Source organism: Wyeomyia smithii, chromosome 3, assembly GCF_029784165.1.
Source record: "Wyeomyia smithii strain HCP4-BCI-WySm-NY-G18 chromosome 3, ASM2978416v1, whole genome shotgun sequence".
Taxonomy (NCBI): domain Eukaryota; kingdom Metazoa; phylum Arthropoda; class Insecta; order Diptera; family Culicidae; genus Wyeomyia; species Wyeomyia smithii.
Genome location: NC_073696.1, coordinates 188,905,457 through 188,966,404, shown reverse-complemented (window position 1 = coordinate 188,966,404; position 60,948 = coordinate 188,905,457). Strand labels below are relative to the sequence as shown.

Sequence of the window (60,948 nt, the reverse complement as noted above, 5' to 3'; positions counted from 1 at the left end):
ATACCTTTCCAGTAACGATGTAGTGCAGTTTTGTTGGAATGTTGAAATAAAATTGTTATTCGAGGATTTGCATTGAATTGCGTTTCCTGAAAAAAATACTCAATGGTACATGTACTACTTTTGCTCTCAACGGCTCAATTGGTTAATATTTATCTATTTGATTAATGCGAATGCAAGTTATTATGGTTATAGCATGAACATTCCAGTTATAAGTAATTTAATTGACTGCTAATGTGCTGTTCCCTGTCAAAAGCTGAGAGTTCGAGATCGTCTTTAAGGGTGCTTCATTTGAATAACCTTTCTATGCACATTGAAAGCTAAGTGGTTGAAACGCTTTTAGCATAATGTTGCAACGACCAAATACAACCATGCAACATTGTAAACTGGTTCTCATCCCGTTGTTGAAGTGCAATTTTGTCGCCAACCCGCTCCATTCGCGGTGGGAGACGATGCATCCTGGAGCAGGCTAGTATTTCCTTTCCCTTGAAGTCGGAACTCACCCACCTAAGGTTTTTTTTCTTGTGCACTCTCATTCGTTAAAAAGCTCTCTCGGCTCACTATTCAACAATCTCAACAACTGCAGCTTTTCTTAGGCGGTCTGCTCTCCGATCGCGTTTTAACAATTTGCTTGATGCTTATTTTCTCAGCTGGGCTGCACAGGAGTCTTCGGAATGCCAAGTGGCGCCAAAGAGCTTTGGCGATTGGATTCGGGCTATTCATTCAGCCACTCTTCGGTGGCATGGGAGCACATTAGAGGTGTGCTTTTGTGACTTTTATTTTTATAAATGCCAAGTACAAAGCTGCATCAATCTAATTTGCGCGCTGGAAGAGTTGCGCTAAGCACGTCGGTCGGAAAAGATCTTAGTCTCAAGAAAACCAGTGGAAACTCAATAGAGACTAGTTAATCCGCGTTTGGAGATCGTAGTGTCGAGGTCGTGCTGGTAGGTTGCTGCGACAAGTGCCATTTTGTAGTTTGCTGGTTATAGAAGGAATAATCCCTGGAAGGACTTCGCTGCAAGTCGTGCTTGATCTTACAATGTGGTTGAAAATATTTATCGGTGAGTTTGACAATAGAAGTTGAATGGTGATATTTTCGGTGGCTTCTTAGCATTCAGTGAATTTTCGGCAATATTAAAGACATTTGTGAAGGTGTTATTCCGCAGAAGATTTGCAGAAATTTATCACAAATATGAATTTTGAATTTGTGAAAGGCACATGTTGAACAGTTGATATATAAACCGAAAGTCATCAGTATTTGTTGTTTGTGTGATAAAATTGCCGTAAAGAACATTATAGTAACAAGCGTATTTTTCAAATAATAAGAGATATGCTTTTAACTACATAGAAGTGACTAGTGGAAAAACACTTAAAAAAACTTAATAATAAACTCAATCTGAAATTACAGTACACTTCTGTTATAAGCCTCCCTGTTTTTGAACTGAAAGACATTCAATGAAAATAAAAAAAAAATGCTTAGCTTTGGGTTACTTTTTTATGTTTGGGTACTCGTTTTTGGAGCCAGCATTAATGATTCGTTATTTCTAAATAATCAATTATTTGGTGTTAGAGAATAAATTGTTTCTTATGTCTCGTGATGGTTTAAAAAAATGCTTCTAAATGCTCGAAAATGATCGTGGATTCTTAATTTGTAAGAAATAAACTAATATGTAACAGAAAGTTTACGATCATAAGTCAAAAATACTAAGTAGTTAGAACCTGTAACAGTTGGAATTGACTTGTATGAAGAACGTAAACGTTATACTACAGAAGGAAGTTCCAATGGTTCTTACTGATTTATGCGATCGTTATTCATAATAATACAAATAAAAAGTTGTTTGAAATAATTGAAATGATTCAGAGGGACCTCTTTGAAACAGGATTAGTTTTCAATTTAAATTTTTTAAGAATAGAATAGAAAAAAATCGTATGACATCGTTGAAAAACATTTTTTGTTGCAGAAAACTTCAAGCAAATTCACTGCAAAAAATAACCTAGCACTACTTCGACTCATGAATATTATCACGGATCACTTCAAAACTCGTTACTTTTTCGTCTAGGCCAACGATTATAAACTTTCCTAGTCTAGTAGCTCCAGTGTCATGGATCATTTCTTTACAAATTTCCATAATTTTAGTATTATTCGCAGTTACCAATGTTTTGCTGTATTTTCAGAAACAAAATGCAAAAATATTTAAAATAAATTAATAAGGCTTTACATACTACAAAAACTCTTCTTTATGAAATAAAAATGTGAACTGATTTAATTCAGCAAAAATGGTACAATTATTCATGAAATTATTAATTGAATAATTTTTATTTCAATCGATTTTGCTTATAATTTAAGTGTTCATCAATTTTGCATTCACATTACAATTATGATTATAATTTGTGATTCTTTTCAAGATTATCACAATTTTGAATATTTGTTAAGGGAAAGATAGAATATGATATGAATAAAAAATATATATAACTATAAAGTCTACTGAACTTGGAAATTTCAGAACTGTAAAGTGGGATGACTTTGATCACTTTTTTAAAATATATCTTGAATATTTTAAGTGTATACTGAATACAAAATTGTTTTTGAAATTTTTTAATACACTGTTGAGATTATTGGGACTCAACTTTGCATTTGAGCAAAATTTGCAAAAATAATTATAAAAATCGTTGTATTTATATAATCTTATTTTTGAAACTAATTCGGGAACAAAATAGACAAACTTTACGTATCACAGCTTGTTGTTTTGTATCGGTTTGAGCCGATTGTTTGTATGCAATGAAAATTGCCCAAAACCCACTTTATTTTCAGCATCAGGAACACTCTTTAAATAGCAGGAAATGCATGAGTAGACATATCTAAGAACAATCAGTGATTATTACGACAAATCTCAAGCTCTACGAGCGTTTTTTTTATTACAAATTCAAAAAAGAAGTAGAGTGATCAAAGTCATCCCGCTGATCAAAGTCACCTCAGTTTACGGAACCGTAGTTTTTACATGTCACCAGTTTTTTAGGGTTGAAGGTATCAACAGAAACAAAAGTTAAATTTTTTTGTGACGGCAGGATGTGTTTTTTTTGACATCCTACTTTTATTTATACCATAAAAAGAAACAACCAAGTAGGTTTTTCAAGTTTTCCAAAAGCGTTAAAAGAGGGTGGGGAAAAATGTAACGGCCTTATTAAATTCTTTTATATCCTCTGTGTACTACAGGTCGGGCTCGATTATCCGAACTATCTAAATCATTTATCACCCTAGATAATCGAATCACAATAAAGCTAAAAAATATTCAAATTTGCAATCAACGAACATGATTTTTTATTTTAATTTTTCAACGCAACGGTGTAGTCAGAAATTATTTCTGTTGGGAAAAGGGGAGAAGCCTTGAGAAGCAAATAAAAAAAATAAACTAGGCATTGATTGGTTTGACTTTCCTAAACATACCGGCAGGGATAAAATGATAACAAATTTGCTGAAGGAATAGAAAAAGTAAAGTTTTTGAATAAAAATTAAAAATCAGCAAAAAAAATTTCTCCGGATCACTGCTGAACACAGGTTTTGCCCTAGAGCTCATACCAGGAAAAATGCTAGATTATAGCTTCTCAACCATTCTTGTGAATTTTGGGGCCCCTAGCAAAGATAACTTAAATGAGATTTCTCGTAAGCCAACGTAGAAGCGACGAGTCTGGCGAGTAATTACTCTGCGGCTTTCTGATACACCTCTGCATACACTAGGGACACCAAAATCACAGTAATAGAGCTTGAACTCGAGCTTGAGCTTGACGACCGCACATTTCGTAGTTGCTCCTCCCTGATGGATGGAAGCTAGTAAAGTTGCACAGGGAACCACGTATATGGCAACTTGGGATTAGTTTACCATCTTCAATGTACAACAATCCTGTAGCTTCCGCTTTGTATAGATCCATAACGGCGCCACGTCCTGAGTTTCCGCTTTGTATAGATCCATAACGACGCCGGCCACGTCCTTACGATCGTTAGGGTAAAGAAGGAGAATGTAAGGAAGAAGATGTCACTGTGGTTGTTGTCCGAGCTTACCTCTGCATCTCCATGACTGCGACGGAAATGTAGGGTTTGGTCACCGTACAAAGGCAAGCGAGAGTATATATTGCACAGCCGTTAAATTAATAACGATTTTCATCGACCGAACAAAACTTACTCCGATTTGCAACGCCTATATAAAAACAATCTCCGGCTGGGCTGGGCATGTAGCGAGAATGCCGGATGAGCGTCAAGCGAAGGCTATATTTAGCAGGAATCCCGATAGAGGTCGTCGACTTCGGGGTAGACCCCGCACTCGTTGGATGTGTGCTGTCGACGAGGATGCACGCGAAATAGGTGTTAGGGGCGATTGGAGGATAGCAGCCCAAGGCCGAGGGACATGGCGACGTATTCTGGATTCGGCACTGGATCGATAATCGGTCTGTCGCCTTAAAAGTAAAGTAAGTAGAGCAATCTCCGGTTGAACAGTCGGGCCGAAACCAAGTTTCTTTCTAAATTTCTACGACTGCGGCGAAAAGAGAAGCTTTTGTTATCATGTCCAGTGGTAATTGACGGAATTGAACGATGATGCGCGCGAAGCTAGCTCATTACAAAAACGAACGAACGATTCAGACTTCGCGATCCTCTGTGAATGACGCGCGCAAAAAATATCCATCTTCCGAAGCATCTAAGTATCAACATAAATTTCTATTAGCAACCCCGAATACCTTCGAGAAAGCAAACCCACTTAAGCAAACGCAGTTCTTTGAAAGGTATACATCGCGTAGTCATCAATCAGGTAGACATTAATCACGATATTTGTCGAACGAATGAAATCTACTCCGGTTTGTAACGTGCTTAGGCAGAACCACCAAGTGAGCAGTCTCCGGCTAAACGGCCATCGTGAGACATGATACACTCTTGATACACTCGCAAAGTCACTACACTCCGAACGCTAGGGACACCAAAATTCACAGTAATAACGGGTGACAACTAAAAATTTGGAATTTTTTTCTACAGCTGTCCAAAAAAAGGTGGAAAACTGATTTATTTCTCATGAAGATACATTCATTGTGAACTAACAAAAAATATTGAACATTTGAGAAAGGTCCGTAACCGACCTCCCGAAGAAGTTTGCTCATGATGCTAAAACAAGAGTGTTGTACGGTCTTCAAGACCGCTTTTCCAATGCATCTTCTGATTCTACCGATCAACTGTTCGCAATTCGTTGATCTCCACGTATTTTTGAACCGAAGGAACTCAAGATCCCAAAGAAATCTTAGATTGGACGACACTGAGGTGGATTTGTTGGGTTGCGTATTTGGGGTATAAATGAAGTCGAGTGGTTGTTCAGAAACGTTTGTGTTTTTTTGACGTGCTGTGATGACATTTTCTCTGCCCAAAACACATACTTTTCATCTGTATGGTGTTTTGGAAAAAATGGAATCATAATGTTGTTCAAACATTCGTTCTGGTATATATTTTGATTGATAGCCAAAGCACTAAGCTAGAACCATGATTAGACAGAAATGAAAAAGTCATGTTCTGTCCATTACTCTGACCGGTCTTCCATTACCTTGCTGGCGGATCGTAGTTGAGGTTCTCAGGATGCCATACATAATAGAAACCGGAGGATTTTCGCTTTCAAAATGGTTTACCAAGAACTTTTTACGAAAATTGTTGTGCAGTTCTTAGCGAACTGTACAATGCAGTTGCGGAATGCTCGTTTTTGAATCGAATTGAACATGCATGAACAAAAAAAAAATACTTATGCCAGGAAAGATAGAGCTTTCATATACATTTTCTCATTTCTCAACTGTTTTGAGCTTGAAGGCAATTCTTTTTTCGATTTTATTGACCAGTGTAATCGAGTCTAAAACTCCGGATAATCGAACCCCGGATAATCGTTTGACCTTACCTTACCAATCAGCTCCAGGTTCGAAGAAATCCGAGCCTGCATGGCAGTCGCTCGCCAGTTTTCCAGTTGATCGAGCTACCTTGCTGAGTTATTTTCACGGAGCTGTCCGACATCCCAACGACATACTCAGCCCACCGCAGTTTCTCGATTTTAGCCGTTTGAACGATGAGTGGTTCTCCCAGCAGCTGATGCAACTCGTGGTTCATCAGCCTTCGCTATGATCCATCTTCCATCTGCACTCCCCCACAGATGGTACGCAGAACATTCCATTCGAAAAACCCAAGAGCGTGTTGGTACTCCAAAGTCTAGCTTTCGTGACCGTAGAAGACTACCGGTCTGATCAGTGTTTGGTAGATGGTCAACTTCGTGCGGTGGCGGCACGATTTTCTGCCAAAAGGCGTCGACGAATTTCTATGCTGCTGGTGTCGTTTTCAGCAATTAACAATGAGACCAGGTGCATGAACTCGTCTACCACCTCGATTTCATCACCGCTAATATGAATCCGTGGTGGAAGATTGGTCTTCTCTGGGATATCTTCCTCTCTTGTACTTAGTCTTCGATGCGTTTATGGCCTAGCCAATTCATCCGGCTGCAGCCCTCAGTTTAAAGTACGTCTCCGTCATCTTCTCAAGGGTTCGTGCAACGGAACCTCCTGAAAATCGTACCATTCGTGTCGATACTCGCCCTTCGTATCACACCTTCCAAATTGATATTAAATGACAAGCACAAATCAGGATAATCGAATCTCTAGATAAGCGTGTCCGACCTGTATTTACCTTAATATTGTTTGTGCAGTTGTTTAAAAAAAAAAAAAAAATTTCACATGGTTTTACTGTAATAAAAAAGGTGGTAACCGCACCAATACTTGATTGAAATTTGAGATGACATAGGAAGAGGTAGAAAATCTTACGCAGTGAATGAATACTAGTCATTTTTTTTAATAGTGCTTGGAAAATTGTAAGCAAAAATACAACCCAGCTTTGTACATGCCATAATGACTGAAAATTTCGTTATAAATTACCAACCCTTTTGACAACTCTGTTTATGTCAGTTTCGAGTTTTCTTGTATTTTTTCGAAAGAAAAATATATTTGGCACCATTCGTGTTGCCAATTCTAAAACGTACGTAAAAGGTGCGCAAATTACGAACAGCGACCGCCAACCCAGATAACCAGAAATCTTATAAAAATGGCAATACAAAATCGTATAAACATCCAGTTTTAATCGAAATTGTATAAAGTTCATGTTATAACCAGTTCAAGTTATCTTTCATCATATATGGGTCGTGCAGTCCGTGATATATGACTGCATATTGTTCCTCATATAAATGCACACAAAAAATCAGGTTTCATCGCAGTAGGTTGTCTACAGTGCAAAACTTAATTGCAGTGCAAAATTGTAGGATTTCTAATTTATGTGATCCACGTTGATATTCATATTCCTTGAAAACTCCTATAACAGTTGTAAGAGGATTGCATAATGAAATTTATACAATATGCTTTTTCATGACAGTTAAAATCGTCTATTATGAAACACGAAATCGTTGAATAGTAAAAAATGATAACATTTTTATGTCAAATTTAATTCAAATTAAAATGTCCCTTGAATAGTAAAGAATGATAACATTTTTATGTCAAATTTAATTCAAATCAAAATGTCCCTTTCAGCAACTCTGGTTTTTAAAATCTAGTTCCTAAAAGATTTAAAGAATTGGGTATAAATCATGAACGCAGTTTCGACTAGAAGAAAAATCCCTTAACCCTCTAGTGCCCAAATTAGTGTCTAAACGGACTTCGATAAAATCATTATAAACCATTATAAACACTTTTGAGGTATTTATTGAAGCTTTTCGGAACTTCGACTGAAGCCCGCCAAATGGCGGCATTGGGCACTAGAGGGTTAAAAAAATGGCACATACAGTCGGGTTTCACATAAACATGGGCAACGCCTTGAAAGATTTTCAATGTTTGTTGATTGCAATTGCTTGAATCGCCTAACAGTTAAAAAGAAAGTCAATGCAGATCGCATGTTATTATTCCTTCGTATATGAGGCAATATTGAGTTAATATTGACATCAGAGTCTATAAATAGATTTGGGTTAACATTGAAGACAATAAGTGACATTATATACGATTTACAAGTTCATACGATTTGAGGCATTCAACAATACTAGATAAAATTCGTTGACATGCAGCATCGTAAAATGACTCTGAGGATAGGGAATAAGAGCAGTGATCGGAACGTTGGGGGTTCGAGGCTGAACTCAGCCTTGTAAAATATAAAATAAAGGAAAAAGCCGCATAAAACCTCAATAATTAATACATACCAAAGAGTGTGCTTAAGTTTTTTTTTTTTTTATTCTCGCTTATTTTCCGTCGGTCTATTTCCGCCACTGTTGTGGCCAATTACCGACGCCCAGGGAGGCGACTCCACACCCAGGTCCCTAACTCACGACCCGTTTATTAACGGACCGGCGCCAACGGCTTTACTTCCTCATGCGATGGAAGGCGTGATCCCAGAGATTTTTCGCCTCAGAATATCTCCCGGTGTCGGCTAGGATTGAATCTAGACCAGTTTGGGTTGGTTGTGAGTGGATCACGCCACCTCACAACCATCGACACCTATGTCGGCGGTGGGATTCGAACCCAGGCGTCGAGCGTGGTTGGCGGAGACGTTACCAACCACACTAGGCCCCCGCTCAGAGTGTGCTTAAGTTAATGGTACGCGTACTTCTCATAAAAAAAATATAAATGATATTGTTGATACTCAATTTTTATGTTTTTTTATTATTTGGAAAATTTGGGTTGTATATAATGCAAAATTTATTCGCAGTACAGGTTACACACTGCTGCGTTTAAGTTCGTAGAGCATCGTAGTAGAATCATAATACGGGTGAAATGGAATTGTATGTATGCTTGAATTATGGCAATAGAAAATTGTACTAAGTAGCAAACATAGTTGTTCATACCTCAGATTTTATGCAAAAGGTAATTGCTATAGAATGAAAAAAAAAAATGAAATAAAAAGTTGTATATATTTAACTGCGCGAACCATTTTGGAACGTATATTGCCTCCACTTTGGTACTTATAAGCTCATATAGAACGTTATATACAACTTTTTCAGATTGTACAAGGGTGCTTATATCTCAACAACAACTGAAATATACGGACCAAATTGTTGGCTGGGAAGTTCACAGTGTTAAGAAATCACCATTTGTGATTGGCCACACAAACTCATTATTTACTTTTATTGATCATAAAAATATAAGCTACTAACAAATCCACCGCCACAATTTCAGTCACCTTTAATCAACTTCACTTTAATTGAAAAACTGCGAGAGGTGAGGCTTCTATGTTACTTTTAGTTACCATGATGCTTCAGAAACATCAAGCAATGATTCATTGGAACAGTTATCTACGCTCAATGAAGAAGTAATGAAGCCTAGATAACTAGTTATAAGAAATATATTTCTAATAAAACTAAAATACACCACCAATTTGATACGTTAATCGCAATGTAGTTTTAAAACAACATTTCGCATTAAAGGGTTAAGATGGTTCTTTGTGGAGTGTAGATTCTAGTAAAAATGTAGCGTTATCGTTTTTTCAATCTCTATACTTATGAATTCCAACAAAGCTTTTTCCTTGAACCCAAAAATAGCTTCGAAACCAAAAATATTGATCAGTATAATTATTAAAGCTGTTGCATGTGTCGCTTGGGTTTGCTACGAAGTTTGCACAAACAGAAGTTGAAGTTCCGACATCGGAATGGTTCACACAACCTTTGCTTTTTTCGAAGAATAATTCTTTTGAAACTGCCAAACCCCTTTAGTTTACGGTAGGGCAAAATAGCAGCGTTAATTGAACCAATGTTATGTGCTTCGAAACCTATCTCTCTCAAACTCGGTACGAATTGAAAATTCTCGTGAATGTCTATTTACAGGTTATGTTTCGCACTCTTGTTAAGCGTACATAGCCCTTATTATTAGCTACTCGCATAATGACACGCAAGGTCTCCTAACTTAACATGAAACGAGATCAATGTGGAGCTCCATGAAATGTTCGAAAGAGCATAGAAACAATGAAACACATTAGTTATAGTTTGTGAAACAATTTCAGCCAATCTCACAGATCTTTAAAACGCACCAAATGTGCGGAGCTTTGTACAACAAAACCTGCAAATGGTTTTTGGATATATTCAGTAAACTGGTTTTCAATGCTGATGCTGGAAAACGGTAATCAAAACGTGGAAATGGAATTTCTTATCCACTTCACCAACTTCAGCAATTAAAATGTCGTTGCAATATTTCAATAAACGGCTACCTATCAGAGGGAGTGTAAACAATGCCCAGGAATCTCCGATATCTGTTCGATGGTAATTCAACACCTATGTTTATCTGATATGCATGTGAACTTTTTGTAAATTCGCATTCACAACAATGAGGTTTCTTACGCTATAGGATGATTTGTCCGGGCGGAAGCTATAAAAAGAAAAGAAGCTGTGTTGGGGGCTGTTTTCTACCTTTTTCTATACTGCAGTTTGAAAAGCAAGCAAACCTCTAAATCAAAACACTCAAGTCAGTATACATACATGCCAATTGGCACGGCTTAAGGTGCAGGTGCGGCCCATTCGCTACAGGTATCTTCTGGCCGCTAGTGGCGATGGTCCAACCAACATGTAGGCTGTGAAAAATAACTTCAAACAATCTTATTATAATGGTGGGAAAGTTCCTCCACTCTAGAGTACCTACCCTCTTACGAGTTGTCTCGTCTGCTCGATGCATGTTACAGTACTTCGAAGCGAACGGACGATTCACGGATCCATTTTTCACGGGCCTGTGACTTTTCGGCCGCATACAACCGGCAACAGGTGGGCTCTGGCATTGGGCACGTATGTGTTACGATTTGCGAAGATACATTTCTAGCCAGTAGTTAGAAAGGAGCTGCTGTTACCTCATCGATGATCCTGTTATTGTCAGTGCACATAATTCGCATTGTCTGCCAGTTTAAGCATCGACGGTTTTCAGCATCGGTACAAAAGCAAAGAGCACAAGACGGTCGTGATTATCTGAGTCGTGTTGCAGTGAGCTTACTTTCATTGTTAATAATTATTATGAAACAGGAGTTGCAAACTTTAGATTTGGAATTAAAAATTCTTCATATTTTATTTATCAATCTGTCGCCAGCGAGCTGTTTTGTAATTCTGTTTTAAGTTTAGCTTTGGTTAGACAGCATTTTCACACGATAGATGCGTTTTAACGATTCGCCTATTATCATTTCGGCGAAATAACCTGCCCTTAATAATGTTTTTTTGCAAGATAAAGGTCAATTGAAAATTTATTAAAACGAACTCGTGATCACCTTTTGATATTTGAAAGATTACATACCATTGGCTATTTGTGGTGTTATGCCACAAACGCGTTGTTATTATGAAATTTTCAAAGATGCTAGGCGCTCTGGCTAACAACCGGTATTTGTCATTCACGACGAAAAGACAGCGAGCTTAAACTAACTCGACAATGTTAATACTTTCACTGACAAAGCTGCATTCATGAGTTTATGCTAGTCACCCGTTTGATTCGTAAATAGGCCTGTAATGCAAGATATGCGAGAAATGGCAAGTTTGAATGAGAGCACACCTTCCATTAGAAAAAACCTTTTTCTGTATAAAAATATTCTCCTTAAACCATTATTTAAATCGTCAATTGTTTCCCTCTAATATAAATTTTGCTGCTCTTGTTCACCCAATTAAATTCTGAACTTGTTATCAACAATACTTTTCTATATGTGTTTGTACATTCATTGCTTGCAAATGGGCGAAAGACCCCGGATGTAACCAGTTTGCCTGCAATAGGTAGTGCAGCGAATTCACTTTTATTTTTTTGCAAATGATGGAGAAAATTTATTTATTGCTACCGCTGATTGAACGTGTTTAGCACCGTGCGTCACCGGGGCTTCTCGTGGTCGTGGCCAGGCCAACCTGAAAAGAAAAGTACATGATCTTGCGGACCAAATGAGGCACGTTTGGGTGACCGGTTCGCCGGTGGAATACGAATTGTGTGACTCGAACGCTGGCTGCGTATTTCGTAACGGTGCGGTTTTCATGATGCTGTTGAAAATGGTACCGATTGCAAAAGATATATATATATATATATATATATATATATATATATATATATATATATATATATATATATATATATATATATATATATATATATATATATATATATATATATATATATATATATATATATATATATATATATAGAGAGAGAGAGAGAGAGAGAGAGAGAGAGAGGAATTCGCTTCCGATATGTTGATTGTGATCCGACGCGTTGCGTATTGGATGGTACTCAGCGCGATTTTTACTTATTTATTGCACAAACTATTGTTTGTTGTTTTATAATGCTTTTGAACCTTCGAAGTATGGATGATTCTAATAAAAAAATCATTAAAGTGCTCCCGAACAAGTTTTTTGCAATGGTGTTTGTGGCCGGAAACAAGGTAGGTAACGTCATACTGGCAAGTTAAAGCACGTCGAAGCCTTGATGAAAGAGTGAGAGCTTAAATTGAATATTTAAGATTTTGAGAAACCGGAGTAGAAAGTGGAGTACAGTGCTTTTTCGATTTTATCATGGTCAAAAAAAATTTACCGTGAATTTGGCGAAACCGTGAATTTAGCGAAATGATAAAAATTTAATTTTTTGTGTTGGATTCAATTGAAATTTATGATATTTCGAGTAAAAGGATGCACTTTCATTATTGAATGGAATATAAGTTCAAGATACAAATGAATAAACAGGGAAAGGTTAGTTTATGATATTTTTCTCCATTGAATTTTCGCGGACTTTCACACAGCTGTTATACATGCAATATCAATATGATTTGTACTGCCAATTTTTTAGCATAGCTAGCAGAGTTAAATGCTTGTTTATGTGAAATTGTGGAACCACTAGATTTTAAAAAAATTTAAATTCACGCTCTAAGAAGACCAAATTGTAGGGCTTTTTGAGTTGTTAACAGATCTTTTGACCTAGAACTACGTTTTACTTTAGCATACAACACAGGGATGCAAACTGAAAAACTGGGACGAAATTTGTCCCTTTTCAAATGCTTATAGGTCGGTTGGTTTTCAACCGATTTTCTTCATTCTTGCAGCAATCGATTGGAAAATTATACACGCATCTGCCCAAATGCAGAAAATTGTTGTTTGAATCTGCGAACTATTGCACTATTGAAAATTGTCAAGCCTTATTGAAATTAAAATAACGTCCTCTGATTGGTCGCTTGCTGGCTTTCCCAAAAAGGTCGATATACCTAGTTAACCGTAGCGTAGCGGTTTGCGCCAGTATCAGTTAGTTTGCCGAATTTACTTTCGGCTTGAAAAAATCATTTGCCGGTTGGTCACATTTCATAGCAGCAGCGCGGTAGCAACAAACGTTTCGGATTGCCGGTTGAGGGCTTAGACCTTTTTCCCCACGATGAAGCTTGGTCTTATTTTGGCAAACAACAGCATGCTGTGCTATCCAGCTAGCTTAGCAATCAAAATTTACTACGTGTGAAAACAGTGTTTTTCCGCTGGATACAAAAATTAAATGCGAATTGTGGAATCTCGCCTAAAGAAGATTAGACAATGATAAAACTCAACAAAAAGGCGGGGCCTATGTAAGAGTTAGTCACATTCTTTTGGCGAACGGAGAGACGGACGGACTGTCCATAGGATTATTGCGGCAGTGGATTGCGGCATCGGATTAGGCCGATGCCATGGTTCACGCGAGTGGCGTCGGCTTGCCGTCCCCCTGGCGGTGGCAGCGGCGGTGGCAACGGCGTTGGCAGTGGGCAGCTGCAGTTCCTCGTTTAGTTCGGTTACCCTTCGATCTGGGTTGGACCACACCAGCGGTAATACAATCAGATATCGTTGGGTGAATACAGTGAACGAGACCAGCACCTCCAAGTGGTCTAGGAAGCTAGCGCCATCCAGCGCGTATGTATATATAGCGTAATGCATATCTAGCGTGTGCGGAAAGCTTTAAGCGCTATGCACACTGCCACTGCACACTCCCGGAGAGAACACGGACCCGGCCCGGAAGCAGTGTGAGGAGCACTTTAGCGTGTGTTGATAGCTGTAGCATGTGGGATATTTGATTTGTGAGATGTGTGTGTATGATATGGTATGATGTGTGTTTGTGTGTGTGTGTATGATATGTGTGTTTGTGTGTGTATGATATGTGTGTTTGTATGATATGTGTGTGTGTATGATATGGTATGATGTGTGTGTGTGTATTATATGGTATGATGTGTATCTGTGTATGATATGGTATGATGTGTTTTTGTGTGTGTGTGTATGATATGTGTGTTTGTGTGTTTGTGTGCGTGTGTATGATATGTGTGTTTGTATTATATGTGTGTGTGTACGATATGGTATGATGTGTGTGTGTCTGTATGATATGGTATGATGTGTGTGTGTATGATATGTGTGTGTATGTGTGTGTGACATGGTATGATATGTGTGTGTGTGTGTGTTTGTGTATGATATGGTATGATATGGTATGATGTGTGTATGATATGGTATGATGTGTGTGTGTCTGTATGATATGGTATGATGTGTGTGTGTGTCTATGATATGGTATGATTTGTGCGTGTGTGCTGTGTATGGCTTTTAACTCGGCACGTTCTGCTAACTGCTGAATTCGGTTCCCGAAATTCACAACCCTTCATTAGTAGACATTATAATTCATTACCCAAGTAAAAAAATTGGTTTTATCAAAGTTTTATAGCGCTCAATACAGTCAAAAAAGCGCTATAAAACTTTGATAAAACCAGTTGTGTTACTAGGGTAATAAAACACTCAATGCATTTTTTAATAGTGTACGTAGTTCTACGTCATTTATGCGGTCGTGTCTTGGATACAACCTCCTACTATTTTCTCAACTGCTCGAATAATACGTAATTTTTGCTTCAAAGTCAATGAAATACCTATTTCACGGTTCATTTTTCTCAAAATTATGACACAAATTATTTGTAACAGATATGACACTTGGTTGCCTCAGAAAATTGATCAAATAAATTGAGTTCATAAAACAATACACATGGAAGGACACAAGGCGTTTCGAATACATTTTCTACCAATGGAAGTACATTATTCTTGATTTAAAGTTTTTCTTTAAAAGCGTGATAAAAACGAAAATAAACCGTGAGAAAATCGAGCGTGAATTTGACGAGTAGTGATAAAAACGACTGTTGATGAAAGCGAAAAAGCACTGTATGTGTTTTTTCCTTGTAGAAGACTGAACCACTGCGACCATTGTTTGATCTATTGTGGAGTATGTGTGACATGATGGCATTATTGGCGTAGGGCTACGTAAGATGTTATTCATCAAAAGCTTTAGCACTGCATAGGATCGTTTTCATGGTATATGTGGACCAAATGGCAAAATTTTCTACACAGTAACAATTAGATTTTGACTGAGATTTTTGTCAACTGTTTGCATCTCACGGCTGAGAATACGACTTAAATTTGATTTTGCTTCAAACCGCATGATGATGCAACACGAAATAGTGAATTGTAATGCCGCGTAACTAAGAGTGCCTTCCTGTCTGGCTGGTCTGCTTCGTCCGGCTGCTACCATAAAGTAAAAGATTGATTTCTCGCTTATGCTTATTATTTGAACCAGCAGGCTGCCAAAAGTGTGTTAGAGCTCGCGAATGCCTGATTTTCACTAAACTTTACTCATGGTTTACTATTGAATAGATGTGCCTATTATTATGTCTCAAATTTGAGGAATGTTTAACTATTGCATCAAAAACTGGTGCTTGAAAATTATTCGAAAGGTTATATGCATTGGAAAATGATACTTTTTCGTTGGACCTTTCACAGTAGGTATGCCTTCTTACTTAAGTAAGACGTAGTGCTATCGATATGTACTGATACAGATCGTTTTCAAATTAGGTGCAACTTCATGATTACTGCGACCCTATTTGTTGAACACCTTTTGATAGTACCCGCTTTTCAAGCGAACTCTATAACCAAAGCTCCCTAACTTTACCGCTTACACAGTTCTTTGGTTTTGATGGAAATGTTTTTTATAATAGTTTTCATGTAAGCTAACGATTACGTTACTAAACGCAATCGACAAAAGTGTATTTTTTAATTATAATTCAATATGTTCTTTAGTGCTGTGAAAAGACAACATTGATAATTTTTTCAGTTTTCCGTATTTGTTTCCCTGGTAGTTGCAAACATTACATGTGTTTTATATTTGACACAAGAGCTGGTTTTCTTGTAATTTTAAAATTATTATTTTTTCTTCACCTATTATTTATTTGACACGGCAGAATACAATTAATTGTTTAACGGCGCCAATTATATCTGGTGTCAAATTTTTTATCCTCGCTGCTGACTACAAATTATTTTATGTAGTTCTATTAAAATTTGAAATCGTTTTATTGATTTGGGGAATTTTTTGAGTAACATTTATTTTGATATATAGTATGAATTGTCTTTGGATAAAAGAGGTACAAACTCCAAAGATAGCATATTGAAATATAATTCAACCAAATTCGATAGAATAAATTTTTAGAGAATTATACATCATGCAACTTCATCACAACTTATTGAACTAACGTGATTGAGTTTTTAAACCTTGTAGTTAAATAAGCAATTTATGACAATGTTCATTATAACTATAGTCCACACAATTGTGTAGTTTCGTCCTTAAAAAGTCATAAATACCACTTGCAGTCCTATTGATAGTTCTTGACGTTTGGGTTTGGTACTGAGAATGTACACAAAAGCGAGCTTCTGTGCGCCGGAATAGCGATGGCAGCACTTACGTAACCGTCCAAAAATATCTACAGTAGTATAAAGGTTCAATTAAGTGCCAGTCTTGCACTGTGATGAAATAACACAATGCAAGTAAAGCATCTTTCGCAAAGGTTTCCACCTTGAATTCCCACAACGCATTCAAGTCTCACGAGAATTCTCGCTTCTAAACAGCTTCGCGACCGATCATCATTATCATGAACAACGAGCATGATTTACACACGCTCGACTCACCGTGCCACATCACGGCCGTCCTCATCGCGTCGCTTGGAGTTGTCCACGGTCGATATCTAAGACCGCTTCACCCTAGCGGCTTGGGCAGCTTTTTCGTAAAACGTGAAAATGCGAGGAACGCTGATGAGAAACTGAACAAAGTGCACCGCAGATACAATTAGACTGTGGCATCATCGCTCCAAATATTGCATCACAAATAAATACATAGCTTTCCTGTTCAGCGAAAGCAAACGTAGGAAAATGGGTCCAAATTATCATTGATTTGTCTTACAGCTGCAATCGCATAGCAACAGCGTACAATTAATAACTTGCTTTCGTCTTTGTTTTATGCTGCAGGATGTTGTGTGATAGGAAGCATATTAGCGGAGAAGAATGTTACCAAAGAGGTAACCGCCAAAGAGAAACGTCAAACCGATCATGAAACACGAACACTGCCTCTAGCAGCAAGCCGACGGCAGCAACAGCAGCCGCAACATCATCAGCCCGGTGGATACTTTCCAGATCCAGAGACTGCAGCCCACTTTTATGCCCAGCAGTCCGGAGGTCAACTGGTCTTCAGGCCATATCAGCAGCAGAAAGGCGGCCAAGAGCAAGATGTAAGTATGAAAATTATTATTAACTTCCCGGACACCTTGTTACAGCGCTAAAGAAAAGGAAGCCACCAATAAGCTATACTCTGCGGTGGATATCCACGATTATTTTTCTATCGATGAAAGAATTTTAGTTTAGATTAGAAATAATCGATGGGTACAGTAAAAATATGTTTCATAGCCTAATGGTACATAATTCGTCATTCGTTCTTTTCATTTCATCAATGCAAAAATGTTGTTTAACTGTTCAAAAATATCTGTAATTTAAAAAGCTCTTCAACCTACCGAGAAAAACAAGGAACACACCACTAGGAAGCTCAAAGCACTTGTGGTATTAAATTTTACATCTATTGAGTCCCCTGCAGAGTCCATTGATAGAGGCAATGAAGTCACTGGTAGCGCAAGTGATCTTTTGATGATTTAGCTTTGAAACGTGATGCACGTTTACCATTTAAGCCGGCGTAACCATCGGAGTGTTATGTAATTATTTTGTTCCAATAAAACGGCAATAACCATCTGCCGCTGGTAGGCTTCCCACGATAGCCACCGAAACGGTTGACGATGTTCATGGAATGGATGCTCGTTCTGGTGGTACTGCGTTTTGATTTTCATCTCTACACTTACCACCATTGGAGGTTTGAAAGCACGGTTATTTTCCAGTACCTGTATACGATTGAATGTTTAGTGTTTAAAATTTTAGACTAGAGGAAATTCCTTGTACAACCATTCTTTACAATCAACCTAACATGGCTTCTAAATAGAATGGTTTGTGAGCGATTGAATTGAATTAGAATTGCCGATGTATAGGACAACAACTAACAAACTGAATAAATCCAAACTTTGTACTTTGACCTTTACCAAAATATTTTTCATGTTCGATCTATTTTCATATTGTCTTTTTTTTGAGGACCCGTAACGCAATATTGGTTCTTAAAAGAATAATTCTTAACAATCATGCTCTTGGTTTTTATTTATATCATTTATATAATGTTGGACTGTTTACTTTATACAATTTGGTACACAGATAAGTTCTCGCTGATCGTTTTTGCCTTTCTCCTAGAAAGGTATAGCAATCACTTCAAAACTAAAGGTATAAAAGTGCTCAAAAGGGCTGAATGTCGTATATCACTCGACTCAGTTCGACGAGCTGGGCATTTTCTGTATGTGTGTGTGTGTGTGTGTATGTGTGTGTGTGTAACGCTCTCCCAATCTCACTCGATTTTCTCAGAGATGGCTGAACCGATTTCAATGAAATTAACTGCAAATGAAAGGTCTAGTTGTCCCATAAAACCTAGGGTGGTCGGTATTACCGACTTTTCGAAAAACCGGTATTTCGGTATTCATAAAAATAAAAACCAGTAAAACCGGTAAAAAACCGGTATTTTCATTTTTTCGGATTTATGCAAGTTAGGGGCGACTCGTGTTCTTTTAACCTACTTGTTCAACTACAAAAGTCTGAAAATCATAGTTTGGGGAAGTGATGACAATCATGTCCGCAAAAAACGCAAGTTATTCTCACTGTACTATTTAAAATAAAACTAAAAAATTCACATCAATTTTGATTTTGAATTTAATTTTTGCTCAGCGTCTCAGGTTGCATCTATGGACGTGTCACTGCATAACTATGGTTTGCGTTTATGAGTATCTATGCTTTATTACGATCCAGATTTTTTTGTAAGATTTAGACCATTGCACATAGGAGTACGTAGAACAAAAACTTGGCCAAAATTTTTTTAAGTTTTCAGATAGCAAATCTAGAGAAACATTTCCAAAGGTCTATCTGCTTTGATCGATTTTTTGATCGGTCACTTTCATTCAAACACCGCAACTTATTAAACATCTTTTTTGACACGTTATTGGCACAAGTTGATAGCGGAGGGATTACTCTAGCATCTGAACAAAAAACACGCTTGGGAGAGTTACTTAAGCTAAACATTTCCAAAATGAAAAGACGTTTCGGAAAAACGATGAAAGCAGATAGGACCTTTTGAAATGTTTATCATTTACATTGTTTATCATTTACATTTCTAATGTGTTTTAAAGTGGTTTTACCTCTATTAAACACTATTATCTCTATTTAGACATAAAAACTTATTATTAACAAGTTTTCGTCAAGTTAGACACCATCACTCTGTAATTCGAAAAAAGTACAAATATAGTAAGAGCTTGTTCTGGTGAATACTTTTTTGCCAATAATTGATTCTGCTACTTTTAAAGCGTTTTTTAAATCACTCGCTTCAAAAGGATATGAATATTTTGGAAACCACAGTCCTTCCAGTAGATCATTGAGTCATGTTAACTGCGTAACTCAACTAATCCAATGGTACATTTTCTCTTAGCATTTGCGTTTTGCGTCTCTCGCTTCGATCACTGCAATCAATCCTTTCCTTGGCCGACTTGAATGTGAAGCTTCCGACCAACTTTACAATTTCATGATTAGGCTATACCAATTTTGTCATATTTCGAAACTGCCGATTTTATTTGAACTAAAGCGACTCCGTTGACGCTCAAGAATCACTTTAAAGTTACAATAACATGAGTAGAAGTTTATATTTTTCGTAGAACATTTTGTGACTTATTCATGGGCTCTAACTAAAACCAAGGATATGATGGTTACTGTCGTTTGTAAACAATTCAGAAAATTTCAAGATGGGCTGCATACAATGTAGTAAGTATCAGAGAATACAAAAAGGATCAATAGCACGAGGAACACTTAAATTATTTTTTTCGTATTTTGGCCAGCTTTTTGACTGAAATACTCCTATGTGCACTGCGACCCTTGTTTTGATCTCTTGTGGTATACGATCCAGATACATTTAACAGTGTTTGGAAAATTTCAATGAATGAATCGTGTGATATGATTACGAAGAACATAATTTCGAAACTCATAGGAACAAAAAAAAAACCTGCGGATTTTTATTTCAATTTTCTTTCACATCGCCAAACATAGTTTTAAGTTAGTGAATAACTTCAAAATTCTTAGAAAAACTGAAACTGTTGAGAAGAGTAAATGAATGAAGAAGAAAATAAAATGATGATCAGACAAGAATCCAAAGGAACCGAAGGTAAATACTTCTCTATTCGGATCTGTCTGTTTGAACAGTTCGTCCAAATTCAGTTGAACCTGAGAAAACATTTTTCTCAGCTAGAAATATGGCTAACAAAATCCACTGCAGTATGGGCGACGAAGCTCTGACCATGCTATAGCTATTTAAATGTAATTTTTCAAGGGACAGTAATTTTTAGGATGAAATTCTTCATTGATTGATTATTTCATCCTGTAAACACTTTGTATCAGGAGCAACTTGTCCATAACTAGGTTCAACCTGTGCAATGCACACGGAGATGCCAAACAAAAAATAAATTCCTAATCCAAATTTATATTTTTATCTTATTTTTTTAGTTTTACCTTGAAATAGCACAAAACGAATAATGACTTGCGTTTTTTCGCGACCATGATTGTGATTGCTGCCTCAAACTATGACTTTCAGAATTTGTAGTTGACTAGTAGGTTCGAAACTCACTAGTTGCCCCTGTAAGTATGAGTGTGTATAGAGATTAGCTGTTTTACTTAGTAAATAAATTTATGTTCAATGTTGCTTTTGTGTAAATGTATTTATTATATACACCGTCATATGATTTTTAACGCCTACCTAAGTTGGTAGCATTTATTAGCCCTACAATGATTTATGAAAATTGTGACAAGTTTTTTCTTTTCAATTTTGAGAAAAATACCGAAAATCCCGGTTTATCGCCTCTCCAATACCGGTATTTCGGTATTGAAAAAAATATCGGTTTTACCGGTTTTTGTTTTACCGGTAAACCACCCTAATAAAACCCTATTGAATTTTATTGTAATCGGATTTCTAGTTTAGAGGTTATGTATCAAAATGTAAAAATAACGAAACATCAATGTCTCAGAAACTACACAACCGATTTGAACAAAATTGGTTTTAAATAAACGGGCAACCTAAAAAACTCTTAACTGCCAGAATTTCAACCGCATGGAAAGTCCAACCAAAATGAAGGAAATTCATCAAAATCTCTTATCATCCACCTTCGAAGTACAGGGCCGGTGTTTCATGTGGGTAGTATGGGTAGTAGTACCCACTCGGAAAACATCCATGTGGGTACTTACCCACACGGAACTATCGGACAAAACTAAAAATAAATGTAATGCAGAGAACGACAGATTTTCCGATGGATATCGTTAAGAGAGAGGTTATAAATCTACAGATTTATGTACAGTTGTAAAGTTTCTAAGGGAAAGGATTATTTTTTCAATTGTTTCATTTATGGTAGAGAATTTCATTAACGATAGAGTTCTAAATATCATTTTCGATAGAGTTCTTAAGTTTCGTTTTCTCGTAAATATTGCCCATACCAATTTTGAGCCCAATCGGACTTCGGGAAGTAGAGCCTCAAAGCGGTCGAAGTTACCGTTTTTTGATCGATGAGAGAAATGTTCGAGTTGGGAGTGTCTCTTGTGTGTTCTGGTGTAGCTCGAGTCTCCCAACGCAAAAGTTTCCATGTCCCTGAAATTTATTTTTTTTAAACAAATTGTTATGAAATAACATCAGATCTCAATATTCCATGCATTTCTAAAAGATTTGCTATAAAAAAAACGATTTCGGAAACGTGCATTTTTAGGTTGATACATTTTTGACCAAAAATGTAAGACTTTCACGACTGTAAGTGAAATCTCATCAGAAGTCCGATTAAGGTCAAATTTTGGATGGAGACTTTTTTTGAGAAGACAAAATTGTTGAGTCCTAACGTTTGCATTTAAAAAATGCTAAAAAATTCCGATTTTTCATGGGTTTGAAAAAAATTGACTCGAACTCTAACCGTAATGGAGAAAACAGTGAAGCTACTCCGTTCAGAAGTGTGCGCGATCAAAGAACAATACCCCGCCGCGTCGAAAACGGACATCGTACGGAAAAGGGACGCCGGTTACGCTTGTATCTACAACATCTTGGCACTGTTGGACTACAATCAGAGCATCGAATAAAAGACCGGTTTCGTACGGCCGACGATCCTGAGCGACAAGAAGCTCCAAAGAATGCTGAAGAGAAAGACCGAGAGAAAAGTAGCTACATCGCTGCGTACGCTTGATCGAGAGGTCGGTACAACCGGCCAAACAGTGGAAAAGTACCTGGCGAACATGGACCTCAGAAAGCGGCAGTCCCGTCTATTGGTCTCGGAGCTGCAGGCAATGACGCAGTGTCAGCGGCTGAATAAGATGATCGAGTCGTTTTGTCCGGCGAATCGCGACGTGATGGTGGTGGTCGACGCCGAGACCTATCTCACCCTGGATGGCAACTACTGGCAGGGCACTCCGTATTTTACTTCCCCGCGAAAGAAGTAAGCTCTGGGGTAAAATTCATTTCACATACCAAGTTTCCAAAGAAGGTGCTGCTGTGGCTGACAATCAGCGAGAAGCTCCGTACTGGCCGTGAACGGGGAAGTTTATAGTACGAAGTGCCTGCCGGAAGTTGCGTCGTTCATTAAGACATACCATAGGGGCGAAGACAAGGTGCTCTGGCTGAATCTGGAGTCGACTGCTCGATGCAATCGTTGGAGGAGATGAAGCGGCTGAAAATCGATGCGGCACCCAGGTCCGCCAACCCATCCAACGTTCCCCAGCTGCGTCCCATCCAGAGTCAAACCAGAAGCGTAAGACGCGAAAATTGAGGAGGAATTGATAAATAAAACGAAAAAAGAACTCAATGAACCTTCCCTATAACTACCCACTCGAGAAACTAATGTGACGCCGGCCCTGTCGAAGTAATTCTAATTTGAACACGTATGGGCCAAAGCATTTATTGCTGGCGAAGAACATATCTTCTGTTCCGTGTACATTCCACCGGAACATGCTTATAAACATTCGTATGAATTATTTTTTAAAACTTTAGAATCTATTATGTCTAACATGCAACCACAAGAAAAACTGCATGTCTATGGCGACTTCAACCAACGTGATGCAGACTTTATTGTAGACATTGAAAATGAATCTATCTTACTCCCAGTCGTAGGCGAAAACGAAACACTGCAGTATCTTTTTGGCAAAACCTCAGAACTCGGTCTATATCAAATCAATCATGTCAGAAACAAACAAAATGCATCTTTAGACCTATTATTCACAAACTGCACTGAAGACTTCTGTGTAGATGCATCATTGACTCCCATCTGGAAAAATGAAGCATTTCACACAGCAACTGAATATTCAATAGTAAGGAATAACATTTCGTACCCTAGCGACTGTGAGTACGAGGATGAACCGGAATACCACAAAACTGACTTCGAACAAATCAAACGTAGACTACGCATAAAAAATTAGCGTAGTATAATTGGTGAGGAAGGAAATGTCAACAATGAAGTACCAAAATTTTATGAAATAATTAATCAAATTATATCAGAAAATATACCACTAAAAGAATACGAGTGAACATGAAAAATATTCAGTGTGGTTTAATCCACAATTGAAGAACCTAAATAATAGAAAACAAAAACCATATAAAATATACAAAAAAGACAACAATAGCGAAAATCTTCAAAATTACCAAGATATTTGTTGTCAACTTGACGCAGCCATTAAAATTACACATGAAGAACATAACCGTGAAATCGAACATCAAATCAAGTCTTGCCCTAAGAACTTCTTCTATTGTCTTTTTGCCACTTTTTTTCAAAAAATATACACCACATTTTCCTGAATATTCAAATTCCTTATCTGTAAATCAAATATCCGAATTCGAAATTCAGAACGCACTTAAAAATGTAGACGCTACGAAAAGTCCTGGGCCTGACAGAATAGCTCCAATTTTTCTCGAAAACTTGGCAGAAGAACTATCTACACCTTTACTACATTTCTTTAATATGTCTCTGAAGAATGGAATTTTTCCAGAACTCTGTAAAATTTCATATTTAGTGGCAGTTTTCAAATCTGGCGTAAAATTTGACATTCGCAATTATCGTGGAATCGCCATTATTTCATACATTCCAAAATTTTTTGAATCAATAATAAATGAAAATATCTTCCAGCAAGTAAAAAACCAAATTACAACTCAACAGCACGGCTTTTACAAAGGCCGCTCAACAACCAATCTTTTGGAATTCGTAACTTTCACTTTGACTGTAATGGACAACGGCAACCATGCAGAAGCTCTTCATACGAACTTTAGCAAGGCATTTGACAAAATCGACATACCTTTATTGCTCTTCGAGCTCGAAAAGTACGGAATGAAAACAAATATTTTTAGAATTGCTGCAGTCATACTTAACAAAACGTACACAAATAGGCCGCTTTCAGAATTCTTTTTCAAACCCAATTGAATTAACTTCTAGGGTTCCTCAAGGTTCTCACCTGGCTCCTTTCCTGTTTTATATTATACGTGAATGACATTTCCTTTCTTCTTAAATCAATACATGTGCTTGTATATGCTGACGACATGAAGGTCTTTATAGAAATAATCAATGCAGAAGACTTCTAAATATTCCAGAATGAAATTAATGCATTCTACACTTGGTGCAACAAAGGTCTATTACAACTCAACATTAAAAAAATGTTGCAGAAAAACTGCAACGCCACCAACAGACATTGTCTTAGGAAACCAACCAGTAGAAAAATGCAAAATCGTAAGGGACCTAGGCGTAATCTTAGACCCCAAACTAACATTCATAGATCATTATAACACAATTATAAACAAAGCAAATAGTATGCTGGGCTTTATAAAACGTTTCGGCCATATTTTCCAAGACCCATATAAAATCAAACTATTATATATTACATACGTCCGACTAATTCTGGAATATTATTGCATTGTATGGAATCCCTATACGGTCACACATGAAGAACGCATTGAATCTGTCCAAAAACAATTTCTTTTGTACACGCTTCGTAAGCTAAATTGGACAGCATTTCCCTTACCATCGTATGAAACACACTGCATGCTTATAGACATACAAGCACTTAAAGAACGCCGCGAACTTTTAATGCTTTATTCTATCAATGACATTATTTCTCAACGAGTGCAATCTACTAAATTATTATCACAACTAAATTTTTTATGCACCCAGTCTTCAATTAGGAATTCGTAACATTTTTTTTTGTTAGGGAATTAGAATTACGTTGTCCATTGATGTGAACTTTTGTAATAATTAGTTAGGAGGTCTGAAGCGAATGAGTTTATAGAAGGTCGATTTCCTTATCAAATAATAATCAATAAAAAAACACAATCCTCCAAAACAAATTCGTAACATATTTTCGGAAAACTCTCACAGAACTGACTATTCAAATAATGGCCCAATTAATCGCATGATGCGTCATTATAATCAGCACTGCGAAAACATTGAAATCACTTTGGGCAGAAATCAAATCAAAAAACGACTAACTACCAGAAATAATGTACAGAATACAAGAAAACATTGTATTATTATAACTGTAGTCTATATTTGCTTGACGAAAATAAATAGAATAAATGAATAAATAACTGTATTGCACAATCATCGTAAGACGATGACATTCTTTTTTACTATTTTCGATGTTTAGTAGATAATTTGACGTGAATTTATGATCAAACTTTTCACATACATGCCATTTAAAGCATAATTGTGGATACGTAAAATTGAAGTGCTAAAAGTGCTTGGTAAACTTTAGTCTAGCGAATACTTCGAATTATTCTCAAGTTTACTTTGATTCGTAGGTGAAATACTACCGAATTTCCATCAAATATACACTCAAGTTGCTTTGTAAGCGGTAGGTACGTAGCGCATAAAAATGCGTTAATTACTTATTATTATCTCCTGCACCGAGTGTCTTCTAGCGTCTAAACGGTTTGTTTGATTGGCATCGTGTCTTCGGCAAAGTTGTAGATAATAATTTTGTTCTTAAAAAAAAAGAATGCGCTGCGGAAAAATTGGAAAAGAGAAATGTTTTTTAGACAATTATAACTTTTTATGTTTTCTCGTCTCCATGTTCGTACTAGCACCATTGTTTAGCTAACTGTGTAGTAGTCGAGGTTCAACAAAAAAACTAATATCATAAAATGAATCTCTAGCGCATAGGAACATCTGTGCAAAGTTCCAGCCAAATAAATATCAATGAAATATCAATAAAATAATATATATATATATATATATATATATATATATATATATATATATATATATATATATATATACACATATATATATATATAAATATATATATGTATATATGTATATATATATATATATATATATATATATATATATATATATATATATATATATATATATATATATATATATATATATATATATATATATTTATATATATATATATATATATATATATATATATATATATATATATATATATATATATATATATATATATATATATATATATATATATATATATATATATATATATATATATATATATATATATATATATATATATATATATATATATATATATATATATATATATATATACAGTCATGGAGAAAAAAATAAATACACTTGCAGTGTTGGATGATTTTTGGTATTTGCGCAGTGATTTGAATTTTTCTATGATGTTATGTTACGTCATTAAGATCTGCAGACACTCTTTTTAAAAGAGGAACGGAGAAATAACTGGAGAAATTTCTTTGTCGGTGATTCGGAATTTTTTTTGCGTGAGTTAGTGTTTTTAAAGTGGCGCAAAACAAAACTCACTTTCAAAATTTTGTGGCTTGATTTTTGTTTTGTAAAGCCATATTCAATCTTCGTGGAATGTTTACCCCCAGGTTTTCCCGAAACGAAGCTGAACTAGCATTTCACGCTGCCTGTCCGACGTTCCATAAGTCTGTTTTATTCTTTGGATGATGCTTTGCAACCTAGACTTTCCCAATCTTCCATAGAATTTCTAAAGGATTTAAATTAGGAGTCTGCGCTGGTCAAACTAATAATTTTATATTTTCGTTTGAAAATCATCTTCGTGTTTTCAATACTGTATGTTTAGGATAGTTATACTGCATAGAGATCCAGCAAAGTGGCATGTTTTCTTCGGCATATGGAAGCAAAATCGACCACCTAGGTACACAGGAAATTTTATTCTACTTCAAAAGCGACACATTTTGGCAAGAACTGAATTTTCTAAAAAGTTTTTAGACTAGGGTGCAACTAAATGGCACATCGTGTTTTGGTCGGATGAGTCGAAATTTAACCTTTTAGGTTTAAACGGTCAGCAGCTGGTGAAAAGACTGGTGAATACTGCCTCCAACGCTCAATTAACCACGAAGATAGTAAAATTTGGAAGTGACCACAAAACGGTGTAATACTGTTTTCTGATGCTGGTATGGAACCCATTGATTATATAACATAGACTATGAATACTAACGATTGTGTAGATGTTTTACGTAGCGCAATGCTTCCGTATGCCAAAGAAAACATGCTTCTTCGTTGGAGAGTAACGATCCCAAACATACAGCATTGAAAACAAGAAGATGATTTTTAAACGAAAATATAAAATTATTAGTTTGATCAGCGCAGACTTTTAATTTAAATCCTTTAGAAATTATATGGAAGATTGGGAAAGTCTAGGTTGCAAAGCATCATCCAAAGAATAAAACAGACTTATGGAACGTCGGGCAGGCAGCGTGAAATGCTAGTTCATCTTCCAGTCGAGAAAACCTGGTGGTAAACATACCCGGAAGATTGAATATGGCTTTACAAAACAAAGGACAAGCCACAAATTTTGAAAGTGAGTTTGGTATCGTTAAAGGTCACTTTGCCAACGATATGTAGAGAAATAAAGCTAATTTGGATTGTTTTGTATATATATTTTAATAGTGTATTTATTTTTGTCGCCACTTCAAAAACACTAACTCACGCAAAAAATTTTCGGAATCACCGACAAAGAAATTTCTCCAATCATTTCTCCGTGCCACTTTTAAAAAGAGTGTCTGCGGATCATAATGACGTAACATAACATCATACAATAATTAAAATCAGTGCGCAAATACGAAAAATTATCCAACACTGCAAGTGTATTTATTATTTTCTCCATGATTGTATATATATATATATATATATATATATATATATATATATATATATATATATATATATATATATATATATATATATATATATATATATATATATATATATATATATATATATATATATATATATCGGAATATATATATCGGAATATATATATATATATCGGAATAGCTCACGGCCCACTTTTCCAGTCCCTCATCGACCTTCGGTGGACTAACCTGGAGAGCTCTGAAGGGTAGCTCATGAGCGTATAACATTAATTAGGATAGTGTATTCCATACGTGTACACGTAAGTAAACACAAAATCTCTAATGATGTTTTACCGTTATTTCAGCTATTGATAATAAATTTTATGGCATGATGATTACTGTATCATGAATTAACTTTTTTTTTTCAATTACGGAAGCCTTTGTTTTGTTTGAAAACAAAAAGCCTTCAATACAGCAGTGTTATTTTCATTAAATAGGTTCGAGGAAATTTTGTTATATTTTCTTTTTCTTTCTAGTGAGTATTATGAGATATTGAAGAAATATTGACCGTTCAAATCATTTAAACAGTAATCAGCAATCATTTAAACAACGGATATACATTCGGAACGCTAGAGAATAGTAAAAAGCATAAAAAGTGTTAGCAGAAAATCAAGAATGCCATAGCTAGTTATGAATGAAATGAACAACACTCACCGATTCGCCTTAGTTGCAGTTTATTTTTTTTTTTAATAGGGTGGGGGGGGGGAATGTTTGTAATGATTTATTTATGTACTTATACCTATTCAGAATTAGTATTGTGTGTTCTGCCACAAATGGTGACATTTCAACACTATTATATATATGTATTTGTACGCTTTTTTATATTATTGAATGTTATTAACTTTCACAGTTAAGTTAATGTAATTGTAGTAAAATTATTAAACCTACTTGTCAAGGAAAAAAAAGGAATAAAACAAAACTTAAAATAAACTTAAAACTATCTTACTGACTATAAAGTGAGCTAATCGTTGCAATTGAGGATTGCAGCCATTTTTGTTGGAATTTGTTGATAATTTGGCTTGACATATTTTCTAATGTTTCTACATTAGTGAGCCTATGTAGCTCGTTCGTGCTAAACCAGGGAGGACGCTTCAAAATCATTTTCAAAAGTTTTTTCTGAATCCTTTGAAGTGTCTTCTTCCTGGTTGTACAACAACTTGTCCAGATGGGAACTGCATATAACATTGCTGGCCTAAAAATTTGTTTGTAAATTAACAGTTTATTCTTGAGACAAAGTCTAGAATTCCTGTTGATAAGAGGATATAAACATTTGATATACTTATTGCACTTTGACTGGATATTTTCAATGTGCTCCTTTAAAGTAAGATTCTTATCATAAATTAGCCCTAAGTATCTAACTTGATCAGACCAATTTAAGACCACACCGTTCATCTTAATAACGTGGTTATGGATGGGTTTGAGAAATGAAACTCTTGGCTTATGAGGAAAAATTTCTTTTTCCCTTTTGCGGAGATGCTTGTATCGTCACAAAACAGAGATTTCTCCCAACCTGGTGGTAAATCAGGAAGATCAGAAGTAAAAATGTTATATAAGATTGGGCCCAAGATACTCCCCTGAGGTACACCAGCTCTAACAGGCAATCTATTAGATTTACCATTTAGATAGTTAACCTGAAGAGTGCGGTCAGTTAAATAACTTAGTATCATTTTTGTAAGGTAAAGCGGAAAACTGAAATTTTACATTTTAGCTATTATACCTTTATGCCAAACACTGTCGAATGCTTTTTCTATATCTAGAAGCGCAGCTCCAGTCGAATAGCCTTCCGATTTATTAGTTCGAATCATATTTGTTAATCTAAGTAACTGATGAGTATTGGAATGCCCATGGCGAAAACCAAACTGCTCATTTGCAAAAATTGAGTTCTCATTAATATGTGTTATCATTCTATTGAGAATTATTCTTTCAAAAAGTTTGCTAATAGAGGAAAGTAAACTAATTGGTCGATAACTTGATGCCTCAGCTGGATTCTTTTCGGGTTTTAAAATTGGAGTTACTTTGGCATTTTTCCATTTCGTAGGAAAATGTGCTAGCATCTGTTAAAAAATTTTACCAAGAAATTTAAAGAGTTTTCGGGAAGTCTTTTAATAAGGATATAGAAAATCCCATCATCTCCTGGTGCTTTCATGTTTTTGAATTTTTTGAGAATAGTTCGCACCTCATTCAAGTTTGTTTCCAATACCTCTTCAGAAAGAAATTCTTGGGTGGTGATCTGATCATACTTTTGGTTTACTTAATTTTCAATAGGACTTACTACGTTCAAATTGGAGTTATGAACGCTCTCAAACTGCTGAGCAAGTTTTTGAGATTTTTGTTCATTCGTTAGAAAAATGCAATCACCATCTTTAAGAACTGGAATGGGCTTCGAAGGTTTGTTAAGAACTTTCGAAAGTTTCCAGAAAGGTTTTGAATAAGGTTTTAGTTGTTCAACTTCTCTCATGAAATTCTCATTTCGCAAGAGAGTGAATCTATGTTTAATTTCCTTTTGTAATTCTTGAAAAATAATTTTCAAAGCAGGATCACGAGATCTTTGGTATTGACGTCTCCGTATGTTCTTCAAACGTATAAGAAGTTGAAGTTCACTGTCAATAATTGGTGCATTAAATTTCACTCGAGCCTTAGGAACTGATAAATTCCGGGCATTGAGTATTAAGCTGCTAAAATTATCTAATGCTCTGTCAATGTCAGCACTATTTTGTAAAATAATATCATCATTCAAATTTTCTTCGATCGTAGAACGATATCTATCCCAACTAGTCTTGTGATAATTTAACACAGATCTAGTGGGATTTAATATAGTTTCATGGGAAATAGGAAAAGTTATGGTAAGATGATCAGAATCAAAGTCAGCATGAGTTAATCAATCACTGCATGAATGACTTTGATTTGTTAGTACCAAATCAATTGTAGATGGATTCCTAATAGAAGAATAACATGTAGAACCATTTGGAAATAAAACTGAATAAAATCCAGCCGAGCAATCATTAAACAATGTTTTTCCATTGGAATTGCTTCGAGCATTATTCCAAGATCGATGTTTCGCATTAAAATCACCGATGATTAAAAATTTAGATTTATTTCTTGTGAGTTTTCTATCAATTCTATCAAACCTATGAACCATGTAATTTGGGTTATTTTTTAGTTTAATATTTGACTTTAAAAGCGTTTCAGTCACAACTGCAATATGCACATCGTGGACTGTTAAAAAATTGAAAAATTCATCTTCTTTCGCTTTTAAAGAGCGAGCATTCCAATTTAGAAAATTTACAGCATTATTTAAAATCATTGCTGAATTCAATTTCATAACAATATTAGTTGTAAATTTTATACCTTCTTGAACAGCCTCGTACATCGAGTTACAGTTCAACAAAACGGACATTAGCTGCAGCATGGATTGTTGTAGGTATTCAATCTTTTCTGGAGTTGGACTACCTAAATCAATACTGGCTGACTTTTCAGCACCAAACACGATTGGTTTGTTACTGTTTGAATTTGAAATATTACCTGTAAGGACACTGGCATATGAACAGCCTGGTGTTGCCTGAACAGGATTTTTTGCCTGAAATTTGTTATCTGAATTTAAATTATTACCTACAGACACACCTGCTAATGAAAGTGTTGGTGATGCCTGAACAGTATTGAAAGTCTTTTGTATACCCACATTGACAACAGGTTGCTTAGAATTCCTACGTTGTCTGGAAGCAATAATTTTTGACCTTACAGGACAACTAAAGAAATTAGATTTGTGATTTCCCCCACAATTTACACATTTGAAACTATCAGTGGTCTCTTTCACGGGGCAGATATCTTTCGTGTGACCAGTGTCACCACAAATCATACATTTTGCTGCCATATGGCAGTTTCGAGTTCCATGACCATAGGCTTGACAATTCCGACATTGAGTAAGATTATGGATTTCTCCATGTCTCTTGAAATTTTCCCACTTTATTCGCACGTTAAATAAAACACGTGCTTTTTCCAAACATTTCAAATTATTTACTTTAGTACGATCAAAATGTACTAAGTAATTTTCCTGGTGTATTCCAGTTTGATTAATTTTGGCATTTGCCTTTCGTTTCATCAAAATTACTTGGTTGGGAGCAAAACCAAGTGATTCTGACAAACATTCTTTAATTTCCTCAATAGTTTGGTCATTTGAAAGACCTTTCAAAACAGCCTTAAACGGTCTCTCGTTTTTGTAGCGAACCTATACATTAGAGAAATGACAAGACACTCACCGTTAAGGCAACTGTCAACATCAAAACGGATAACGGCAATGCAAAATTATACAGATCGCCCGTTTTGATGTCGACAGCTGCCTTAACGGTGAGTGTCTCGGCGTCTCTCTGGTGTATAGGCTGACTACGTTTTTGGCATCAAAAGAATAAAATTTATACATCTTTTCAGTCAAATACTGTAAAAGATGTTTATGGCCATCAAGAGATTCGGCCAAAATACGAATTTCGCCTTGGCGGCCAATTTGAAAATTAACGTTCACATTCGACAGAAACGATGAAAGCTCTGATCGAAATGCTTTAAAATTTGCTACATATACCACAATAGGTGGAACTTTAACCTTCTTCATAACGGCTTTATGCTCAGTATGAGAAGTTTGAATTTCTTGATCCCCAACGGAAGAAAGAATGTCATACCTGTTAGTCGAAATTTCAGTGTCACTTGGAGGAGATGCCTCACGTTTCCTTGAAGCCGCATCAAAGCGAGCTTTTTTATTTTTTCCAGGCATAACTGGAAAACTTCACTACACTTTCACTTCACTATAGAATTGAATTAGAAATATCTCAAACCAAATTTACTCACTAAACACTCGTTAACGTTAAAAACAAATTTATTACTTTGCGTTTCAACAGGTAGTCTTTCAAGAAGATTGCCTGTTGAAAGCGAAAAACAAAATTTCATGTCTCTCGGTAGTCTAAGACTTAGCCTCGAGCTGTTGGTAAAATGCGACCGTACTGTAGGACAGTTCAAGTCGATCTGCCTTAGTTGCAGTTGATTTTCTCGAAATCACTGAGTACCTGGACTTATGAAACGTGCACAGTGAAAACTTGATACGCTACTATTTTTTGCTTACTTTTCCTTAATCTCTGATTATAACATTGTATTTTTTTCGTTTTATGTTCGTTTTAGCTCAAATTTGGTAAAAAATTTAATATAATGTAATATAAAAATAATTTGTGATCTCTCTTTGCGACGATTTACTCAAAATTTTATAGGGTGTTATATCAAAATCTGGCTCCTCAAAAATGTACCGTTATCTGACCATTCATATGAGAGATTAATCCCTTATTTAACGTAAGAATTACTTCAGACCGTTTCCAGTATAATCAAACAATTTCTCCCGATAATGTTCAGAATGTTTCATTAAGGTATTTTTAATAATACTCTAGGTAAACAAATATAAAAAAATGATTACTATTATGTATATTTCTATATTTTGTTTTCAAAAAGTGATAACGGAATCAAATACTCTATGATAGCAGTATATTATTCAGTAAAATGCTTCTATGGCATTTAAATCTCACATAGAAACACTTGTTTTGAAACAAATATTTACTTTAAAGTTGAAATAATTGGTGCAATGCAAAGGTCTGTGTCTCTATAAATCGGACCAGTTTATCTCTGAGACTTCACCGCTTCGCTTTGTTTGTGCTTGTCGCAATGATGGATTTCACGTACAATTCATGACAAATTTTTATAATTTTTTTTTCTTTCTTAAAAGTACTCATTTTCGATTACTCAGAAGAGTTTTAGGTAACGAATTTAACTACCTAAATACTTCGAGTTTTACTAGATATGGAATGACCACCTGTTTAAATGAACTTAATTTTTTAAAGCATTTTATTTCAGTGTGGGATCTGAAATTTAGTGTTAATGAATAAGAGTGTTAATACTTGAATCAGCATATTTCGATTTAAGTACTAAAGAAAGATTTTTTTCCATAGGGATAGATTAAAATCGATAACAAAGATAGCGGTAGAAGTATTTTCTTTTATCTGTTCCTTTTAATTTACAAAAGTTGTTTTGTACTACTGATACAACACTAAATGACAAATTTCGGCAGAACTAAGGCCGCCAGGTAGGTAATTTGTGATGGAGACGAACATAGTCTTCTCTAGCCTTCATTGAACCCTTCAAAACTTGAAAACTACAAAGTGTGTCTTATGTGCTTTTTGGAATAGTAACGTTGGGCTATAGTATTCTGCAAGCTGTAAACAACTTCGTACTTGTTTAAATATTTTCTGCAAAAATTAATTTTTTCGTTAGCATTCGGCAGATTCTTATCGTGTCGCAATGGCGTCAATCGATCAGTACTGCATTGTTCATAACTCATTACAAAAATACCAATTTTAAAACTAATAATTCTGGATGTACAGAACGATGGCTGGGTGCAGCTCTTTGATATTTACTGAAAAGTTCAGTCGTGTTCCATCAATCAAGGTTGAATTCAATGTGCAATCTCAATATTTCAGCTACCTCCGGAATACATCAGCTTGCTCCAACAATTAGCCGAGCAGCAGAAACACGTAGCGCCTGGTAAGCACGCGAAACACCCATCCTACGATGCTCAAAACGCCCAAGCAGAGCAGTACTATCAGCTCCAACAGTCACGTCAACATCAACAGCAACAACAACAACAACAACACCAACAGCCGCCGCAACACCAGCATCAGCAACCCCAGCCTCATCATCATCAATCACAACAGCATAATCAGATTCAATACATCACGGAGGAAGAATATGCACAAATTTTAAAACAAGCCCAAGCCCACAATCACGCTGCTGCTCAGCAACAGTACTCACGGCCAGCCGGAAAGCAAGGTAATGATTTGTTCCCTAGCAAGCTCGCTAATTTCCCTTAATCAATAAGGGTTTTACGTTCGAAGCTATTTAAAAATAGGCTTGTATACAGAATAGTGCTATTTATTTTTACATGAATCATTAGATTGTCGAGTAAATTATCTAGAAATAAAATACTTTTGGATGATAGCTCATTCATGTTCATAGTCATAAAGTAATTCATAAAATTTTCCTTTATTGTTTTCAGAATTGACAAAGTACCGACCTTCAATCCAGTTGCTGGAAACTGGTCAAGAGCAAGCGCAAGCTTATTCTCAACCTGATCCTGAGCAGTTCCGTGTCCAGTATAAAAGCATCCACTCAGCTGGATCGGTTACGCCCGTACCGAAACCAATAAGCTCCTTCTCGTTCGAAAAGGAACTGGCTAAATTGGTTGAGTCCAACCGTCCACTAGCTTACCATCCAGCAAATGCTCCATATAGACAGAGCGAACGCGGACCTAACGAAAACCCTCGTTATGCGGCGAACCCTCAACAGCAAGAGTACGCTTATGCTCCAGCCAGCGAGCACGAACATGCTCCAAAACAATCGATTAAGGCACAGTACATTGCGCCTTTCGCTCAGGGTCCCAAGCTAACTGCAGCTCATCTGCAAGTTGGACCCCACAAGTTTGCAGAATCGCCCGCACAAAAGTATCAATTAATTGCTCAAGATCCACAAGTCAAGGCTCATGTTCCCCAACAGTATTTCACTGAAGTTTCTCCAAAGTACGCAGCTCATGTAGCTGAAAAGCAACAGCCCGGGTCACCCTCGCCGAAGATTCAATATTATGTTCCTAAAGAAAAGAATCTCCAGATTTATTATACACAACAAGCGCAGGAGAAACAGCCAATTGAACAACACACGTCACAGCATCCTATGAAATTAGTGGAACCGCCTCAATTGCAGCACGAAAAACCACACAAACAAATCCAAACCCACCGGCCTAAGGCTCAGTATACTGCCAGGGATAAGCAAGCAGAACAAAGCCAACAATCAGCTCACAAATCTAAAGAAGCTGATACTCCATCACGATCTGCCATCTATGTCTCCCAACAAACTGGGATCTCTTCAGCACCGTCCTCTGGCCAACAACACACAAGTTCGGAAAAGCAACATCACAAGATACCTCCAAAAATCGACCGACCATTAACGCAGGAGGAATTCCAAGCACTAGTGGATGCTGGTTATTCGGTAGTTCCGGTACCAGTTCCGGTTCCCGTGCCAGTGCCACAGTATCATCACGCGCAGCAGCAACAAGCGGCAACGCAATCAGCTTCTTCAGCGCGACATGGCCCAATTGCCCAAGCCAGTCGTTACCACCAGCATCAGGTAGCAGCCGAAAACAATCCAAGTCAAGTCATCACCTACTTACGTCCACTGCATATTGATCCATTTTCGGCCGGCATCAGGGGTCCCAATAAGGCTGCTCCTTGAGTTTGGTGATAGCAAACTGTACAGCGTTTAGTGTTCTAGCATATAAGAAGCTTGATGGTAGTAAACAGATATTTTGTCCAAACTATTTGCCACGAAGCAAGAATAATTATGAAACGATTCGTAATTTGTTGAGTCACGTTAGTGTTGTTATACTTTATTTATAAAGTTTCCACTATGCACAACAGTGTAATTGGAAAACTGCATTGGATGAGTAAATATATCGAAAACGAAACATAACACTCCCATTGTTTTACTAGAAAGAATTTCTGCAGTTGATATATAGCATAATGTTTCGTTTGAATTTCTTATTAAACACAAAGATATATAAAATGAAACCTTTGCACAGGGTTTAATTTTGCCGATTTCGTGCTTTAAATAAATAGCGTTCCCAAATTTGATTTTAGTGATATACTTTGGAAAAGCAGCAAAAAAATTATATTGGAAATAATGATTTGGGTGACCTTAGTAGAAGCATTTACCACAACTTTCTAGAAGACACTGGCTGTCTATCTCACTGTTCTGAAAAAAATTTTCATATCACTTCTAGGTGAATTAATCACTAAATCGTCCATTCTGAAAGAAGCGCAATAAAATGCACAGAAACTTTTCCGAATAAAGTATATCACTAAAATAAAATCTGGGGACGCTATTAATTTAGAGCACGAAATCGGTAAAATAAAACACTGCGCTTATCAAAACGAAGTTGGTATTAGGAAAAGGTATTGAATGGAGGTAGGATACGTAGAAGTAGACGGTGTCATTCTTATGCTACGGAATTCTACCGTATTGGGCGTCCTGCCACTAGAACCCTCAATCAATCCAAAGTCGTATCAAAAATTCGAACTAAGTTCTGATATTTAGGAAAATCGGAACAAGCTTGTTCAATAATACACAGTAATTATTTGTTTGCTAATATCAAAGTATCCGAAATAAGCTTACACACTGGCATAACGTGTGGGGCGGAGGGGACCCCTTAGAGGGTGACCCCCATGAGAAAATTTTTCATACTTGTCACCATCAAAAAGGTGACATCCGTGAGATTAATTATCAATTAGGTGTTTGTTTCCACTATTTTATAATTTACATTGAGTCTGAGACTAATACGAGCGTTCTGGCGTTAGCACTAATCTAAAGAGCAAATAAAAAACGAAAGCAAAATCAGGATTTATTATTGCTGCAGTAGTTTTCTGCGATAATGCAAAGCGCTGTGTTTGGAATTGAAATGCAAAAAAGTCAATCTTCAATGCTACATTCATTGAAATTTGCAAAAAAAAAAAACATTTTTACAAAATAAATTCTTTACAAACTTGTTATTTTTCAAATGTGCTTATAGCTAATCAATAATCATTTTGTCAGAATTATTTCCCAATATTTTTAATCGGAAGGTAAATAAATCTAAACGCTTATATAAATAGACATTTTGAGTTAAACTACCCCTCGAAGTGATGACTAATGCTTCGTAAAAGTTAGCGAACCTATACATTAGAGAAATGACAAGGCACTCACCGTTAAGGCAACTGTCAACATCAAAACGGGCGAGCTGTATAAATTTGCATTGCCGTTATCCGTTTTGATGTTGACAGTTGCCTTAACGGTGAGTGTCTTGTCATTTCTCTAATGTATAGGTTCGCTAGTAAAAGTTAAGCTTGCTCATACATTTGTTCCGTTTTTCGTAGCGAACCTATACATTTAGTCAGCCTATACACCAGAGAGACGCCGAGACACTCACCGTTAAGGCAACTGTCAACATCAAAACGGGCGAGTTGTATCATTTTGCATTGCCGTTATCCGTTTTGATGTTGACAGTTGCCTTAACGGTGAGTGTCTTGTCATTTCTCTAATGTATAGGTTCGCTATATACATTAGAGAAATGACAAGACACTCACCGTTAAGGCAACTGTCAACATCAAAACGGATAACGGCAATGCAAATTTATACAGCTCGCCCGTTTTGATGTTGACAGTTGCCTTAACGGTGAGTGTCTTGTCATTTCTCTAATGTATAGGTTCGCTAGTTTTTCGTAAGTTCCGTTTTCGCGTTTTTGTTGATGCGTTTGATTCTCTATTCGCGTTAGCGAACCTATACATTAGAGAAATGACAAGACACTCACCGTTAAGGCAACTGTCAACATCAAAACGGGCGAGCTGTATAAATTTGCATTGCCGTTATCCGTTTTGATGTTGACAGTTGCCTTAACGGTGAGTGTCTTGTCATTTCTCTAATGTATAGGTTCGCTAATTCGCGTTGACGGTGTTGCTGATATTTGTTTGGTTTTTGCATGCAAAAAAGAAGCGAGGAAATAGTTTTGCTTTTGTCATCACGCACATTTTGACAATTGCATATGAGATTTCACGTAGGTGCGAACAGCCTTCAAAATCTCTTTCAACGCGAATAACCCGAATAGAGTCCGTATAGTGTTTTAATATTTTGCACCTATATTTTCCCCATGCGTTTTGCTCATGCGCACGCGTGCGTACAACAGCAAATGAACGCAGAATGAACGTTGAGTACAGTCGATGTTTCTGGCTTTCTCATCGCACGTTTTGTTCCCTTATTTTAGGCTGATTGTTATTAGACTGTGTATTCACCAACACCCGTGTAGTCAAACGTCAAGAACGGATGAATCCGGTTGTCCTACGAAGGCTGCAAAGTGTTGTGAAATTCGGTGTAAGTATGAAGTGTTTAAAAGTTGTATGACAAATATATGTTTGCTTTCAAATGATTCGTCATATCAATGTACTGGTTGGTGTAGCAGTGGCAGTTCTAGCAGTGAGTTGTTAATCATTCTTGCGTTTTGAAAAAAATGAAAAAAACCGGCTGGATACGCAATAACATCATTCACTGAGGTTTTGTGAAATAGGGAATCGATCACATAGAAAATGACAATTATTGCGTGAATTGTTATCAAAGGTCAAACGAAATCACTATCTTGATCCGCTGTATCGTGTATGCCGTAAATCGAACCAATCAGGAAAAACATGCAAGTCATAACACTAATAGACACGTTGCAGATTAAAAGATTAGGAATATCATACAGTAATGCGCATTTTCTTCGTTGCTTGTTAAACACGAATAATTTTAAGGAGTGTTAACTAGTTTTAATTTTGGAACATCAGGGATTTGGAAAAATAAATGTCCGTTTTTATATCATTTGTGAAGTGAAAAAAGCCACTGTGATCCATAATACCATCGCAAAATTGAAATAAATGTTGGCAGATTAAATTTTAGATTGATTGATTTTTTTATGAACCGTCGCATGAAAATTGAAAAAAAAAAACTATTACGCAGATACCTACAGTTAGCTAGGGCTAGAACTATATCAGTAAACATCTTAATGATAGTTAATTTCTGTCCCCTTCTAACCAAAGCGGCAAAGCATATGCAGCGGTTAAAAAATTGATCACTTGATGACATTCGAAAGGTAAAACCGCAGACAGACGTCCAAGCTGAGTTCCAAACTTGTGTAAAGCTTTTTGTAGTAGCAATCCGTAACCAGGTAGCGCTACCAGTACCGCCAGCCTCGTGCACCAGCAAAAAAATGTATTGTAGCGATAAGGTCACCAGGCAGCGCTAGTGTACAAGTGATTTATAACGCAATTTACTTTGAAAATTTACACGGAAATTTTGATCAATGTTGTTCTTGCTTGGACGTCTGTCTGTGGTAAAACTGTACCTCAGCTTTCTCGATGGAGTGCAGTAGTCAAAAAATCAAAATCAAAATATTGTTAGATATTGTTTTATTGCGGATTTAGGCGTAAGTACTTTGATCAAAGAATCGACATGGCTTTTCCATAGCACTTCAAATTTTAAAGTCATTTTAACTGACGATATTATTTCTAACCACTGAATGACATTCGAGAACACCTTACAGTCAAACTTATTGCTCAGCTTTCTTTAAGTTTAAAGAACGGGTGAGAAATTGTTCTTGCTTGCAGTAGTTGAGTAATTAATTCGTGTAAATTTATAAATATTTTTATGGAAAGTAAACGTATGGAACATTTAAACTTTTGCGATCGCAAACTGATGGCTTTTACATGGTCTGTCGCTTAGTACTAGAATCTTTCATGTTGAATGAACTATCACGGTTTCTTCAGTGTTTCTCCTAATGAGGGATGTAGAAAATATTTCTATACCGTAGAAGATAGATAATCGAGTATTTTTTCTATAAAGAAAAATAATCCACATGTGCCAGTTAAAAAATGTGTTTATAAATCGATATCAGTATGCAACAGCTGCAATTTCTCATGCATTAAAAATTAAAATAATCAATTCCTTTGATTTTTTCATAGTATTGCGGCTATCAATATCGTTTCAATAGACTAGAAGACTCCGCAGGGATGGCATCTGAATCAACTACGGATTACAAGAGCGCCAAATCGGTGTACGATTTCACCGTCAAAGATGGTCAGGGCAACGATATCAGCCTGGAAAAATATCAAGGAAAAGTGTTATTGATTGTCAACATCGCTTCGAAGTGCGGTCTCACCAAAGGAAATTACGAAGAATTGACCGAGTTGTCGAAAAAATATGCTGAGAATGGTAAGATTATAAATGTATGAAAACTCATGCAATCTGTTGATCGCCGTTTGTTTGGTTCTTCGTAGATTTCAAAATCCTTTCATTTCCGTGCAACCAATTTGGATCACAAATGCCGGAAAAGGACGGCGAGGAAATGGTTTGCCATTTGCGCAATGCTAATGCAGATGTAGGAGACGTTTTCGCCAGAGTAAGTGATTCATCATAGAATAGTGATTGTTTTGAATATTCTGTTGCTTTCTATTTGGCATTAATGTTATATATTACAAAAATAAGCGTTGAATTTGTTAAGAATTATTTCAGAAATTTTAGGAAAAATTTAAAACGAAAGATACATTTTGCAACTCAAATACCAGTAGAACTTTTAAAAGTTTCTTTGGAACTTGGCACACGTGCATACATTAAACTCAATAAGGAAATGAAAACAGTTATCTTTTGTCTTTTGATAAAACCACAATTCTATAAATTCTCTTTTTATGAACAAACTCATGTCAACCAATCAATTTATGAATTTGTTTTATAAAAATAAATCACTGCAATAATATTAGGTATAAAAATATCTCAATAAAGTTTATGAGGAATTTTTATACCATATGTGAAACTGCACTTGGTTACTCATCTAGATATTACAAGTGTGCCGGAAACAGACTGCAAGATTAAAAAAAATGAACTTTATGCATTAAAACAATTTTTGTTACAGGTCAACGTGAACGGTGACGATGCTGATCCGTTATTCAAGTACTTGAAGCACAAACAAGGCGGCAGTTTGGGTAGCTTCATCAAGTGGAATTTCACTAAATTTCTTGTGAACAAAGAAGGACAGCCTGTGGCACGCTTCGCCCCTACCACGAATCCGTTGGATATTGTCAAAGATATCGATAAATTACTTTAGGGTAATTTCTGAATCAGATAACCATTTAAAAATCAAATATGCCCAATGTAGAATTTGTGTAACATACTCACACCCAAACATAAAGTTTGAAAATTCTAATAAAATTCACGTTTCACCAAAGTTTATTATTCGCTACTCTATTTGCTAATTTTAATTAATTTGCCAATTAGTGTACATTAAAAACACCGAAGCCGTAACTCGAAAACATAAATCATTTCTTCCACTGCCATCAAACACTTTGCTGATTAACCCCTGGGGTCATTCGTTGCGTAAATGCAGATCGGTAGGGTGAAGTTCATGTTCAAAATGTAAGTTTGAGGTAGGTTTCAAAAATGTTCCTAATTATCAATGTATTTGTCCTTGTGCCTTTGAAAGAATCATCAATGAATCGATATTTTGTCAAATAAAAAGATATCTACTGGTTAACACTGCATTGAATATCTTACAACACGCGAGGACTCAGCGATACTACGCAAATTAACCAAATTAATGCCTTAAAATTTCGCGAGGTAGCAAATTCGAAAGTGACCTGCAGGAAGCTATGAAATTGTGTGCGCCGTATGACGGATTGTGCCATGAATATGCATTGCAATTAAAGTTTCAGTTGTTCTGCTCGGTGTATTTATTCTTTTTCGGTAGCAAACTTTGTTTAGTATTTAGGAGTAGGCAGTCGCGTGTGGTACCAAATTAAAAGTTCTCTTCGCTAGAGTTATTGTGATCCTGACGGTTGTAAAACCAGTTCGTATTATTTTTAAACTACCAATGCACTGTACTGTCTGTGTTTTTTGTTTTTGTAAATTTTTATCCCATCGTTCATCACACTAAATTTGTTGAAGTGATGAACTGGTGAAATTCTTTTTTTGATCGAATGAACATGAGTAGTTTTTAAAGTAGGATTAGTTGAGATACAAACCAGTGTCAATAGTATTTGGCTCAATTAAACTGAAAAGTACTGTGCAGGTCAAAAAAAACAAACTAGTGAAAAAAAAAACGTAAAATAAATAAATACAGAATAATTTTTCTGTGGGGATTATGCAGAGGTTATGAAGATAAAAAAGAAACATCAACGACCGTCCAAACATTGGAATACCTTTATGTTTTCCCTTTGTATGAACATTTGGTTCTAATAAAAGTTGAAATTGTATGCAACTGTGAATGCTAAGTGGATCTATATTTTTCAACCGTTAGAATATATCATAAAAATTCAAAAAAGTTGCATTGGAAATACATTTTTTCACGATATTTCGACATTGAAATCAAAAGCTGTGTTCCAGGTTACGTCCAAAACCTGGAGGAAGAATTATTTGACTAACAATATGCATCCTTAACTTCCGCTATGCTTAGGGATACCATCTGGTTGAAATTAGAAATCAGGACACCTTTTTTTCGGTACAAATTTGAGCTAAGCTGTTCTTCAAAGTTTAAAATAATATACCACGTTAAATGTGATTTGCAATTCAAAAACACCAAACTACTTCTTTACTTGTTCAACATAATTCTCAAACGATCTAAGCAGTTTTGAATGTATAGGCAGATGTTCAGCACATGTGAACTTTTTCAAATTAAACTTACCGTTTAGATGGGACTGACTGAAGAGTCGAAAAATAAAATGTGATTTTTTCTGGATGTTTAGGGTGAAATGAAGTGTTCGGGTATTTTGGATATTGATTAAGGTATGTTTGGAGATGTATTTTGTGTGTTTTGTGTGCAAGTATAGTTAGTACATATTATGCTATTGGCAGCGTTTTTCGCGAAACCATGTTTTTTAACTTATAGTGAGTTTTTCTCAGCATATACTGAGCCTATCTAGCTGAATTTTTTTTCCAGCTTGTAAAAATGGATTATCTTACTTACTAGCCGTTTTTTAAATATTTAATTTTTTTTTTCAATATTTTATGATTTCTTAAAGTGATTTTTTTATGAAAAAAGCTAATTTTTTACTAAAATGGCCGCCGTTTTGTCAATTTTTTTAAATTTCAAAAACGGCTATGTACCAAGTTAGATAATCCATTCTTGCTAAAAAAAATTTAGCCAAATCGGTTCAGTACTTGCTGAGAAAAACCTACCTCCCATTTAGGGAGGGCATTCACGTTCCCAGCTGCCAACAACTATACAATATATAATACACTATATGTGCAACCACGACATGCAAAATAAATCTTCACATGAACCTCAATTAATATCCAAAATAGCCGTACACCTTACTTTACTCTAAACATTGGAAAAAAAATAATTTTCGACCTTACAGAGTAGAGTCCCCCGTTAAGCCAAATGTTTAACGGTTACAATACCTAAAAGATTTCTCTCGTCACTTAACTAAGATTCAATTAAAAACAAAATCGTCCGTAGTGACCGTTGTGTTCTGGAGTCAAAAAAATTATTGATTTTGAAAAATTCTGCATATTATTATCACACTACAAAATTGAAAACCTTATGAAAATCAGGACAAATGCCAGAAAATGAAAAATTAAACCAGGACGTCAAAACAGGGTCTCAAAATCAGGACATGTCCTGCTAAATCAGGACGGATGGTATCTCTAGTTATGCTTCTATAATTATAGCTCATAACTGCATTATTTAATCAATTTATGATTAAAAACGACCATTGCTTTCGTTTTTACTTAAAAATTTTTGACCTCAGTCCTCCGAAACAGCGTTGTAGCATTACTGGTATTAATTTTACCATTAAAGTATCAATTATTAGCTTCCTGTCAATTCGCATTGTTAGTAATTGTAACCACCAGCAATTTGATTTTTTCCAGATTTTCATGCCAGCCTCAAATACCTATTTGAAAACGGTTTTGCAAATTCATGAGTGCAGAAGTCAGTAAGACTGTTAGTCATCAGCGAACTAAAATTATATAAATTTCTGGCTGTTAAACCTAGAGTTTTGAGAAACAGCGGTTCAAAATATTTCTAAAATTAAATTTGTGAGTATATGAATGTTTTCAAACTTCCAAAAATCATAGCTAACAATTTTTATAGCGCTATTCAAACTTAGATTTATAAAACTTTAAAAAATACCAGTTTCAAATTTTAAAAAAATGTAATTAACTGTTGTTATAACGCCATTCTTACCTCGATTCATTAAACGTAGCTCAATAGGGAAAAATAACAAGCAGTATTTAATCGTTCTTGATTATCTATATTGATTACTTCTAATGATTCAAACTATCAGTAAACAACTTAAGTGATTTTTTTTTGTGATTAAATCTCAAATTATTTTGGTTTCTCTGGGCCCTGATATATTATAAATTTGATATTGCGGACTGTCAGTGTTTTGAAATATTTCTAAAATATTCGAATGTTAACCCTGGCACACATTTTATTTGTTCTCAACATCTCAACAACGATTTTTTTAACTTCATGAAACAGTTTGTTAAACTTTATCAATATTGATAACTCTCCAATGCTTGAATAACTTTGAAAAATTTTTAACCATCGATCTTTATTAAAAATAACAATCGAAACAATAACAATCGATATGGGTTTTTTGAGTTTCAAACATGAAAACAATTCCTATGTTTAAATAAGCACTAATTTTTTTGCCTAATAATAAAATTTTCCATTACAAAAACTGTAATATGACCGTTTCTTCGCAGAATAGTTCCGGTACATAATCAAGTTATTAATCAGCACAACATGGATCTGAAAAACGCCAAAACAATCTATGACTTTACTGCAGTTGACATCAACGGGAACGATGTTAGTCTGAGCAAATACAAAGGCACTGTATGCTTAGTGATGAATTTTTCCACCAAGGATCCGGTGTGTGAAAAAGTGATCTCAATGCTCGCTCCACTGCACAAAAAGTATCACAGTGACACCAAACAAGGTTTGCCATATCGTTTATTAATCCTATACTTTCCGTCATAATAATTCACAACACGTATTGTCATTCCCATGCTCGCTTGATGTTTCTTCTACAGATCTTAATATTCTCCTGTTCCCATGTTTTCAATTTGGTGCCAACGAGTCAACGAGCGAAGTTCTAGACTTTTTCGAGAAAAATGCTCAGCGCCGATTAGGAGATGTTTTTGCTGAGATAGAAGTAAGTTATCGCTGCGTAGTCTAACTAGGCGTGTATTCTGTATTCCTAAATGGACATAGTGTTATTGAAGCGATGCTCTAATTGGGCAGGTGGGAAATACATGGGGGTCATCTTTGGGGAATCAAACACGGCTTTTGTTTCAGATCGAACCCGTAGATGTCATCTCAATGCGTACAGGTTACAACCGCGTGTCTATATATGCGATTCTTATCTTATATCATTTACAGGTTAATGGCTCTAAGTGCACCGAATTATATAAATTTCTCAAGAAGAGTAAACCGGGAAACTGCGGAGGATTTATCAACAGTAATTTTACAATGTTTTTGACTGATCGAAATGGAGTACCTGTAGAGCGATTCGGAGCAAATGTGCATCCGTATCTGTTGGAAGATTTGATGGACCAATATTGTGCGTAAGGTTTGTTATTCAGCTGAGAAAAAATAGCAATAAACTAAAATGATGAATGACGTTTATCAACGGCCTGGAAGGTAATAAATAAATTTGCCAGAAATATCAAGCTGCTAAAACTGTTGATAGTCGAGAAAATCTGCAGAGAATATTGAGAAATCATGTAAAATCAAAATTGTATCAAACTGGGTTACAAGTTTATATCTGTAATAAGTAGAAATTGTGCATTTCACTCATATGTCACTCATGTCAGACTGCTAGAGTTTTTTTAATGTATATATAATTAAAGATATTTTTGAAGCAATGTAAATTTTCTTTTGAAATTACTTTTTCATCTTCTGGAGTTACAAAATAAATTGTTTTTTACTTTATCAAAAATCTACCCTATAACAATCACAGCTTTTTATATTTAAAAGTGATTACTGTATCCTATATTTTATTAGTTAGAATAGTATTAGCAAAATCATACTTCAACACCATTAAAGTAATATACTTCACTAATTGCTTATTCGCAAACTAAATACCAAACATTCAATCTCTGTAAAACACAGATAAAAGACAACTACAAATTAATTACCTCGAATAGTTTGCAAAAATAATAATTGAAATACTGTAACTAAATTACCAAAATTTTTCTGGTAATTTAATTTTGTTTCATCAATACGATACATACCACCCTGCAGCAAGAAATTCCCACCGTATAGGTTGCAGGCCGATCGTTTTTTTTTTGCATTTCTGCTTACCTTCCGATCTGATTTACTACTGCACTGCAACTGGGTAATCCTCGCTTTACACACAAAAGGAGCATATCTATAAAAAGAAAAGTATATTATATGGCGACAATCAGTTCGACTCCAGTGCTCGTGGGCAAACCGCTCTGATTTGGTTTCATCAATGTGTTGAATCGTCCTAGTGTCAAGTAAGTGCATCAGTGCAGAGTAAGGACTTGAATGAACCTCGTTAACAGTGAAATAGTTCACATACCTTTGTTTTGTTTTCGGGATTCTTGATTCGTGTTATATTTTTTAAAAGTTATTGTTCAAACCTAATTAAACAATCGTAACGTTTTAAAGCACGCGGAAGATATTTGTAACTAAATAATAATTGCTATGAGAATAGTGAATAAATTTCTATGAGTGGTTAAAACGTCAGAAAAAAATATGATGTGATGCTCTGAGTTATATAAAATTTTCGTGCACTGTGAAACTTTTTATATTTATTGTACTTTTCAAATTTGTAAGTTTCTGGGTCATTAGCTGCGCAACGGTCAGCATTGCAAGCCTATGTTTTTCTAAACTGTTACATATGGTTATTCTCAGATGGTTATCTGTTTTGTCAGTGGAAGAGTTTTTTTTAAACGTTGTTCAGCTTGTTCGCAATGTTTCCGATGCTAATTTAGAATGAAGTTAAGCGGTAGCAACGAAGATTTATTTGCTGAGCCTGGCGTATAAATTTGTTGACGAAAATATTGTAATTTTTTACAAGATTACGGTTTCAAAAATTAAAAAATTTAATTTAATTTATTTTTTAACTTTACTGCTTCCAATTTAAGTGCTGTTACAGTCTGAAATGTATTGTTTATAATAGATACAATTAAGTTCCATAAATAAAATTTGTAAAAATAGGATATTCCACCATTCAATTCATACCTATAGGATATTTCAACTAATAAAAATTGTACCTAGGCTGAGTTGACAGCTTTAACTTTATTAAGGGTTTCCATGCCAAATGATCTATGAAATATCGTCGATATCGACCATTTTTGATTTGAATGAAACTTAGCACTCGTATTTGACTTAGTGAGTATTCTCTGCGGGTGGACCAAAGTAATGGCAGCCCAATCTAAACTCTACTCGTTTGACAGTCGCTCACATATCGCGGCTTTATTTGAAATAAAGCCCCGAGACAGATGCCTAGGTTTTATTCAAAGCATTGTAACTCAGAAACAGGTTATATAGAGAAACTGTCTGAGAATGGATTGTAGGGAACTAATAACCCGAGAAATAATTTTGTTGAGTAAGCATTAGTTCAGTCGAAATCCGTCTAATAGTAGCCTAATAAGCTGTAAATCAACAAAATTGTTTGTTGAAAATGCTCTACGAAAAGCGTTAAACTTTTTTAAAATTTGTAAGAAACCCGAAGCTGTTGGTGAAATGTCAAAGATGGATGGGTGTATCAAAATGTGCGGGACCAGATGGGCTACCGCCAGTATTTTCAAAATCAGTTTCGAAGGAACTTGCACAACCTCTGTTGTGGTTGTTCAACTCTTCCCTAGAACGCAGCCACCAATTTGGAAAGAGTCATTTTTAATCCCAATTTTCAAAAGCGGCAAGAAATCAAATGTTAAAAACTATCGTGGAGTTGCAATAATATCGTGCATTCCTAAACTATTTGAACCAATCATCAATCAACGTTTTTTGGACATGTTAAAAATTTGATTTCTAGCAAACAACACGGTTTCATCAAAGGCCGTTCAACGGCCACAAACTTGTTGAATTTTGTAACTTTCACTATAAACGCAATGGATAAAGGAAATCAAGTTGAAACATTATATACTGACGTCAGTAAGGCATTTGATTGAGTTGACATCCCTCTATTGCTTTTCAAATTATCTAAAATAGGATTTGATCCGAGATTTTTAAAATGGATTCAGTTATACTTGACCGACAGAACACAAAAAGTAAGGTTTAAAAGCAGATTATCATCAGTCGTGAATGTGACATCCGGTGTGCCACAAAGTTCTCATCTAGGTCCGCTACTTTTTATTTTATTTGTAAACGATGTAGAACATGTCTTAAAGGTGCTGAACGTTTTGATATACGCATACGACATGAAACTTTTTCTTGAAATACGTAAAGATTTTGATCTCGAACTATTTCAACGTGAAGTTGATAATTTTCACACGTGGTGCATGAGCAGCCTGTTGAAACTTAACGTGAAAAAATGTAATTCCATTTCGTTTACCAGGAAACATAGCATAAGACAAAGAACAATCACTATAGACATGAAAACAGTTGAAAGAAGCAGTCTTGTAAGAGATCTAAGAACCACGCTCGACTCCAAATTAACCTTTGTTGACCATTATAATAACATTATATATAAGGCAAGTAATATGCTCGGATTTATTAAAAGATTCAGTTTGCACTTCAAAGATCCATACACCATCAAAACATTGTATGTTGCACACGTCAGGCCCCTGCTGGAATATTGTAGTATAGTCTGGTCGCCATATCATGATACACATATAAACCGCATAGAATCAGTACAAAAGCAATTTTTGTTGTATGCTCTACGAAAGCTAGGTTGGACCACTTTACTGCCGTGAGATGACATTGTGACGTAGATCCAAGTGATCAGTTTTTCAGTACGGCCCGAAAACGAAAGAGATCTTCGTCACTTTTGTATGGAAATGTGTGCCAACGTCACTTTGTTTTTTTTTGATTTTATGTAACGTACGAATAAGTAACAACGAAAAGGAAGATACCAAAAGATAGGTCTTCGAATAATGAACAAATTGGCATGAAAAACTCATATTCGAGAAAGTGGCACTTACGTCACTTTGTCATCTCACGGCAGTTTACCTTTACCTTCCTATGAGTCGCGATGTATGTTAATAAATCTGGATGGGCTTTAAAAGCGACGAGAGTTCGCAGTGGTATTTTTTATACGATGTTATTACACAAAGAATATATAGATGAGGAAAAAAAAATACACAAAGAATAAACAGCGCAGAAATCTTGGCAAATTTGAACTTAAATGCTCCTTTCGTTCTCTAAGAAATAGAAATTTGTTTTATATCAGTAATTAACAAACAAACTATGAAAAAAAAACGAACCTCTGAATAGAATGATGTCATGTTATAACCAATATTGTGAATCAATCGATGTAACAATGAACAAAACTACACTTAAGAAAATATTTTTTTCGAGGTTAGTAAGTTAAGAATGAAATGTAATTAATATGATCTACGTATGAATGACGACAAATAAATAAAAATGTTTTTTGAAGGTTGGGTTTTCAAACAAAATCAATCTCAGCATTATGATAATGATAATGATTCAAAAGATTTGGATAGAAATTTACAACCAAAATGCCTATAATAATTATCTTCCTACATGCATCTGTTTTGAGTTATTTCAAATATTAATTCAGAACGCTAGAAGACAACACTAATTTTTTTATTAATATAAAAAGAAATTGAATTTTTCTTGAAGTTTATTATTTATTGTAACATGACAATCAATGCTCCAAAACATTTAGTAAAAAATTCAGGACGTAGAAAGGCAAGACAAACTACTTGAAAGTTAAGTTTGAAAGATTTCATCTTTGAAAAGAATAATCAAATTCCAATTATGCAATATGATTCTGATAATAATTTCAAATCATAAAACTATTAGTGACTTACATTCTGAACGAGTTCTTATTTTGAAATTAAATTTGGAAATTTAGAGCATTTTATGACACAGCATAGCATAGATCCACTGAAATGTATGATCAATATAACACAATTCATTCTTCGACAGTGAACAGAGTGGATAATTTTTAACTAATTTTCAGCCTTTCAATTTTTCAACCCATCTCCGTAAATGTGAATTTCTAACGCTCACTATTAGCAACAGATACAGAAATAATCCTAAAATAATAAAATTCAATCATCTTTTAGGTTTTTATTGGCAGAGTATATATATTTTTGGTGCTGCCAAGAAAAATATCAAAATCTAGCTAGGGCTTGGTTGCACGCTAATGTGTTCAAAAAAACGTAAGAGGCAAAAAACATGTTAAGTAGGGTAGAGCGGGGCTAGTTGGTTACGGGGTAAGTTGGTCAATGAGAATATCTTCGAATCTACGTATCAAAAAAATCGTGTAATATGGGCGATATGTAACAGATAACCAGAGAAACTAAATGACAAAATAAAGTACAGTTTTAATTAGGACGTATAATAAATACAGGTTGGTGCCAAATTGGCCATCAATTCTACTCGGTTTTCAAGTTGAAACTTTTTGTCTAAACAAAGCTAGCCAAATTAAAATAAACCTAGTTAAATGCGTAATGACAGTACTTTTTGTTAGTTTTAAGTTGTGTAAAACAAATTTTCGCCAAAATTTTATTTTCATGTATTTTAAGTAATTTTCATATTTAATACATGAGGGGCTAGTTGGTCACATACTAGCGGGGCTGGTTGGCCCTATGCACATCATCAATGAATTCAAGTAATCAAGTATATGCAATTCCAGGAACGGCGCATTTCGTGATGCATACTAAAACCAAACGAAAACAACATGTGCTCTGCTTAGCAAAACCGTTCATTTCAAATGATGAAGAATTTGGTTAAAGTTAACTTCATTTCGTCGTCATTTTTATGAATGTTTCAAATTTTACTATAAATGCCGAGTCATTGATCTAAAATAATGTTAACGTACACTAATGCATCGACAAATGCCTCCTACCCGACGAAAATTTCATCAAATGCAAGTTTTCAACAACAAAAAAACTAATTAGGCTTTGGTAGTGGGCTTGTGATTGCAGATGCGAATCTAGAATTCGGCTCCGGTTTTAAATTTAATCCGCGTTTTCTTTGATTTGGTGTCAAATCAAGCCATTAGAGAGATTTCATCATATACCTTTCGTCTGGTATGAAGGAATAATACGATTTTTAACATGCAATTATGAGTTACATTTCTCATGGTTTAGGAGTTCGGCAAGCGAACGTATTAACAAAAAACCGGAAAGGTTTGACTTCCACTGAGACGCTACAGGCTGCCGCAAATACAGTGAGGAAGGATAACTGAATTGTCCTTCCGAAACAAAAATGGTCAATTTACCCCACACCCTGACCAATTTACCCCACCTGAGGGGCTAGTTGGACAAATTGACATCAGCTCAAAAAACATAAAATATCCGCAAAATCGTAATTTATTTTGAGTCGGTCATATTTTTCCTAGAAGCTACAGACTTGACGCAACATTTTCATGTAATGAGTTTTTACCATAATAATTCCTACAAAAAGTTAGAGAACATTTTTACCAAAAATGACCAACTAGCCCCGCTCTACCTATGTTAAAAATAAGTATGTACTTACTGAAAAAAGTTAGCAATTTAAAACAAAACAACTGCAAAGATTTATTTCTGTTAAATCTGTAAGTTATTTTACTAATGTTCTCTTTGTTTGTTAATAATTTAAATGTTATGCCCAATAGATACTTTTTGAAAATGCTTTAAACCTAGTTTGATTTGTTTTAAGCATTTTTATATGTAGAAAATAGCTAATTTGTAAACTATTCATTGCTCACTGTTTCCACAGTTGCAAAAACGTGATCGAAATTATTTTAACCCAAAAAACTTGATTTTAGAGCCGTAGTGCCTTGAGCGATATAAATCCATTAATTATTCTTCATTTTATAAAAGTTGCAATTTTGTGATTAATCCACTGAACAGTGATTTTTTTCGATATAACATTTAGTATTAATTTTCTACAATTTTTCTATGTTCTACAATGTTGTTTGATATACCAAAACAAACAATTTAACCAAAGAGAGTTTATTTTTATCTTTCATATTTCTTTGGTTCTTGGCGATTTTCATTAAAACAATGCATTAATTTACTAACTGATATGTTCAAAATATGCAAATATCTGCAGACTAAACCGTTTCCATATGAAAGTATAAGTTATACAACATTTAATACTTATACAGGCATTTGTCTCCCGCAGTCTCCTGTGCAAGTAAATTAGTTTATTATTTAAATAAAAATCTTCAATAACTAAGGTGAAATCGTGTGTTTTATTATAGTAAACAACATTTTAAAACATTGAAAAATTTTAGAAAATCACATTAAAAAGTTATATTAAAAAAAGATTTTAAGGGGAATTCTAAAAAAAATTCCCAATAGTTCATTTAATTTGGCAGATAGAAGTATAGTATCTTCGAAACATATGTTTCTTATAAAATGTGGTGAAGAGCACATCCTTTACTCAACAAAGAGGACTTTTATATGCAAAAAATGAGAAAAATAAAAGTCGTTTCTCCGTTTCTTCGTGATCGCAAAGTTCTAACTTTCATAAAATGAAGAATAATTAACAAAACAACTTTGATGAAGACACTACGGGTCCAAAATAATTTTTTTTGAGTAAAAAGTAATTAGTGTGAATTAGTGCATTATTTTGGTAGAAATCCTCAACAACCAAAGAAATATGTGAGATGAAAATAAACTTTCTTCGGTGAAATTGTTTGTTGCTGTGGTGGCGAACCAGCCTGTGGCTGAAAGTCACCCTAATAAAGTAAAAAAAAATAAAAAGATTGTTACTGTAGAACATTAAAAAAATGTAGGAAATCACTATAAAAAGTTAAATAAAAAACAATTGATTTTTAGTGATGATCTATAAAAAACTCCAAAAAAATCCATTTTAATAGGTAGATAGTAGTATGACGTGTCCAACAAAGTTGTTTCTTTTAAGATTTGCTATAGCTTTGCCGAGCAAAGTGGATTTTTATATTCCAAGGTGAAAAGTATATTCGTTTCTCACTGTTAAGTGGATTAATAACGAAATTGCAACTTCTATAACATGGAGAATATTTAATAGAACGACTTTACTAAAGATACTGTGGCTCTAAAATCAAATTTTTGGGTCAAAAGAATTTCGATCACATTTTTGCAGCTTTGGAAACAATGTGCATTGCTCATCGTTTCTCTGAATATTTCTCAAAACAACTCATTGTTACTTCCTCTTCAGTACGATGGCCGTGATTGACAAATAATTTCCATACTCATTTTTCTGTCTTCCAGTATGTTGCTTCAGCTGCTGCTTCTCTATTTCTGTGATAGAGCCAGCTCTGCAGGCTATGTTGCCGTTCAGCTCCCCTATGCCAACCCGGCTGGAATAAACTACATCAATGGACAAACACATTATCAAGCAGGTCTGCTAGCAGGACCAGTACGATATCCGGTATCAGTGGCAGCTTCGCCAGCACATGCCACCCACAACTTCCAGGTGATCGGGACTCCCTCTTATTATTCGTATAATCTACCAGCTTCTGTACCTGCGGCTTCGTACCCGTTCCACTATTATAATCCAGCAGCACAAACGCCTTTCGTATATGCTGCAGCCCACCGTCCATCCGTAGTGGCTGTACCCCAACCTGTTCATCCCGTTGTACCACAGTATCATCCAGCCGTCCATCCAGTACAGTTTCCGACTGCAAGTGCCGTCCCAGCTCGCGTTCCAGCTGTGGCTGTAACTCCAGTTTCACACATTGCTCCAGTTGCTCCTGCATCTACAACAGTAACTAAAACAATCACAAAAGAGGAAGAATCCTACTCCTCGAACACCGAATCCCCTATCCATGTCATTAAGTCCCGCAAATACAAAGTGAGGAGACCTGCAATTCAAAACCAATTCTATGACATCGAAGAAAGAGTAATCGTACGACCGGTTGGTAGTGCTCTAGTTGAACTAGAGCATCCCATATCGAAAACACAAACAAGCGTCCAAACTAAAACTGTTCAAACCAAATCCGGAGAATCGAGCGACGGTTACGCGGTTACAACTGAATCAACAGTAACCCGAAGACCACCAGTAATCCAAACTCATACAGTTTACCACCAAACACCAGCTCAGCAGACACCAGTTTTTGCTCCACATCCTGTAATTGTCCACTCTAGTAATACAGGCCAGGTTGCCCATCCGGTAGCTTTACCTCCAATACAAACTCCAGTTTATGTGAATCATGTTCAACCTGTTTACGTACAAACGACTACCGTCCCGACATTAGTGACATTTAAACCTCAGCATGACATAACGTATCCGACTGTAAGCACTCCAGTTCCAACCACAGTTTCCACAGTTACTGATGATCACGGAGTAGATTATGATGATTCGATAGTAGTGGAAGCAAGAGGCGGTGCACGCACTCTTCACGAATCAACTTCAACGCAGGCTTCACGAGATTATTCAACAACACCTGCTAAATATCGCAACCGTCCATGTGATGATTATGACGACGTAGAAGATTCTCCCAAACGGGGCGATGTAGCAATTACGTACGCCACGGAAGCTACTCATCAAAGCCTATCGCGAGAGGAAGAAAACAGTACAATAGCAACAACCTCAGAAAATTCGGATGTTATGGTTAATGCTTCAATTAAAAATGTTGATGTTAATGCACGATTTGCAGCCAAGGATGAAAATCAATCTCAAGCGATTATAGTTAGGGCTGAACCAAAATCTCAATCCCGTAGTGAAGACTTCAGTGAAACTACCGCTTCTTCTCCAAAAGTGATTATCGGAAATGGTTTATCTGCAGAAAAAGCACGATCGAACCAGGAACAGTTCATTCGGTTACTCTCTGAACGAGATTCCATTTCGGAGGTCGCATACGGACCCAATACTGATACTTCCAGCAGTTTAATAAACACCTATGTAAGAAGCCGGGTACTTTCTGCAACACCAGCACCACATGACGCGAAAGAAAGTAGTAAAACTGTGAATATCCGAAGAATCATAGTATCACGTCCTATCGAGACTGAACAGGAGATTGAGGTACGAGAACACGATCTAGATTATGATTCGCACGGCGGTAACCACCAGATCGCGTCCAGCTCGGAACAGGTTCCTGTGTATACGACAGCGAAACCACCGGCTTTTGCCAACGACCAAGTCCAGTGAATTCCGTTTTGTTGAATGTTGATAAACGAAAATAAAACCATTGTTACCTAAAGCAAAATACCTTGACTTTCACTGGTCACATTTAGAAATTTCATTAGCATACAAATGTGTAAGAACTCATGACCTGCCGAACGTTGTACTGAGGCAAACGTCCCACGTACCGAAATCACCAAGTCACGAGCGTGTGTCAATGAAAGCAGGTTTGTATATTTCAAATTTGACAAAATGTCACCAACCTAAATTTAGGTATGTGTCCTAGACCTTTTTATGCCTGTACCATACTTGCGGAAGGGCAGCTGAAAGGTTGTGTCATGATTCCATCGGGTTAGATAGCATCGATAACACACTCGAAATTTGATTCCAATCAAAAATGATTTCACAGATCATAATTGTACAACGGCTCCGATGATGCGATCATGAAAATTATTCAGAGTAAGTAACCTTTCGATCACATGATCGTCTGGATATGATATAATTTCAATTCTGCCCTGGAGACCACGCCGCTTCGGCATTGACATTTCCTGAACGGTCGTCTTTAATAGAGCACAGCCTTGTTTAACACATGTTAATACAAGTTCGTTAAAATTATGCGTCATTGGTAGGTTAAATGATGTTTTTCTTATCTTCCAATACTTTTTGTTCCTCTGCTCATAAAAGCTTGCGTACACTGTAACGTCTTAATCAAGTGAATGAAGGCAGTAGAGCACAGCGCTAAGCATAAAGCTTTGAATTTTATGGCTAAGCTCTATAGTCAGTATGTTTCAAGCTTTTATGGTGTGTTTGTGGCGTTGACTTACATATTGACTTAGAGCAAAAACATCATATCAAGAAGACTGGCATCTCTGGATCGATCCCATATAAATGACAAGTGTCAAATCAAACAGCGGACTCCATCTATTAAAGGTGGAAGTTTGCATCGCTGCGAAGACAGAGTGGGCGTATGTGGTGGTCCAACCTGTGCGATCGGCTTGCATTCGCATCGCCAGCACACACACTAGCATGCCTCAGTTCCACTTTTACTTGTAAGACTGCGCTGCCAAAACTGTCGCTCAGTCTCAGGCAGAATTCCCAGTCTTCTTGATATGATGTTTTTGCTTAGAGTAAGTAGAGAGAAATAAAACGAGTAACCGAACATGAGTTTTTTAAAACTCTGGTGAATGATAACTTTGTTGTTTTTAGAACATCGTCGCTCTCGTCTGATAAAATTTGCTTGAATATACGTAGAGGTGGGGATCTTGAATATTATTATGTTCGATTATTAGATCTTGATTGCACCAGTATAGCGGAAGAATCTCTTTTGTTGACAACTCTTGAGTGCTGCGGTGCTCATTGTTGGATATCACATTCATTATTTATTTTTTCATTATAATCACTTGTTGAGTACTTCAATTTTTTCTATATGTTTACAAATAGGAAGGCATTGGAAGCTTTTCAGATATGTTCTTATGTAATGTTCTTTCAAATAGAATAGAGCAATTTCACAGAACATGGCCAACCATCTTATTCGACCGTTTTTTATCTAACTGATCTGACTCGATGTCTTTGACAAAGTTGTAGGTAAGAATTTTGTCTTTCAAAAAAATATATAATATAATTTGAGAAAAACGATCAAACAAAACATTTAAAATTATTTATTTTAAAAAAAATCATTTCTGAAAAACAATATTGTTTTTTTATAGAAGATTGATTTACATATAAAACATTGATGGTGGTCTGATCATGGAGAAATGAAAAAACAAAATTAAAATTCTCTAAAAAAAGAAAAATTTGTTTATCCCTCTAGGATTATTCCTCTAGAAAAATTATACACCGTAAGACACTCATATTACCTCATGGTAATAGTTGCCGTCTCATGAGATTATTTAATGAACTATAGCATATTGTTAGCATCGACATGTCGGTCGTCTTCAATCTTAAAAAAAAAACAGACTATGTTTATATTTAAGAGGACAACTTCATGTTTGTAATTGATTGTATTTTTGTCTTTAATTTATTGTATTTTATTATCAAGTGTGGATAACGGGCCCAAAGCCTATATTTTCCAGAAGAAATAAAAATAAATGAATAGATAGTTGTTGAACACGATGAAATTATCAAATTTAAAATCAAATGGCTCCATTTGCCGAAAATGTAAATTTAGTTTTTAAGTACAAAAATAATCTATCTGACAACACTTTCGGTCAAAAAAAAATAGTTTGTCTGGATTCCTTGGTGCATTTTCTCTAAAAATCATTCATCAGTATTTTTAAGACATATCGTAAGTCAACGTATATGAGTTGTAAAACAAAGAAAACGGGGGTTTTGAACAAAACATGCGTTATTTTGCAACACACACATTTTTTTCAAAATGAACCTAAATGAATTGTGATCGATGCCAAGTTTGTCACATTACTTTAAATATTATTCAATCAGTTTGCGTTTTGGCAATACTTAGACTTGTTGTTATTTATTATAACATAGTATAAGCATATTTGCTGTCAAAAACGAATTGATTTTTTCTTTTTTTTTTTCAAATTTCATCAATTTTGAAGCGGGGTTGACGAAAAATGAAAGCTTGTAGAAATAAAAAATATTGTTTCAAGCTGTAATTTTTTTTAGGAAGGACAAAATTATTATCTACAATTTTGCTAAAGATTAGAGTGCCAGGCAAAATGGTCATCTCGAATTTCAAAAAAAAAAAAAACCCTACACAAAATGTTCACCTGCTCGAAAAAACACCCTGTGCAAAATTTCAGCTCAATCGGACTTAAAATGGGGTGGCGCAAAGCGATTGAAGTTTGGCTTTTTTCGAAAACCGAAAAATCACCCAAGGGGGGGGGGGGTACGCCAAATTTCGGTTTTCGAAAATTTTTTTTTGATGCCAAATGACTTAAAAACCTATGAAACGTCGAGAATTGGTGTCATCTGAAAAAATTTTTTTTTGCAAAAATTTACTCTCTGGGACTTAGTCGTTTATTCAATTGTGGAAGGCGGAGTTCAAAATGTTTAGAATTTATCATTTGAAATTGATCACTAGTCTCTCGAAATAGCTTGTATAATGATATACACTATAACTAGCATCGAATACATTATGTTTCATTAGGGTGGTTCATTTACTCGACATAGGGTGGTTCATGATATTGTGTAAAAATGAGTATAAAATGAAAAAAATCACTTTTCACTGAATACCAATAGAAATATTCCTGAAAATATAATATTTGTTATATCATTATCGTTAGGATGGCAATGTTGAATTGGAAAAATTATAAGTAAAATGGCAAAAAATTACAGAACAAATTTACAAAATGTATCAAACTACTCTGTGCAAAAAAAAAAATTATCTCAACCAAAATTAAGATTGTGTCATTGAAGATTGAACATTTTGTATAGGGTTTTTTTTCGAAATTTTCTGGTCACTTTTTTTCATACGATGATTAGCGCTCTACTAAAGATATTATACCGATCAAATTAACCGTTTGGGCTCAGATAATACTCCTAGAGATAGATTTCCCGTTAGCACAAAGAACTTTGATTTACATAATTTACTGCGCCAAGCGTCTTCTAAAGATGAAAACATTTGTCGAACCAAAACCAAAAAAAAATTGACATCTTTAGCCCATAGGAACATCTGTGCAAGGTTTCAGTCAGATAAAAAATGGTCGATTAAAATGGTTGCTTATATATGGGTAGTTAAAATAGTAATTGTTTGAGGTTGGCGAATATAGGTTTGCAGCTGAAAATGCTAGAAGTATTATTCAGATTAAATCGGATTTGGTTGAATGTTTAATTTTTTGATAAAGAAAAGTGAAGTAACTTCAATGACTGTAAAGGGGAGCAGCGTAGCCACAAGTCTGCTTTGTCAAGCGGGTTGTCTCGACTACGAATCTTAGTAGAATCAGGCCATTCGATGTCAAAAAGGACTTAAGCGTTGGTTTATTCTGGGGTTCCCCCCACCACTTACTTTTCCTTTAAGCTGAATCCTAAAATACCTTCGCTTGACTTCCTCTTAACAAAAATAAGTCCCTATTATCAGTAAACCGACCAGAAGAACGCATGACGAAACTTTTCCAGGGAATTATAATTAGCGATATCTGTCACCAGGAACGAGGCTCGGAATAGTAGAGCAGAAGCTTGTAAAAGGGAGGTTAAGATCACATTACACACAAGCATGATTAAAATAACTTATGAAGAACTAACCTAGGAGCACCAGCAGCAAAAGATCGAGTACCAGCCCCTGATGGACATGAAGTTCTTTGTGAGATCGGGAAGCTGAGGAACAACAAAGCCGCAGGCACAGACGGCGGCGAGCGAGCTCTTTAAAAATGGGAGAGAGGCGCTGGCTAGAGCGCTGCAATTGGTTGTTTGCAGGATTTGGGAAGAAGAAAAACTGCTGGAGTGCCACAACTACCGCTCAATGCCGCCTACAAAATACTCTGACAGATCCTGTTTCGTCGTCTATCGTGGGTTACGTTCGTGGGCCCGTA

The 60,948-nt window shown here is 35.6% G+C and overlaps 4 protein-coding genes across 8 annotated transcripts; all 4 read left to right on the top strand.

The window, feature by feature from the left end:
* The first annotated feature begins 732 nt into the window (after positions 1 to 732).
* Positions 733 to 37,173, top strand: LOC129731574 (ataxin-2 homolog). Its single transcript, XM_055691678.1, has 4 exons — positions 733 to 1,058; positions 17,310 to 17,569; positions 35,133 to 35,481; positions 35,708 to 37,173. Exons 1-4 carry the CDS (start codon positions 1,037 to 1,039, stop codon positions 36,934 to 36,936), a joined length of 1,860 nt encoding a protein of 619 aa, XP_055547653.1. The 5' UTR covers positions 733 to 1,036; the 3' UTR covers positions 36,937 to 37,173.
* A 1,988-nt stretch (positions 37,174 to 39,161) lies between these two features.
* Positions 39,162 to 42,484, top strand: LOC129731021 (uncharacterized). Of its 3 annotated transcripts, XM_055690726.1 has the most exons (5): positions 39,162 to 39,293; positions 39,497 to 39,603; positions 41,226 to 41,475; positions 41,541 to 41,662; positions 42,173 to 42,484. In XM_055690726.1, the coding sequence occupies exons 2-5, from the start codon at positions 39,556 to 39,558 to the stop codon at positions 42,362 to 42,364; spliced, it is 612 nt and encodes a 203-aa protein (XP_055546701.1). In that variant the 5' UTR covers positions 39,162 to 39,293; positions 39,497 to 39,555; the 3' UTR covers positions 42,365 to 42,484. The 3 variants fall into 3 exon arrangements, with proteins under 3 accessions (XP_055546701.1, XP_055546700.1, XP_055546702.1); XM_055690725.1 differs by lacking the exon at positions 39,162 to 39,293 and having other exon boundaries at positions 39,564 to 39,705; XM_055690727.1 differs by lacking the exons at positions 39,162 to 39,293; positions 39,497 to 39,603 and adding an exon at positions 39,796 to 39,916.
* A 138-nt stretch (positions 42,485 to 42,622) lies between these two features.
* On the top strand, positions 42,623 to 46,931 carry LOC129731022 (glutathione peroxidase-like). Of its 3 annotated transcripts, none has more exons than XM_055690730.1 (4): positions 42,623 to 43,102; positions 45,972 to 46,199; positions 46,294 to 46,415; positions 46,643 to 46,931. In XM_055690730.1, exons 2-4 carry the CDS (start codon positions 46,007 to 46,009, stop codon positions 46,829 to 46,831), a joined length of 504 nt encoding a protein of 167 aa, XP_055546705.1. In that variant the 5' UTR covers positions 42,623 to 43,102; positions 45,972 to 46,006; the 3' UTR covers positions 46,832 to 46,931. The 3 variants fall into 3 exon arrangements, with proteins under 3 accessions (XP_055546705.1, XP_055546704.1, XP_055546703.1); XM_055690729.1 differs by having other exon boundaries at positions 45,967 to 46,199; XM_055690728.1 differs by having other exon boundaries at positions 42,623 to 45,294; positions 45,967 to 46,199.
* A 741-nt stretch (positions 46,932 to 47,672) lies between these two features.
* On the top strand, positions 47,673 to 56,492 carry LOC129730284 (uncharacterized). The gene is made up of 2 exons (XM_055689485.1): positions 47,673 to 47,742; positions 54,607 to 56,492. The coding sequence occupies exon 2, from the start codon at positions 54,608 to 54,610 to the stop codon at positions 56,483 to 56,485; it is 1,878 nt and encodes a 625-aa protein (XP_055545460.1). The 5' UTR covers positions 47,673 to 47,742; position 54,607; the 3' UTR covers positions 56,486 to 56,492.
* Positions 56,493 to 60,948: the final 4,456 nt, after the last annotated feature.

Coding starts and splice junctions, on each gene's coding strand:
- LOC129731574 (XM_055691678.1), top strand. CDS start 1,037: ATGTGGTTGAAAATATTTATCG. Junction 1,059..17,309: donor GTGGTTGAAAATATTTATCG/GTGAGTTTGACA, acceptor TTTATGCTGCAG/GATGTTGTGTGATAGGAAGC. Junction 35,482..35,707: donor ACGGCCAGCCGGAAAGCAAG/GTAATGATTTGT, acceptor TATTGTTTTCAG/AATTGACAAAGTACCGACCT.
- LOC129730284 (XM_055689485.1), top strand. CDS start 54,608: ATGTTGCTTCAGCTGCTGCTTCTCTATTTCTGTGATAGAGCCAGCTCT.
- LOC129731022 (XM_055690730.1), top strand. CDS start 46,007: ATGGATCTGAAAAACGCCAAAACAATCTATGACTTTACTGCAGTTGAC. Junction 46,200..46,293: donor TCACAGTGACACCAAACAAG/GTTTGCCATATC, acceptor TTTCTTCTACAG/ATCTTAATATTCTCCTGTTC. Junction 46,416..46,642: donor ATGTTTTTGCTGAGATAGAA/GTAAGTTATCGC, acceptor TATCATTTACAG/GTTAATGGCTCTAAGTGCAC.
- LOC129731021 (XM_055690725.1), top strand. CDS start 39,655: ATGATTCGTCATATCAATGTACTGGTTGGTGTAGCAGTGGCAGTTCTA. Junction 39,706..41,225: donor TAGCAGTGGCAGTTCTAGCA/GTGAGTTGTTAA, acceptor ATTTTTTCATAG/TATTGCGGCTATCAATATCG. Junction 41,663..42,172: donor TAGGAGACGTTTTCGCCAGA/GTAAGTGATTCA, acceptor TTTTTGTTACAG/GTCAACGTGAACGGTGACGA.